The sequence below is a fragment of the Glycine soja genome, chromosome 12 (assembly GCF_004193775.1).
Source record: "Glycine soja cultivar W05 chromosome 12, ASM419377v2, whole genome shotgun sequence".
Taxonomy (NCBI): domain Eukaryota; kingdom Viridiplantae; phylum Streptophyta; class Magnoliopsida; order Fabales; family Fabaceae; genus Glycine; species Glycine soja.
The window spans coordinates 42,622,297-42,683,244 of NC_041013.1; the positions used below are offsets into that span (position 1 = coordinate 42,622,297).

Consider the following 60,948-nt stretch of genomic DNA (forward strand, 5'->3'; position numbering starts at 1 on the left):
TCTTAGACTTGTACGCAGACAATATGACGAGCGAATAATTCGAAATCATATTTTGATAGAATGAATCTGATAATTATCAACTACACTAACATTTATTTAGGAGAAGGAACATTGTACCAAACTAGCATTTAAGGCTATGAGAGACGTATTAGGATCAAACACCTAGGCAGGGCACGGCATCAACATTATTAACAAAGTAATATAAACTAATAAGATATAAGTAGCAACATGTACAAAGACAAATTATATTGTCCCAGTTCATGTTCTGATGTTCATGTTCATCCGTCAAGCCCGCAATGACTTTCGTACTTATTTTGTTGCATGTAAAACGTACGGATAATGAATCACAGCTCATGTGCTAGTTACAGCACCCTTTCTCCTTCCTGACTCAATGCATGTGCGCTTTTTCCCTCTCCCTCCCCAATAAGGACACCAAACATTTGATGTCTCTGAATATCCATCCCTAAAAAATTGTAACGAGTTTTGAGAGGTCCACGCGTTCGGTCTGTGCTTGTGATTGTACAGTACTTATTACTATTGGCAGCACGAATTCAATCGAATAATGAACATCCATGCAGACCATGCCCCAACGACTGGTTGTATGTTTGGTTGAACACGCGTAATTATTGATTAATCAGTAGGTGTGGATTTCACTTTATCTGAAAATTAGAAACATGAAGTGTTTTATTTTTAAGGTTTTCAAAATATTTTCAGAAGTTTTGGTCCATTGGACTAAAAGATTAATCATGAGATTAATTATTGATTCAAAATTTAATTATACTTAAATCTTTTTATTCATTTTAAAAGATGTATTTTTTGTGAAAATCAAACTAAAACCTTCCCTCACAAACTCAATATTTTTATGTGTTATCAATTCAACAACACTCATTAAATACATAAAATTGTTTTTAGAATGTAAAAATATAGTGTCATTCATATTTTACATAATTTGTTTATTTATATTTACTCTCTTTTCTTCTTTTTTCTATTCATCCAAATAACAGCCTTTTCATTTTATTTATCTTCTATTTTTATCATTTATACACAAGTTATCAAATTCAAGAGTTTACGTAAACTTGTGAGAGTTCTGTAAACTCGATTCATGAACTCAACTCATAGACTTCTAAGAGTTTACTTCATATAAAAATCATAACAAAATATTTATAAATAACATACTAATTAAACATTTCAACAATATAATAAAATAAATAGTAAATCATAAATTTTATATTACTTAAATAACCAAGTCTAATAATGTATCACTACTAGATGATAACTTGTAAATGTTATAGTAGTGATAGATCATTCTCATTGAGAGTTTGATGTTATTAGAGAACAAAAGTTTAATGTTATTAAATGTGAAATTTTTTTTATTCGGAACAACACGTTAAAGAAAGATATGTTGAATACTAAACAGACAAAAAACAACTCAAAATTACTTACATTTTGATCTAATTTTTTAACTTACTGACTCGATGATAAACTCGAGAGTCTCCTGAGTTTACTTAGAATTTATAAAGTCTACTAAAAACAATTTATATACAAATTAACTTACAAACAATAAGTAAACTCATAAATTGTAAAAATTAGTAAGTTAACTAGAGAATTTGATATCCATTTATTATCTATTTGTTCATATTTCACTTCAAATCCAATCCAACTAGCTATTACTCATTTGAAACGGAAGGAGTATCAAACTTATCTATTTGTCGTATAGTAGCAGTCGTAAAAGAAGAAGTGGTCCACTCTTGCAGTCTCGGCTGGCACATGTAAGAAGAAATGTTGCATTCCTCCAACGTTAAATGGAGGATCCCGAGTCACGACAAAGCCCGTGGAAAGGTGCGAAGAAAATTCAACGCCTTGTGAATAGCTGTCATTTTGTCAAACTTTTCGCTCAACAAAATACAAATACTAATATATTCAATTTTTTATACCTCATTACAACAGAGAATCATGACATACATGAGTTCAAGCTAGCTGGTTAGTCATCAATGTCATATCGATTGGGTCTATCTATTTTCCAACTTGTAGGTAAGAGTACGTTTATTTAAATTACAATTAATTATATCTACACTTGTCTTTGGTTTTACACTATGAATATATATTAATTACTCCTATAAGCAACTGTTCTTTTTGACTAAAATATAAACGTCGAGATAAATATGATAATTTTTTAGAATGATAAATTAAAGTTGGTTGAACATGTTTTTTTTTCCTATAACAATATGCATGTCATCATGACCAGTAACCACACATAATAATATATAACGGATTATATTATAAGTTGGGATTGAAAATTAACCAGAAACGTGGATCTTAGCTGGGCTGTCGCTTGATTATTAACGCGTCATTGTTTGGAAAAATTTTCCTCCTTGAACAATCTTGTTAATTCTTGAGAACTTTTTTACTACTACAATCTAAACATTGTGCTATATCTGATTAATGACCGACTCAACCAATTGTGCTATATCTAAGGTATGAGTATTACTGGCTGCAAACTCTTATGTATTTTGACTTGATTTGTAGTGCAAGTTAATTAGGGCACGTGAGAATATTCCTCATAAAACCATTATACGTAGAGATGCTTTTTGCATCGATCCTATATATATACGCGATCAGCAGTTAATCAACATATCGTCTTATCAAACAAAAGTCAGATAAGTGCAACAAGAAAAACAAAACAAACAAATTTGGTAAATTAAGCAAACTGTACTTTCGATTCTTTTGTGATTTGGTCGATCTGTTCTATTTATTTATTATTACCTTCGTATATTTTGGCCTAAGCCGCATAAAGAATTCTATTATTTTGGCACAATTACTGTACGGATTTGACTAAATAATTAGTAATATTTCAATTATTAATAATTAGTGTTTTCAAGTTGTAAAATTATTTTATTAATTGAGAATCTTTTATAGACTAACAATATTATACATTTTTTTTTGTTAATTAACAACTGCATTTTAAAAAATTAACGTTGTTAATTAGTTGTTTGTAATGGAACGGAAGAAGCAGTTGTTACTACTAGTTGAGGTTTGCAGCAGGGTATTCGTTATCACCTTGTTTGGTTTGTGCATGTGAAGAGAAGGTAGTGTTGCTTATTATTGAAAAAATTAAGGATAAAACTTATATTATGGTAACCAAAATCACTATTTCTTCTTTTCAATTGTTATTTTCATTTCCGTAATTAAAATCAATATTAAGATAAATATTGAATTTGGAAAAACTATACTGATTATTAATATTTAGGATAAATCAGAACATGTTTTTATAGTATGAAAAAGTACATTTACACTAGGTGTTTGAAATTTTCAAATTTTTTCTCTTAGGTCCTATATTTAATTTTGTTACTTTTCTTTGTTAATGTAAGTTATTTTCTCCTATTGTAGACAATGTGATTGAGACTCAAAAGGTTAGAATCAATGCACTTGTAACTCATTGATGGGAGGATAGGAAGAATAGTGGAATCTTTTTGCCATATGGTTATATTGTATTTACACTTTGGTGGGAGGTCTAAATAAAACATAACCATTGGTAAGTATGTGTAGGATATTCGTATTCTCTCTTTTGTTTATGAGTTTGTGGTATCTCTTGTACCCAATATTAATATAAATATCTATCTTTGTTGATTGAAAAAAAAAATTCACTTGTTTATTTGTTCTCATAACCCAGTTCTACCAACAACATAGATAATATATATGTATTTAATTGTATGTACTTGTTTAGAAATGATAGAGGTTGTAATATGCTTTTTTCTATTCTTGTAGGACACACCAATTGGTAATGGTAAAAATTATGAAAGTATTAATGTTGGAACATCTTATGTAGTAAAATTTTAACGGAAAACATTAACAAAGTTAAATAAAGGACTCAAAAAAGGAGAATTTTAAAATTTTCAGAAACTAAATGCAATAAAATTATTTTTCAAGAATTAAAATTAATACGAGTCAATATTTGAAGGACAAAAGTCATTTTTAATTCATATCTAAACATACACGTTAATCATTGATTGATATAAAATATAAAAGTTTAATGTTCATGTATTAATAATGTAAAATAATTTTACCGTCACTCAAATATAAATTAATGTTGATATAATTTTTAAGATAATTATTATAAAAATTAATAAATTTATCTCACATGTTGATCTGTAATTGAATGAATGATAGTATAAAATTATTTTACATTAATAATTAATACATAACCTTTTATTCACATATTTAAAATATGAAATTTAATTATAATATACTATAAAGATGAAATTTACACTATCATTTATGAGAATTGTCATGTATAAATCATAAGTTCATTAAATTTTATAATAATTATGTTTAAAGTTATATATGAGGTGATTTATAATTGATTGGAATTGTAAAAAAATCTACACTCATAATGTATCATAATTAAAATTAAAAATATATACACACATGCATAATATACTATAAAATTAATACTATCTTGATTAATAATGTTTTAAGATTTAATGTCATTTTTGATTCATTATGTTTTACAATTATTTCACTTTAATACATTAAGTTTTAAAAGTTTTATTCTGGTCTTTTATGTTTTCAAAATGTATCGTTTTGGTCATTTTTTCAATTTTTCGTTAGAAACATTAGAGTTCTCTTAATTTTTAAATTAAAAAAAAATCCAAAATGATACATTTTGAAAACATAAATAACCAAAATGAAACTTTAAAAACTTAATGCACCAAAGTGAAATAACTACAAAACATAAAGTATCAAAAATGATATTAAATATTTTAAAATAATTAACTTTACATAGTGGCGTCTAAACACCACCACTATCTTTATTTAATTTTTTTAAAAAAATAAACAACTAAAAAAATCATCATCTTCTCCGATCTCTTCCAGACCTGAAAAAGTAAAAAATGTAGCACCACACAGATCAAACGACATCAAGAGATAATCTCGCTAGAACTACTGAAAATTCTTATATTTCTCATTGAAAAATCAAAATATTTCATGCAACTATGTTATTGGAAATAAAAGTAGGGGAGATCGGTGGAAGATTTGTCTTTGATGAAAGATAAAAGCATGATACTAACTCATCAATTAACCCAGATTTAAATAAGGAAGTCACAATGTGGTTCTTTGTGATGTCTGCGAGCAAGACCTCCATTGTTGCGCATGGTTGGACCAGACAGGTAAGGAATTTTCCATCCGACTTCTACAACTAGATTGAGTAATGACGAGCAGCGCAAAGAGAGGTTGAATGGTGTGTTTCATGGAAGATGATTATGATCGATCAAACCTCATTCACAATTGGGAGTTGTCGGTCTTCTTCCTCGCCTTCGTCAACACGCTATTGTCGACAACAACGACGAGATGGCTATTGTCGTTAGGTGAGATGACAATTCTGCCCACATAGAGAGGTTGCAACAGAGACGAAAGCAGGGGCGAGGCAACGATATTTTTGGGTTGATGATGAGAGGTAGAGTGACAGAAGGAGAAAGAGACCTTATTCATTGTGATTGAAAATAATTGGTAAATGAAATTATTATCGTTATTAAATGATTAAATTGAATAATGATATGATAGTGAATATTTTAGTTGTTCGTGGTTTAAATTCATTTTTTCTTCATTTACTTAATGATTTTTAATTTTTCAAATAAAAAAGATAATAACGATTTTTAGTCACTACTATGTTAACTTAACTATTTTAAAATTTAAAACATTAATGGAGACTAATGTTTCTAATGAGAAATAAAATAAAAAAAATACCAAAACGATACATTTCAAAAATATAAAAGATCATAATAAAACTTTTAAAACATAATGTATCAAAACAAAACAATTTTAAAATATAATGAAATAAAAGTGACATTAAATCATCTTAAAATTTAAAAGTTATTAGAACACTAATATTTCTAACAAAAAATTGAAAAAAAACTAAAATGTATTTTGAAAATATATAAAATTAAAATAACACATTTAAAACTTAAGTAACAAAATGAAACAATTATGAAATATAATGTCACATTAACCCATGTTTTAATTAAAGTATATCACTTCTTCCTTTATCCATAATATTTGTATATGTGCTTTGTTTTGCAAATTGAAAGAAAGTGTAGTAAGTGGAAATTAACTAGTTTTTATGGAGTATTGCAAATATACTTTGAAACAACTTGCAATTGCTGAGGTTCGATCAACCTGTTCTTTGTTATGCAAATCCGTAATATTTAATTATATTTACTTTATTGCGCAAATTGCAAGAAAGAGTACTAAGTGACAATCAATCAATTATGTTGATATAGCTAACCATTAAAAAATTGTTGCAGATCTTGGGTTTTTATTTTTTATTTTGTACTGCAACATAATTGGCTTTGCAGATCTTGGCTTTTTTAGGTATTAGTATCCTTGTAGCAAAATAAGATTTGTTTGCACTATAATTGCTTAAACTCTTAAACTTTAAGATTAAGTATGTGATACTAGCTGATTAAAGCATAGCATGTGTCATCTTCTAATTCGTTATAGTGTACTCATTCCGTAATAATATAAGTATATAACATAATAAATTTAATTGCATTACATCTATATGCAATACATAATACATATAATATAATTACCTTTATATATGTTTGATATGATAAAATAAATTAAGCGTATCCGGCTTAACCTTTTTGTTAAAATTAAGAGTATACAAATAGGTGGAGCCATCAATATAGAGCTTGACACAGCTTTTTCTTTCCCCTAGCCCTGAAGCATATATATGCAGACAACGTTACAAAAAATGTTCTGTGAACATCGCTTTTGGTTCATTATTTTTGCATCAGTAAATTTGATCAATAGTTGATTTATTATGTATGTTTGGATTGAATCGAAGTCTATTTCTATATTTTCACCTCATTTTTTTTAAAAGATGCATAAAAAATTAACAAAAGTGGTAGTATATATTATAGTAATCTAAATTTTGGTTTTGCCCTAAGATGAATTCATGCATTATGAAAGGGCAGCACATTATCACCCTCGCGGGTCGCGAAGGGTCAGGTTTCAACAAGCGGCCTCCTTCAATTAAACAAGAATGACGACTACAGTGATGGGAACTGAGAAGCTGGAATATTCACCTAACACTACTGTGATATTAATTAGCTGACAAAATTAACAAATTAAAATTAGTTGGAGTAATTTGTTTGCATCTTTAATTTTTCGTAGACATTTTTATAGAATTTATTTTTCATAACTTTTTATGCTGGAAATATTTTAAATATGATTTTTAAAATAATTATACAATAATTAATATTTAATATTATACATGATATTTATAACTGATAATAATATAAAAATTTACACTATTAGTATTAGTATGTTTAAATTAAATTCTTTTTATGTTTTCTTTATTTTTATCACATCATTTATTATTATTTTTAAAAAATAATCTTTTAGCTCCTATAAAATATATTATTTAAATTTTTTTTTGGCTTTTATAAATTTAATTTATTTTATAACAACATTAACCCATAATGTAACATAAATATTGACGGTCCATTAAATTATCATGTAATTAATGAGTGATAATCACATGCAATCATTTTTTATAACTTCATCAATTAGTCTAACCTCTAACATTATCAATTATTTTGAATAAATAGGATTTTTTTATAAAAAAGTTATCAACTTTTTTTTTAACTTTCCTAATCACTTTAGTTTAAATATTTTATTTATTTTACACTTCTTTATTTCAACCAAACAGCATTATTCTTAACTCTTTTTCAACTATCTTTTATTGTTTTTCATTCTTTTTTATTTCTCATATTTTTATTCCTTTTCCACTTTTTTACCAAACACTGTACTACAAATGCAATCTCTCGTCTAGTGTGTAATAAGTAGAATAATCTTCCAACAAGATTGTGTTATCTTTCATGGTCAGCTAGTTTGTCATCATCTTCATACTTCATACTTTCTATCGCTTCAATACTCGGTTTTCATCCAAGCAACACATTTGTCTCCTTCAACAAATAAAAAATAAACCGCTTCATTTAGAAAATATAAATTTACATTTAACTGTTACTGTTCAGTGTATGTTTCAATGTCAGTTAAAAAAAGTAAAATTTGTTGAACTCAATTTCGTAAACTTAGAGATTAGTTAAAAGTAAATTTAATGTAATTTGATTTATGTTTAACGGAAAAATAAGAGAGAAGTAACTTTGGATTCAATGTCAACTTGAACGAAAGTCACGTTCAAATTAACTATAAAAATGATTTGTTCAACTTGCAAGCATGCTTAATTTTTTATGTGGGATGAATCTCAATTTCGATAATCGAAGCCAAAACAAACACATTCTAACTCGTTAGTGTTTGTTTCGTCAGACACAAATAAATATAGTTACTCATGCTTTAGCTAGGATGTCTACTTATATGCTGGTCATTACAATTCTTACTCTGCCTCCTCAATGTATTGTTAATGAATTGATGACTGATATAAGCTGTTACTTCCTACGCTAGTTCCTACAATTCTCACTCTGCTACTCAATATATTGTTAATGAACTGAGGAATAATATGGTATATAGGCTTTGTTCTGTTATAAACAAATAAATCTTATTTATGTAGAAAAAGAAGAATCTCGATCATGTAAGATTCGATCATATTAGATACCTAATGAAATACTTTTTTAAAAAAAATTAATGTATGAAAATAAAATAACATTGTTATTTTTTAGTTTGTTATATTTGGGACTACTAATGAATGATGATGGTGTAGACATAGCTCAAGACAAAGATAAACGCGTCGCTCGAAGAAAACGAGATAGCTCCAGACAATCGAATTCGATGAGCGCGTCCCTTCAGACCACGTGGCGATCCTACAACCGCATATATAAATTCAATAATTTGAGTGGAGAAATTGTATTCGTAAAATAAACATATACTTTTTTTTCTGACATATGAAATAAAATGAATAAAGTCATAAAAAGAAATAAATATATCATTTAAATATTGTATACCTAATATTATTTATTTAAATATTTAACATTGATATATATTTAATTGTAATCTTGATTTTTGACATTCTTTGATAGCTTTTTTTTTACTACAGACAAAATTATTTTTTATTTTAATAAAATCAATTTTAAATTATTAAATATATAATAACCTTAAACACTTCTTTTAAATTAAAAGGTTTATTACGACGAGAGAAGTTGTTTTGAATTAAAATATATAAACATTGTCATATTGATAAATAATTTATTAATAATCATATTAAAAAATACTATAAAAGACTTATGAGTATATTATCTTGTAAAGAATGATAGGACGGAAACCCCATTTACTTTCAAATCATCAGAGTTTTTTTTTATTCATTTTCAAACCATCGGAGTAATAATTCATAAGGTTGATTTAGTGGTGGTGAAAATTTTTAATAATTTGCCTGTGATTTTAATTCAAACTTCACTATTCTCATTGTATAGTAAAAGAAAAATGAGTGATAGACAATGGAATCGGAAAAAAATGAGAGACATTGATCTTGACATCAATGCTCCGTGCCTAATCCTAACGTAGATGTCGTGTCACACCAATTGAATTCGTGTATTTTGCAATTATTAGTTCATTTTAGGATTCATTGTGAATAAGACTTTTGACAGAACTTTATGTTTTCAGTGATTATTCGCATCTGTAATGTACATATCACTGAATTAAATTCATAAAAGCAAAGTGCACTGCAATTAAAGATGCAATTGTATGTTTAGCACTAAGAAGAACCTTCAATGTTTTTTTTACATTTTAAACATCAATATTGAAATATTCATTGCGGCCCGAATATATCTTTTATTTTTTAAGAATATAAATAAATTTTAATTATTTTTTATCTTAATTAATGAAACTTTCTTTGAAATATTCTTTATTTAATAAAATAAAAGATTTTTATGTTTGATATTGAATTATAAAAAATAATTTTAATAAACTATTTATTTTTAATTAAAAATAACATAACTTAATAAAATTAATTAATTTTTTAAAATAAATATGACGTTTTTTTTATAATCCGACAATAACTGATCTCTTGGTATCTTCCAAGTTACAATGACGTTTGAATTTGAGAGCAATGACTAAAGTAAAAAGAGAAACCGAAAACAATAAATAAGTGAAAAGTTAAATTAACAAGCACTTGGACAAGATCGAAATGGATTGGATCTATCTACTAGGATGTCTGAAGATAAGGTTAATTCTATGTGCTTTTCTTTATATTAGTTTTATTTTCCTTGCCAAAGTATGTCCACTAGAAAATGATGAGATTTGAATGATGAAGGAAGGATCTAGAGAACCAAAAGTTGCCATAATAAATGTAAATAAGAGCCCAACAAACAACACATCCCCGAAATTGATTTTGAATTAGCTACTACTGTGCTAATTAATTAGTATAAGTACTATAAAGACTGGAAAACTATGTGTCAAAAAAGAAAGGTAAAATATAATGGTTGTTTTAATATGTTAAGTATTCTCATGAGCCATGATCGCTTCTGCAAAGGAAGTCTAAAATACCAGTGTTTTAAATAACCGTCACGGAATTGTTATATAGCTTAATTAGAGATCCAAAAAATTATCACTACCCGACTCAGAATAAAATTATATTCAATAAAAAATACATGTGATATATAAAATTAAAAAGAAGACCAAAATGTTTCTTTCTATGACTATTGGATAAGACATATTTAGATAAATAATTCAATTGAATATTTATTTAATAAAAACCTATAACATAAAACTCGTTGAAATATACTAAAACTAATTTATAAAATAAAAATGTTGTAAATCAGTTTTATAAATTCAAGTAATTTTTACAAAAAATTCTTCCAAATACTCCTGTATAGTTGTCTTCAAGACTTCAACAAATTATTATATTTTATTAAGAAAAAAGGGATTATACATTGTTTATTGTGTATAAAAAATTTCACACAACCATTTAATCGTAACCTATTATCATATGATTTAACATATTTTGTAATTAAATATGTGTATCACAACCCACCATCAAAGTTTTGTAAATATCAACAATATTTACACATGCCTGATTATTTTTGTAATGTTAAACCATGAAGTCAGTTTATTATATGTATATTAAACGGTTAAAAAATAGGCCTAAGGCATTGGCCTTAATTACCTAATTATATAGACGGTCTTGAATATTCTCGGTCTAAACTAATTTTATAATGTTATTTAAGTTATATTCGATCAAATTAGTTAAAAAGTTAGTTAGTAGTTAAAAATTAAAAATTAAAATTAATTTATTAAATTACAATTATTTAGTAAAATTAACTGTTAAGATAGTTGATAAATATAAAATGATAGAAAAATAATAAAATCATAATTTATTTAAAAATAATAACTAAAAAATTAAATAAATATATTGAGAATATAAATAGAAGAAAATATAAAAAGTTAAAAGTTATTGTTTTAAAAGACTCCACTGTACTGTTTCAAAAAACAGTAAAAATTATTAAAAAAATTTGTTTACTAAATAGTTAAACAAGTTTTTCAATTAGTAAAAAAACTAGCTGAAATATGTTGAATTTCTTCAAAAATGATTTTACTCTCAAATATACTTTTAGCAAATTAAGTTAACAAAAGTATCTTGAGTTTTATTCAAAATTGAGTTTGAGGGGCTAATCAAACGTAATCTAAAAAATGATTTTACTCTCAAACATATTTTTAGATTTTTCTACTTCAAATTCAAACATACTCCTCGTGAGATATGAACGTGATCTTAATTAATTGGATTAATCTTTGTTGGCATATGTTTTTTTTTTCAATAAATCTATTGAATTGAATTATTATAGGTAAATAGTGAATTAATCAACATATCTTTTAGGTTTAATTACTTTGTAGGTTCATGAACTCTTATTAAATTTTTTCTTCTTTCAGTTGGATTCCTTTATTCGTTTTTTAATTAGATTCCATCAGATCTAATTAAAAACAAACACACAATTAGGACCGAATTGAAACAAAAGAGATAAATAATTGAAAAATCTAATTAAAAATTATAAAATTCTGCATGCCATTATTTTTATGCCTGCCTAAACTAGTTAAAGAACCTAAGAATACTGGTTTAGAACTTAGAGGTGAGAGAATACTATGTGTAGAGATTAATAATTTATTTTCAATTGAGGTTAATATGACATATATATTTTTTCAATTGAGTCTCGTATATTTACTTTTCAATTAAGCCCCTGTTGGATCTAATTAAAATAAATAAATACAAGTTTAGGGAAGCAATTGAAAGAAGAAAAAAAACTTTAAACATCTAATTAAAAATTTAGTGAATCTTCGGGACTCGCTGAATAATTAAAAAATAATTAAAATACATTTTATTTCACATCAAAACTCTTATTCTAAATCCGATTTCATTTTTTTTCCTTTATTGAGTCTTTTTTTTAACATATCAAAGAATAAAAGTATTAAACTCTCATTTCTTAAATGATATTTACACAATCAAATCCACTCTCAACAATTTTTTGTATTGTTCCTGTTAAATGCTATCCCATCACTCATAACACCCATATTGAAAAGATTATTTTCTTTTTTCAAAGAGAAACCATTTACTACTTTCTAAATACTTCTTTAGTTAATCAAGTATACTTTTTAATAAAATGATATTCATTTCCTTAAAAAATAAGTTTCACATCTAAAAAATTAAAATAGATGTTGTATTTAATTTTTTAATATAATATTAATTATTTTTTTAATTAATAATCCCTAATAAATATCACTTTAATTTTTGAATCTAGTATTGATATTACTTCCTTTGATTTGTTTAATAAGATTAATTTTATAAAATTATTTTTTTAATTTATTTATTAATATTTTGTATAAAATAACCTAACGACATTTTTTATTAAACAAAGAAACTAATAAATAATAATAAAAAGCAAGTATTACTTGAAAATATATTAAACACGCTTTCAGTCCAATGTGTAAAAAGTACTACATTAATTATTTTCTTTTATTTTATTATTTTATTTTCTAAAAGGAAAAACCCAAAGAGCCCCCACTTGTACCTTAGTTCCGTACCCATCTGTCTGTTACACACAGTTCACACTTCTTAATCAAACAACCTTATTTTCCTTTATAAATACCCACTCTCTTCTCCATCATTTTTTCTCCAACACAAACACCACGGCCGCCGCCGCCACCGAGATTATCACAACGCGCCGCCGCAGCATTCACCTCCCCGGAGATCCACCCTTTGCATGGCAGTGAGCTTTCTGGCGCGCGATGTATCGGACCTCTGCCTTGGGAAGCCACCGCTGAGGTCGCTCTCCGCTGCCGCCACCGTCGCCGACGCCTTAGACGCGCTCAAGAGCTCCGACGGCGAGACCCACGTCAGCGTGTGGAGCTTCGAGAATGAAGTGGGTCGATGCGTAGGGAAACTGTGCATGGTCGATGTTATTTGCTACCTTTGCAGAGAGGACAATCTCTTGTCTCCTTCTAAATCTCTCAAAGAACCACTTTCCTCAATTCTCCCTAAGGATCATAATCTCGTTGTGCATCTTCAACCTTCTTCTAGGTGCTCCCACCTTCTTCCTTTTCTTACTCAACATTTACCATAATCTCTCTGGAAACGGAGATTTTTTTTTTTATGCCCAAATGTTAGTTTTGTTAGTCGAAAGAACCCGTGACTTTTTCTTCTCTCTTAATCATCCAACATATCTCCTGAAATCGAGATTTTATTACTCCTTCCGTAAATTTTATATTTTTAAGCTTTTACATGTCGACATTAATGTGTCATTCGTCCAATTGAAACTAAATTTGAATGCATTGAATGGAGAGATTTCATTAAGAGTGGTCTGTTAGATTTTTCATAACAGTGATTAATTATCGGTCAAGTCATAATCGACCAAATTAGTGACTATTTTATCCAAATAACATGATGATCCAATAAAAAAAAAATTGTGGTCGCAGCTTTGTTGTGTTCAATTACTTGATATTGCGGGAAATTGTTGGAAAAAATGTGCCTGATGCCTCCATAATTATGATTCTGGATAGCCCAAAAATCTTGATGTAATGGTCAAAATTGTGGTTGGACACTAGTTTTTAAAATTCATTTTTTTATTTAATGAAATTGAGGTTGAAACTTTAAAATAATAAATGATTGTGATATTTGATCATGTGGGTATTTTTACTGTTTTTCTTTTTCTTCATCAAAATTAGAGTTTCATCTTCGTGATCAGCGCTGATTTAAAATATTTTTTTTTTATTTGTGAGCCATCACGATGAAGTTTTTTTTATTTTAATTGAGACGCACGGAGATTACTTAATAACATGGATGTAAGTTTTGTAATGAAAGGAAAAAGGCATATTATATTTGAGGAAGTAAAATGTAAGGTTGATTCCTAAGGCGTGTTGGTTTAAGTCAGAGTCAGAGTGAATGAATGGGTTTTGGATCATGTGGTCTTAATTTGATTCCGACACTTATGTGTGTTTAAAAATATCTAGATTTAGATTCTGAACATATCTCGAGAGATTAGTTGAAGTGAGAAGAAAAGAAACCTTGGAAAAACCAAAACAGAGAAAAAATAAGGCAAGGTTGAGTGATTCTCTTTTGCTTTAAATTTTAATACTGTTTTAATTTTTTTATTTGTTGATTCTGTTTTTGTTTTTGGGTGGTGCTAAATTTTGTTTCTTTTTGGTGTTTTAGACTTCTAGTGTGTAGTGCAGATGAAGAATTAGGTGATTAACCCTTCTTGCTCTTTGTTATTTTGATGTTTCAGCTTGTTGGAAGCTATTGATCTTATCCTACAAGGTGCACAGAATTTTGTGGTGCCAATATTGCCAACAAAGAGGAGTGGAGTTTCAAGAAGGAAACAGCAGCATCAGAAGGCATCATCAACAATCAACAGCCATAGTAGTTGTGAATTCTGTTGGTTGACTCAAGAGGATGTGATTAGGTTCCTTCTTGGTTCCATTGGGGTCTTCACTCCACTTCCTGCTTTGTCTATTGACTCTCTTGGCATCATTAGCTCTGATGTGCTTGCCATTGACTACTACTCCCCTGCATCTTCTACAGTTGGAGCCATCTCAAAGTCCCTTGCCCAGCAAACTTCTGTTGCCATTGTGGACAGTGATGGCACTTTCATTGGAGAGATATCACCCTTCACTCTCGCTTGTTGCGACGAGACGGTCGCGGCCGCCATGGCCACCTTGTCTGCGGGGGACCTAATGGCCTACATTGATTGTGGAGGCCCTCCTGAGGATCTTGTGAGAGTGGTCAAGGCAAGGTTGAAGGAGAAGAATTTGGAGAAGATGTTGCAGGAGTTCACAATTTTGTCATCTTGCGAGAGTTCACAATTGGCATCCTCCTCGTCTTCCTCCGATGAGGAGTCAACAACAAGGACACCAGCTAGGTCTGGAAGGTTGGCAAGGTCATCTAGCTACTCGGCTAGGATGGTGAGGAAGGCCGAGGCTATAGTGTGTCATCCAAAGAGCTCCCTTGTTGCTGTGATGATCCAGGCCATTGCACATAGAGTGAACTACTTGTGGGTTATTGAGGATGATTGTAGCTTAGTTGGCATTGTCACTTTTTCTAATATGTTGAAGGTGTTCAGAGAACATTTAGAAACTATGTAGATTATTAGGTGATGAGGTTTTGGCTTTGGATGCTTCTGGTGAGAAGCATGAACACCAAGGTGTATGAGCATGGTCCTTCTTTTGTAAGTATTGCAATGTGGCCCGGGAGGTTTTGGTTTTTGTTGTGCTTTATTTCTGTGTGCTTCCCTTCTAATAAAAAAACTCCCTTCAACGCAATTCTTTGTAGAGGACCAATTTTTTCCTGCCTCAGTTTGTTTGAAAGAACTTAAAATGTTCCCATGTCCAATGAGACTATTTTTACTGCAACGAGATTTGTGCAACCATTTTTGGCTTCAGATTTTTGTGTTTAAGGTTGAAAGTTGAAAGCATCTGGTTTGTTTTTAGCAGTTTATTTGGTAATTATTTACTTCTATTAACAATGTTGTTTTATGAAGATGTGTGACACCCTCTACCCCATATATATATGTATTAATAATAAAAGAAATAAAAATTAAAATATTAATTAAAAGTATTTAAAACAGTTTTTTTATACCAGTCTTTCAGAAGGGTAAAAGACTTACATTCATTTTTCTAACATCATAATAAAACATGTCTAAATAAATAATAAATTCACTTTGGCTCAAAACAAGGCTGTCCAAAATTTCATACAATTATAATAGAACATATACTCTAATGTCACATCCTATCAGAGCATTGTGTTCCCGTGTCCTCGAACATGAGGTTCTTCATAGTCATCCACCTATTCATCTGCTCCCACAAACACAAGATTCGAGATCATCACAAGATCTAAACACAAATAGCACATTGGGAGTGAGTTATCACATTCCTAACTAATGAAGAGTAACAATACAACATGTAGATATAAATATCACAAAAACAAAATAAAACTTAAACATAGCTCACATCATTTCACCACTTTGTCATCCAACATCACATCATCACGCAACACATTTCATTCATTTTTACAACATTCACGTACTCAAGGATCAAAACACAATGTCATCAAGTCAATCAATATCGATCAATACACAAACGTTATGCAACATATACACTAAGACTCAATCCTATATGCAATGTGATACCATGTCAGTGAAAAATCACGTCGAGCGCCTAGGAGTACATGACAAGACAAACCACACACTATCAAGTTAGGTCACTCTCACTAGGTAAGAACATAGGGAGACCAATCAAGGTCACAGTGTTTTGCGAGAATGCTCCAACCATATGAGATCAACATAGGCTTAAAGAAGCACTCAAATCGGGTGACCCCCAAGGCCTACACTCCGAAGAGTCCGTTAGGGTCTCTCCCTCCTGATTCAGGTCCAACCCATAAAATATTTTAGCACACAGACTCTATCTATGAACTGTACAAAACACACGACTCCTCAATTGTTCTCAAATAATTTATCTCGTCGCCCTTAAAGGGTCTTAGCATTAACTCGTCGCCCTTAAAGGGACTTAACATTAACTCGTCGTCTTTAAAGGGTCTTAACATTAACTCGTCGCCCTTAAAGGGACTTATAGTCGTGTGATTGTACAATTTATAGTTCACAACTCAATGCACACAACCTTTCAATCACATACATACACAATTTATCACATACACTCGATCTCAATCACAATGGTATAATCTCAATCAACACGTTATCACACCTCATGAATCATATACACTTTACCTATGAACTATGCAATACACACAACTACTCAATTGTTTTCAAAATCATTTTAACTCGTCGGGTTCCCACAGTGGATCCCATCACAATACTTGTCGCCCTTAAAGGGGTCTTACAATTGTGTGATTGCACAGTTCATAGCTCACAGCTCAATACACACATCTCAATACACATCTATTTCTCCATTAATCACAGGTTCAAATTATCACATACTCAAATTTGAATCACCATTTTATAATCTCAATATAACAATTTATACAAAAAGTTTATCACAACATGGGGAGTAAAACCCCTCAAATAATTTCACACAATTATACCAAGATCAATTAATCAAAATCATAGATATAAAAAAAATAAAAACACCAAGGTCACTCTATTTTATCAACCAATTTGCATCAGGACATCAATAATGTATTTATAATAATAAAGGAAAATTTATAATTTAATAAACATCCCAAAATAAATCCAATTTAATTTTCTAAGGATTCCTACACATGTTCATTCTAACCCCAATTTCGATAAACTCATCCCTTACCTCTAAGCGGGCTCACATGTCTTTCGACAGCGATAGCGGCATCTCTAGCAAGTTCCTGAGATTCCTCAATTTTTTTCTCTAATTGCTCTGATAGGGTTCTCAAACGTCAGAGAGAAGAAGGGATTGAAGCCTCCATTTTATACTGTCTTCCTGCGATTCTGTTTTCTCTCTCCATGAATATTATTTCGCAAATCCCAACGGTGAAGGTGTGTGAAATTGAATCACGAACCAAAGGCTACGATGCAAAGTGTATTTCTCTCAGCTCTGACATGATTTCTAAATTCCTAATGGTGAAAAGGCTCGGAATTGAGTTACAAACTTTGTGCTTAAATTTCACGACGATCCAACGGTGAATGAGTCTGAGATCGTCGTTTTTCTAAGACAAGTTTAGTTGTCTGCGGGAAAAAGAGAGGGTTTTGAGAGAGAAGAGAGAAAAATAAAAATGAGGAAAAGAGAAGACATCATCTTCTGAAAACTACAATATCACTATTTACTCTATTTATTTATTTTTATTATTTTATATAAAAGAACTTTATTTTATTTCCTATCAAATGAATAAATCAAATATATATACATATTTTTCAAAAGACATTATTCTATTACAACTATTTTTTCTTTATTTATTTAATTATAAAAATCTCACTATTCTCTAAAACTTTATTTATTTATTTATTTTTACTATTTTTTTAATTTATTTACGAAAAATAAAATGTTACCAGATGCATATATATCATGTACATTTTTAAGGTCCTTCAACAAGGTGAATCTTTTCACGATTTGTTCATAAGATAAGATGCTATTTATTTGCACTTTTCCCAACTGTCACAACTCACAAAACATGAATGGATCACCTTTTTCTTCCACACTTTCTTTAAGGAAGTACATCAGGAAAAGTAAGCATAAAACACCTTCCAACTCAAATAAGTGTAATTTTAATTTAATACTTCTTAGAATTGACTGAAACTATTGAAGAACCAAGTTTATACTAGAGGTGGCCCTAAAACATGTTATCAAAGTCTTTGTTCTCATAGTAACATGTTGACATATTGGTGAGAGACCATAATAGTTAATTTAAACTATAATAATTTTCAATAATAAAAGAGAAATAAAGTCGGGTATTTTTGTCATCCAAATTGATTTTTGGATAAATTATTAGCTTGATTTCTCTATTTAATTAGTTTATTTTGGTCTCTTTTATTAAAAAATTTAATTTATTTTCTTATTTTTTAAAAAATTAATTTGATTTTTTAAAATTGAGAAATGATATTGACAACTTGTATAGTAGCACAATAAAAATTTACTTGTATAATGACACAATAAAAAATAACTAGTCGTTATATAAGACAAATTCATTAAAAGTTTACACGATGTTAATAAAAATGATAATATTACACAAATTTTAATATGGGTGAAAATGATTTATTTAACAGGTGAACCAATATTTGATTCTCACCTTATATAAAATTTCCTTGGACTAGTGATAGTCATGTACCACGAGAAGAATTAATCTCTGACCCAATAAATTGGGAGACACCTATGGTCTCTGACCTAGGAAAAAAAATTGAACTAATTATTAATCTTTTTTGGGACTTTACAATACTTTTGTATAGCAATTCTGCAAAGAAAAATTTGTTTAGGATATTCTGTAAAGACAATAGGGTGTCCATTTGAAGGACTAATAACAGTTCATTATTCATTAATAAAATTAAAAGCCAGCAAACCAAAAAAGGAGTTCCAGAATCTTCTGAACAAAACAAAATCACACCCTATAACGTATTGAAAAATGGTGACAATGTTGCATGTTATTTATTATTCTTAATAACTACAATATAATTATAATGTACTATAATATAGAACAGTAAACTTTAACAGTATTGGTCAATGTGGTATACCAGAACCACAAATAAAAAGAGGTGATTGCTTTTGGAGCCTCACGTGCTTTCTACATCTTCAGATGTATCTTTAATGAAAATTTGAGTGGGCTCAAGGCAGCTTCTTAATGTGTCATGACCAAGTTGTGCTCTTTCATTGTCTCCAAAGCCAAATATCTGTCCCCTGCTAGTGATCACCACAGTGTGGTACAAGCCAGTGCTAATTTGAGAAACATGGTGAGCTCTCAAGGTATCTAAGATTCTAGGTTTCAATACTTTATCAGATACCCTTCTATCCAGGAATCCGAGGCTGCCAAATCCCATGGAGCCAAAGCCATAGACTGAACCAGAATTAACTAGAACAAATGTTTTCCTCTTCCTTGCACAGACCTACAGGTAAGAAACAAAAGCACTTGCTTACACTATGAATATGATAGGACTATGTATGCAGTCTCATCACAATAAAGACTTGATCTAGAAAACCAAATACATTTTCTTCTTGTAAACCATTTGATCTCAACACAGATTGACCAAGCTTATGGATGTAGATATATAATAATATAATAATACCTGAACAGCCAATTGATTCTTGAGACTAGTCAACAACTCTGGAGTTGTCTTCTCAATCTCATCCCCATGGCCTAAAGCACCACAGTATCCCTTGCCCCATGTATATACCTGGATCATCAATAACAAAATCGTAAGAGTAATTCCCACAAGCCCTTAAATAGGCCAAACCAATGATAGCAAATAAAATTGGAATTTGAAATATATTTTGTTCAATGAAACTCACAAATCCATTTGAGTCAAGTGCCACTGCATGCTCATCCCCTGCAGATACACGAACAATATGAATACCTTTCCTTCTGAATTTCTGTATAGGACGTGGCTGCAACTCATCATGCTGCTCACCATGGCCAAGACAGAAATTAGCACCTGATCCAAAGGAGTATACTGTCCCATTTTCTGTTACGGATAAGATATAGCTTGGTCCCGCAGCAATCTGAACAACAGAGCTAAGGACTTCAATCATTTTGGGGGTTGGCCTGTCCTGAGTATCACCATGACCAAGCTGGCCATGTGTGTTGGTTCCACATGTATAAACATGACCTTGTCTGGTGAGGAAGACTGTGAAATTAAGCCCCGCTGCAACCTGAGACATTCATGTACTTCAATATCTTATAAAGGGGATCTTACCAAAACAAAATTCATGGAAAGAGTTAGCACTCCATGTACATCCAATGAAATTGGAATAGTGTGACTAGAAAACAGCACATCTCAGCAAACTGGTGGAACACCTTACGCATAATTGTGTATTGTGTAACTTGAAACAACTGATAAGGTCTCAAATGTATACAAATCACTTTTGTCAAAGAAATAAGAACCCTGATAAACTAACTTGGTAAGAAATTAAAAAAAAACTTCGTACCCCATTGCCCAGAGGCTCTTCGCTATGCGAAGGTATGGGGGAGGGATATTGTACGCAGCCTTACCCTTGCATATGCAAAGAGGCTGTTTCCGGATTCGAACCCATGACCAACAAGTCACCAAGGCACAACTTTACCGCTGCACCAGGGCTCGCCCTCAACTTGGTATGAAATTAAAATAATAAAAAAATGCTTTACAGCAGACTTCAGGGAAAACTAGATGATGTATCTTGAAATACATCAGACTAAGGTCAAATCATATTGCAAGGCATAAAAGGTTATAGATAATAGAAGCAGGGTGAGTTTAGGGATGAGGTATTAATCCTTTAGACAAGAGTGACACTATTCATCCAATGAGATTAACATATAAAAAGTTATTAACCATTAACTTTCAACTCAGCCAACAATTATCATCCGTAGATAATATTATTGATGATTTCCATACTTGTTTGCAAGGAATTCCCTTCAGGGATTCAACAAGGCGTGGCCTGAAAATTGGTCGGGTTGTATCTCTATGCCCACAGCAAGAAGATGAATTATCTCCACATGTGAATACCTGCATCAGTCAAAGGTGAATTATTAATTATTTTACAATCTCAAACCATAATTTTTTATTCCAGTAAAACAAAGCAACATGGATCCGAATTATCAGTCTGGAACGTGCAGAAAAATCTATGGACCAAGCATTGTATTTAGAGTTTTTATGAATCATAAAAAAATTGGGGATAAGTTTTACTATTTAAGCAACACAACTATACATGGACATTAATGAGTGAAAGTATAGAATACATAATTTCCAAATATTTGAATTATCTCTCCGGAAACCGAAAACCAGATGAACATCATAATTTGCTCTTACTAAGAGATATTAGAAATAGTTAAACTACCTGTTGATACCCTTCTTTTAACAATTTTAATAACATTACAAAGTACAATCTGTTCCAGTTATAGGAACAAGATCCAAGTGCAGGTGATTAAGATTTTAGAGTAAAGTGGACAAACAGTTGTATGAAAAAAAATCTACACCCTGAACTTTAGAGAGTAAAGTGGTCAACATTTAAATGAAGAAATCAACAGTGTAGAATTTTGAATAGTACAAGTAAGTGAAGTAACCTGACTTTCATGAATGGTACCCTCTTATACTTTACTCTGTAAAGTTTTAGACAAGCCAAATCCCAGAAACATAGCTTATTCTTTGCATTATTAAAATAAATAAATGTGCCATATTGTTGGAACATATGATCTTAACAAAGATTCAACCTGCAGCCCAATAACTGTTTATTTGTAATAGAAGAAGCATTGCAGTTTATTTCAATTACTAACATTTTTTTCTCAAAAGTTATATTCAAGCATTTAACCATTACGGCAAAAAGGAAGTTCGGAAGCAAGCTTGATAGTCGTAATTAAATTATAGATTTATTATAGATTACAATCTGTAAATCTATTAAACCCAATTAACATAATGGCCAAAATATCTTGCGCATTCCCTAAGCAGCTATAAGCAGTAATCTATGATGGTTCATCTCGTTTTATTAGTAAAGTAGAAGGGAGTACACAGACTAGGAAATTCAATGAGTCTCTCCACACTTCTATCCAGGCTTAGTCTCACTTCATCCACTAATAATGTTTATCAATCAGGATTAGAGCTTTTAATCATGTCTCTCAGCTACAAATGAGAGGCATGAGTGGTGACGCAAATGTTGCAGTGTTCAACTGGGACTAGTACAAACTACACAGCCAGCTCGCATAGGGCTAGGGCTACGGTGTTTGGTGGGATATTAGGATCCAATTACAAAGTACAGGACTTGAGTCCCACATTGGAAGTATGGGATTTTAGAGTGTGGTTTATAAGGCCTTGAGCTCTCCAACTACAACAGTTAGCTTTGTGGTCTGATTCTCCCAAGGTTCTCATCAAATCTTTGGAGAACAAAGAATATATTGAAGGACTTAAGCAAAAGGGGGAGAAGACACAGATAAAATGAAAAAAAATAGAGATTTGAATACACATCCTAATGGTTCCCCTTCTTGACCTGACTTCTACTAACTCATTCTATCCTAGTCCCAAGAATAAAATCTTTGATGTCTCTCTCCAGCCTGCTAATACAAAATGATCAAACAAGCTCATGAATACAAGCATCAGAAATCGGAGTGGCACAGGAGTCAAAAGAAAGAAAGTTTCTGATATCCCATTCCCATCTTCCAGTAAAATTCTTCAATTCAAGATGAAAAACACACATCTTAGACAAAAAAAATTGTTTATTTGACCAGAAATAACCTAAAACTTTAGCTTTTAAGTACTGGTCCCAGAATGGTTTTAATTGTATCTCCAATATGTTCCCACCACAGTGCAAAAAGCCTTTTGAGCTTGATGCATCATGAATAAAGTAGAAGTCTATCTAAACCTTATGCCAAGGGAGGGCTGATGGTATTTATCAAACTCTTGAACACTCACTTGGTTCAGAGGTTATGTAACCAATTATCCCATAAGCTTAAAATGTAAGTGCAAGCCTAATAATGGTTTATATTTATATCTCTAGTCTAGCATTCTTAAGGCTGCTGCATTAGTCCAGTCGACATGACTGCCATAGCAAGGTAAATTTTTTTGTCAGACTTATGAATTGCTCATAGTCATAACTAACTGAATAAAAGTTTAGCTGCTACTAACCTCTCCAGATTGCATAACGAAAGCTGCATGGTTAAAGGAGGCTGAAACGTGAACCACTCGTGGCAAAGGTGGGGAATCTATCCGGGTAAATGCTACACACTGTGTTGTTTCAGACCCTTGACCAAGTACACCACACAAACCAGAACCACAAGAATAGACAGAAGAATTGCTGATCAATAAGGTGTGATACTTTCCGGTTGTTATTTGCATCTGCCAATAAAATTAATGTTTTTCATCATTATTTACAACTCCACAATTTTTCCTTCAAAAGACAGTAAGAAGACTAAAAGAAATGCAAGTGTAAAAAATAATAATAACATATCCAAATAATGAGATATGTTTTAAAAAAACCATTTTAGTGCTTTTAATAAAATGTTTCCAGTTGTCAAAAAGCATTATAATGTTTTTCGGTGCTATGAAATGCATTTTCGTAACATTTAAAACTTCAATTTCATTCCCTTTTCTGTTTTTCTGTTCTATTATTTACAAATGCATTATTATATTTTATAACAATAATGAACATTGAGAGACAAAAAAAGGGGGGGCAAAGCATGCAATATATTATTCTGTTTAAACAGCTTGGGCTTCAAAAGCAAAAAGAAAATATCCCCACCCTTGAGAGTCATACTTCTTTTAAGATCAAAATAAAAAAGAATAAATAATCCATGCACCGATAGTATAAAAGTTTTTAACACTGTCATCCAATCGGTAAGTTTGTTGAATTCTATAATAACTACCTTAAAAATCATTAAAAAGATTATTTCTAATGGGTTGACAGTGTAAACTTTTACTCTAAATTACAAGCTTATTAAACTCAATAAAAAAGGCAACGGATAATTCATGCGGAAAATACTTTTTTTCTTTTGTACCAAAAGCAAACAAAAGTAATAATTTGATATAATGAAATAGTACATTGCCTGATGATGTCTCGACCATCTGAGAGGATTGTTCCACAGACTGCAAGAACCTCAAAACTCGCTTCCAATTTCCTCCACATCTATCATACAGCTCCCTCTGAGAATTCAAACCCATCCTTGCAAAGGTAACATGGGAGGCACACAATTGAAATGCAGCAAAGTCAACCAAGGACTTGAACTTGAAAGGGTGCAAACCATGACTACCACCAAAAGTTTTGGAAGTCAATTCTAAACAAACAAGGTCCATTGCACTGAGCCTGCCCGAGCACAGAATTTCTAATACCAAATGTGATGGCAATTCCTCAATGGAAAAATGTCTGCAACGGTCTCCCATCCTCAAAATTCTCTCTCTTTCTCTTATTCTTACTTCTCACCAAAGAAAACTAAGTGTGACTCAAAGAACCTGCAGAAAGATTCACAGTGACAGCAACCAGCAACTCCCCCTTTGGATCACAGCATCAAATTTTGAGACGAAATCTCAGGCAATTGAAGCAGCATATGAAGAACACCTCAGAGGGGAGAAAAACATGGGAAATTGGGTAGGAGAAAGGGGGTCTAGATGATAGATAATTAGCAGGTGATATTTGAAATAGTGATTGGAAATAAAACATCAGAAGAGAACTAATCACACCCCCCACAAAAACACCGTTCAAAACCGAAGATCAAAAGAGGATCTTCTAATCCTTCAAATTTATACGACACAGAAAAAAAAAAAACACCCCCTGGTGAAAAAAGAGTGAATTTGTGCAACCAAACAAACACCAATCAGATAAAAAAATTAAAAATCAACAAACAGTGAACACTGATCTAACAGATTGAGCACGTAACTGGTGAAAACAATTGGAGAAACATAAAGGTAGGTGTTTGAGATCAGAACGGAAGAACGAGAATTGAGCCAAAAGAGGGAAAAGAAAGGGAGTGGTGGAGGCGTACCCAGTAGAGAAAAAAAGCGAAAGGAAGCAGCTTTAGGAGAAAAATCGAAAGAGATTAATGTTTGGGAGGGAATAAGTAAAAGAGGAGAATTGAGGGTAGTGATTGGTTTGGTGGGTCAAAAAAACGAAATCAGAAAAGGTTAGTTAGGGTTTTTGGCGTATGGGGCATTTTCCTAGTTCCTAGTTTCTGGGCATAGGGGGATAGGTAGCTTAGGCTTTGTGCTCTGTGTCTTGAATGAAAGTTTGGGTATGACTGCGTGTGTGAAAAGAAAACATTAGAGATTACAGAGAGATTGAGGAATCAGAAATTGTGGAATTTGATGTGTACGGAAGCATGAAAATGAAAAGTGGGGGAAAAAAACGCTAAAACAGGACGGCGTTTTGGTGGTACCTGCTGCCTAGATTCCATCTATGTTTTGTCGTCGAGGTTTATTAAAGCAGGATTCAACCATTAATTGCATGAGTTAAAATCGAAGGTTTCTAAAACAGGATTCAACCATTAATTGCATGAGTTAAAATCGAAGCAGGATTAAGACATTAATCTAAGGTTTGTTGAATTGTACTTAAACCGGTTTTGGATATTTTTAATATTATATAATAATTTTAATGGCAAATACATTAAAAAGAGAATTTTTTATTAGGAGACGTAAAATTGTATTGTTTATGATTTTTTTATGTTGTTTTATGAATTCTATAATAAATATTTTTTTAATTTTTTAATTAATATAGTAAAGATAGTTAATAAAACTCTATTTTAATTAATATAAAATTATAAAAATTAGGATTAAAAAATTATAAATTAATAGAAATGATCAAATTATATGTTTCATGAGAACTAGTAATTCTTATAAAAATTAGGATTAACAAATTATAAATTAATAGAAATGATCAAATTATATGTTTCATAATAAGAAGAGAACTAGAAATTCTCTAAAAAAAGATTAGAACTAATCGATAAAATAATTAATACTTATGTAAAATATTTAAGTATGTATGTTTATTTATCTTTAAAATATTTTAAAGTATATCTACAATCTATATTTTAAATTAAATAAAAAACAAAAAAAAGAAAAATGAAAATAACTGATTTAACATTGATTTTCACCGATTCTAGAGTGATATGATTGATTCTCACTAGTTATGAAATACTCTAGTTTTTTAGAGATTTTAGATCAATCACCCGACTATTTTCATTCAATCGTGATTGATTCAGTCTGATTTTCAAAACATTGGTTAAAATAAACTTTATTTTGAAGTAATTTTTGTACACATTTGGATTAAAGTTCATAAACTTAAATTGTTGTTTTTAATATATAAGAATCGAGGACAAATATAAAAAAAATTATAATGACTTATGTATTAGCTCAACTAATTGAGTTAGATTCCTTCCGTTTATAAACTTAAATTTGTATTAAAAAAATTGGCAACTATCATAAGAAGGACCTTTAGCACCCTGGTAGGACATGAGGTGTTTCAACAAGCTTTTATCTTTTAGATTGATCATGAGATTAATCTTTAGTTCAGAGTTTAGTTATATTTAAAGATCCTTACCCATTTTAAATAGTGTATTATGCAGGAATCAAACTTACTACCTCTTCCATAAATCTAATGTGTGTTACTAACTAAGCTAGACTCATTGTGTAGTTTGTATTAATTTAAGTTTGTAAATTAAATTTATAGAAGTATTCTAAGTTTTATTTTTTCAACAAATCAATTTTAGAGAAAATTTTACTCTGAAATATATTTTAATTTTGAGGTAACTAAACATGATTTTCAAACTAATTTTACTTTCAAACATATTTTTGGAACATTCTTATAGAAAATCTAAACATATCCTTCATTTTATAAACTGAGTTTGCAAAAAGAATTTGTAAGCATGTTTGGATTGTCCTTGAACATGTACACATTCCAATATCCATCTAACATATCAACCAAAGCAAGGTTCTGGATCCTTTCGCAAATGTAATTTTGAAACAACTTAACTTGCATACGTTTACTCAAACATAGGCTTATATATATATATATATATATATAATCTTGGTTTCAAACAAAATATAAGTGTACAAATGTACATGTTGTTAGACAAGTGGCATCGGTATTTTAAGAATGGGGTTGAATTAAAATACCAAACTATCCCCAATTAAAATTTAACTCTCTTTTTAATTAATAATGAAACCCTAATTATGAATTATTTCAATAACAATTCAAAATAAACTTCTTTAAAGTGAAATATAAACCGCAATAAATACAAGAAGTTTAAGGGTAGAAAGAATGCAAACTCAGTTTTTATATTGGTTCGATCATGTCCTGTGCCTACGTCCAGTCCTCAAGCAACCCGCTTGAGATTTTTACAATCTTGTAAAAAGTTTTTTTCAAAGTCCGAATCAAAGTTTTTTTACTATCTTGTGTTCAGATAACCTTACAACTTAAGAGACTCTCGGTCTCTTAGACCGATCTCTTAGACTAAGAAGAAGAAGAATTCTCTCTTTAAGAGAAGAATATTATAATTGAAGATCAATCAATATTCCTTGTTGAATTTGCAAATGTTTTGGCCAAGGAATATTTTGAGAGTTATAAGACAATTTTGTTTTGAGAGGATAAAATAATGTTATTCAGAAAAACTCTAAGGAATTTCGTGTCCCAAATCACCTATTATAGGTTACTGATGGTCATTCAAAAACTTCTTGAACAGTTGTGACTCTTAGAAGTTATTTTCGAAAATTCCTTATTGGTAATTGATTACATAATTGTTGTAATCGATTACACAGTTAGTTTCTCAAGAGTTGTGACTCTTCAGACTTGAAATTTGAATTTTCATGTCTGGTAATTTATTACACATAAGTTGTAATCGATTATAGACTTTAAAATTTAAATTCAAATTTCTAAAGGCTTTTACGAAATGTTTTAAATTTTTAGTAATCGATTACAAGTCTTGTGTAATCGATTACATGCTTTAAATTTTAAATTCAAAATTTACAAATTTGTTTCAGAAATGAATTTGGTCATTGGTAATCAATTACGTCTTCTAGTAATCGATTATCAGAGAGAAAATACCATATATTTGAAATCACAAAATGCTCTTGTAAGATATCCTTTGGCCAAACCTATGCATCATCAATTAAGGAATATTTTTTAAGATTCTAAGGACTAAGTTCATCATTTTTCTTGAATTTTGAGTTCTTGATTAAACTTGAGAAGCGCTTATCTTTAGCGTTATCAAAACTTCATATCATATTTGTTTCTACACATGTTATGAAACTGAATTTATATTTTCGGATTGAGTTTGGAACAATCTCAATCATAAATCTAAACATAACCTAAATAATTTTTAGGATAAAACTTTGTTGATGATATTGTATATAAAAAATAGTAATAATAAAGAAAAATATTACAAGATTGAAAAACATGTCATTGATTAATCTTTACATTAATTATAGTTATATTTTTAAATTTTTTTAAAAAGTTGATATCCCGTCACAAAACATTTGCTAGAATCACCACTAAACATGTTTGATTAAAAATATGTTTGGGGTCCGAAAAGTTTGACAAAGTATTCATTTTGTTTATATAATTTTTTTTATTAATTTTTTCTTTATAAAAAAAATATTTTTTTTGTTATTTTTAGTGTTAATTTTATTAGATGATTTTTTGAGGTAGCTTACAAATTTAATTACTTCCTCAATCTTTTAAAGCACAACCAGAAAATACTAGAATCCTTTGTTGTTTCATCATCCCCTAATCTCATAAAAAAATGTGAAAAAATTACTCAAGAAGTGAAAAAAAAAATTACAATTTTTGGGAATTTTTTTAAAACTAACCTTAAGATCGGTGAAACTCATCATCTCATTCTTTCTACTAAATTATTTTTTACCTAGTTATAGTCATCCTCTCTAATTCTCACAAGAGAGAGAATGCTTTTATCATATTAAGTTATCGTATTATTTTTTATTAAGTACAAAACTTGTAAAATAATAAAAGATATTTGATTAAAAACAATTAATGTAAAAAGTAATCTAAAGAGAGTCTTATAAGAAGGAAGTGAATTTTTTTTTTTTACATATAGACAGGATGTATTACAATAACAAAGAATATATTTAAAATTAAAAAAAAATTAAAATTTTGTTTTCGTGTCATTTATCCAGTGTAATTCTGGTTTTGCTGTAATCTAACAAGTAATCCACTGATGAACCTGGCTTTTGGGTGACGACAGTATGATAGGATATGTTCATGAACACTTTCTTTTGTGCAAATAAATAAAGCAAAAGGAACCTTTTGGGTGACGACAGTATGATAGGATATGTTCATAAACACTTTCTTTTGTGCAAATAAATAAAGCAAAAGGAACCTTGTATAGTGCATTCCATGTAAGAGACCAAACTATGAATTGACAAAAAAGGTTTTATTAAAAAAGTATAAATTAAAATGTTTGTATTTATAATTTTAAAATCAACTTAGCTGATATAATTTGCTTCTAAGATATTGGTGTATGAATTGAAATTGGGATATGAACAGAACCTCAAATCCGAAAGTCATAAGCAACGTTTTGATGGATCCAATAATTTAATAACAGTTCAATAGCAAATTCGAATCTGTAATGCATTTAATGTTCGGTTTGATTTTTAAAGCAAATTACAAGTTCAAACTTCAACTAGTTTTCAATACTGACAAAGCCTGATCTGACAGTCAATAATAGTTGGGTCCTTAAGGAGTGAACTCTACGTATAGAAATATTTTTAGTGCAAAAAATTAAAATACTTTCAGAAATTGAAGTTAAATCCATAATCCTTATACATTAGTGTTACAAAAATTGTTTATAGGAATTTCATATGAGTTTAATAAGAAAATTTAAAAAATAATGCAATTTAAAAGTCATATAATAACGTCATAAAGTAAATAGAAAATACTCTTGCTTGCATTATTATTATTATATGTTTGTGCAAACCTACCAAAAAGATTATATGTTTATGTGACATTTTAAAAATTAAGCTCTACAATGTAAACACTCTTTATTTCAAAAAAAAAAATATCTTCTCATATATTTTAAAAAGAATTATATAATTAAAACAAAAAATATAAAATATTTATCATAAATTAAAATACTATTTTTTTTAATCACCAAGCAAAGTTTTGAATACAGTCATCCCTCCGCAATGTAATTTTCAAAATTATATTGGAAATATTATTCTTTTTTTGTAGGCTATTGAAAATATTATTCAAATTTGAAAATGGAGTTGTTGACATTAAAGGGGACAAAATAATTGAAGAAAGTCATCCAAAAATAATGAAACAAAGTCGTTAAAGGAGGAAAGAAAAGAAACAGAGTCACATGCCGATTCTGCATGATATACAATGCTAAGTGTGACAATTATAAAGGTGGCATCACTCTTTTTCTAATACCACAAATTGTCCATATGCTACCAGCTAGATACTCAATGCTATCTAACATCTTGATTCAAATTTGAAAATAGCATAGATGCATTAGCAAGAAAGGATATTTAGTACAGGATACAGAAGGCATGGAGCGGCCATATGCCAATCACAATATAGATTCGAATTTCAAACCTTCCACTATTCCAATTGAATTATATTAAAATACAAATTTAATTTTTATTTTCAAAATGTGAACGTATAGAAGTATACTAGGTTTGTTTCATCCTTTAGCAAACCTTGCTTACCCATATCAATATACAGTGTGATATAGCTAACATATAACTACATTCTTTTAAGTATGTGATTCAAATTCGATTTATAATTTTTTTTAACATATTTGAAAACTCGTTGAAAAAAGAGGAATCATGTTTTGAATATGAAAGTTATATATAACTATTAGCTTCTAAAAATCACATTCAAAATGTAAATCAAACTAATGTATGAAAAAATATGTCAGAATATGTCATTTATTTAAATTTTAGTATCTCAAGAGATTAATCTTTGACTTTCAAGTAAAAATACCCTGAGTTAAAAAAAAATGGCTGCCTCTTTTTTTCTTTTCATTTTTTCATTTTAGGTTATTTTTTAATTTTAATTGTATTAAAAAGGACAATCGCCTATATCTATTTTTTATTAAAAAATTCTTAATTTAGTCACATTTCCATTATCATTACTCTTAAATGCTATCACAATTCATTTAAAAGCAAGCAAAATGCCAACAATTCACTTACCCTAGTCAATATTATATGAATAATTTAATGATAATACAGTTTACGCGTTTTTGTGATTAAATTTTCTCTACGAAAAAAAGTCATTCATTACCAAAAAGAAGGTAAGGGAATAAATTCCTCACATGGCTACTACAAGACTACTTGACTTGGGTCGCTTTTCTAGACTTTGTAACTGTACAAACCCGTGACTAAAATCCGACCCTCCTCCAAAATCTTAAGGAATGATTTTGAGATCACGTTGCAAACAGACGATATTGGGAATGATTTTGAAATTTCATTACAAATAGATTAATGGAATATAGATATTTTAATCATATCCAGATCTTTTGTTCTTTTTCAAATTTTGGTTTCCTGGATTATAATTGGAGGTTCATGGGGCAAAGTTATCCACTAAAAACAAGTACAATTTAACCTTTGTCGGCTTGTTTCATAGGCTAGTTTAGTTTGCTTAGCATGTAAGGCATGATATTAGTTAAAAATGAAGGGGGGATATAAAGAATTGGACCCATATTTAATTTACTTTTTGATAAACTGCAAGTACCTTAAACGTATACCTACCAAAGAACAGTGTAACCTATATTGAAAAAGGGTCTCTATACATATCTAAAAGAAAATCTAAGGGAACAAGTCATTGTTCAGCAAGGTACACACAAATTGCCATCAATTCGCATGATCTCATGTTTTATTAAATTCATTTGGCCTTCTCAGCTGTGACTATCTGAATTCAGAATCAGGTGATAGTTTAAACTTGAGAACCTTGTGAAGTTGAAACACAGGTTTCACTTGCTTTGTTGGAGCTTGACTTTAATCAATTACCCGGAAGGGTTCGTGGGCGAGATCGAACACACGTTTAGGCCCAACGATGTGTGTGTGCTGCACATGGCACGACAAGCTGCGAGGGGCTATGGAGGATGTTGTAATCCTATGTGGAAGGATGTATATTATGATCATGAGACCAGATTAATCCAATGAGATAAAAGAAATCCCTCGAAAATCTCGTTAGTCCACCGTAGACATCGTCTATTTAAAGATTTAAAATTTTAATTTGATAATTTAAAAATAATAAAAATACAAATAAAATAAATAAACAAAAATAAAAAAATGAAATATGTAACTTGATACTAAAAGTATGATTGTACATTTTTAATTCCTAAACTTCATGATTCTATAAATTTTAAGTATTAATGTCATATCAACATATAAATGTCACATTAATATTATCAAACTGTCACATCATTTTTTTAAAAATCAATTTTATCCTATTCTCCTTTAATTCTAAATCAAATGGTCACTAAATTCAATAATATCGCATAGAAACTAATTAAATCACATCATTCTTTTAAAATAAATTAAATTCAATCAATTAAATACTCAAAGAATGACAATTAGTTTATAACTTTATATTTTATCCTTCTTTAGATATAAAATGTAATTAAGTGGAGTACAAATTATAAATAAAATTAATGCTACTAAGTTAACTAATGTTTTTAAAGTGTGTGAATTAATTAAAAAAAAGTCTTGTATTAAGGTACAAAGCTAGTATTATATAACTCAAGAATAGATATGTATACTACATAAATCCTGGGGAAATCAAATCAAGCCATGCAAATTAGTTTGTAATGTTAAACATTCAAACCGTAAAAAATGAGTTACATGAAATAGCACACAAAAGCAGAGGTAACCACAGGGAAGAAGAATTGAACAAAATAAAGCGCAAAAACAGACAGCTGAGGAAAAAAAAAACTGTATCAACATGTCAGTATGTCACGGAAAGAATGTGACACCTAGAAAAAAAAATTGGACACTTTAAATATTGCTGTTCATGTCAAGCACAACCCTTTCAAAGGAGGGAAAAAACTAAAAATACTATTGCTCTTGCTCTGGCAATTTGTCCTTCAAATATTGCAGAACAGCTTTAGTTCCTCTATCCAAGACAGTTCTTCGAATGCTGAAACAAGTAAAGAAACATTATCCACTTATCAGTTCAATTTCGACACCCTGCGTTCCGCATCACATGTCTAGAGATCTAGCATATCTTTATATTTTGTTTCTGCTTTATTGGGAACTTAAGCTGCATAGCGTTTTACTTTTGCAGGAGTCAAGTTGGTCAAGTAAAATCTTAGCGAATACCAAGGGTAATTACACCTTACCCTTCGTAGTTTAACACTACTTCAATTTACTAACTCTAAAACTCTAGTTAAATTATGCGAAGCTGACAAATTTTAACATTTTGCACTCTAATTCAAAACTCAGGAGGATTTAATGAGACAAAATTTAGAGAGTAAGTTGAGAAAAAGCTAAGCTATATGGGTATAATTGTGTAATTTAACCCTAATACTAAACATGTGAACAAGGAAAGGTCGGGGCAGAGGGAGGCTACCTTCTGAGAGGATTCCCATCAAGTCTCAGTGCCTGTAGGCTTGGCTCCAGCAAACCCTGATCAAATAAATTTCTTGAAATAAATGCAATGAAGGAAAGTTATAGCACAAATGCAGATGATAAAAGTTACCGCGTGGACACTGAGACAATAAATTCTATCAAATTTTCCTTGTTAACTTTTTTACATGCCCAACATGGAGACCTATAGCACCCCATATTTCTCAAAATACATTTGTATGAGAACTATTCACAATAAAGAAATGACATCACTCATATTTTAAATTAGAATCCACTCTCAAGTGTACCTTCTACTTTAAAGAATGACACATGTCATTTCCGTTTTTTAACTTTGCCCCCCCACCCTTAATTTTAAACTTAAATCTTTTGAACTAATTATGCACATTTTTTTATCATGTTAATTATTATTTTTTCCTTAATCTATACTGTTTGGATTCTACTTAAATGATTGCTTATACGTATCTGTTGGGACTTGCTAGTTAGGTCAACAAAATAACCAGCTCTCCTCTCGTCTTTTGAGAGAGGGATTGTTTCTCACCAGCTCGGGCAGAAGGACTGAGATGTTGTTATTAGATAGGTCGAGTTCCTTGAGAGAAGTGAGATCTTTTAACCCCTGAAAACAAGTTCATAGGTAAGCAAATGAAAAAAATAAAAGAAAAATTTAGCATTTATTAAATAGTTCGTAGTGTGAGTGTCTATTAGACAAGTTTTAGGAGCTGAGTTTGCATGTGTGTCTGCATCTATATGACTCAACCTTTAGAGGTCAAACTATTCATGTAAGTTAGTCTGCTCTCTGATCACTAATAATTTACGGGAGTATGATAAGGAATTCACCAGAGGTAAATATTGAACTGTAACATTTCTCTTCAATCATCAGTCTATAGTAGACAAAAATCCAATTTTATGAACTTGCTACTGTAAAAATACATTATCTATAATAGAAAATAAGAACAGCATTTTGACATGAAAAATACCAAGAAAATGGCAAGCGGCTTTTCAAGGTTGAGAGGAAAATAAGTGGACACTAAAAAGTTACTTTCAAGCCAATATGAACTTTTATATGATCAGAATTCAAGAGGCACATACAAGTTGCTGGACCCTAAGCTATAACAAGATTCTAAGAGAAGATATTTTCAGAAAGTGAAAGTGAGTTTTCTTCAACCACTTGACTTGAGTATACATCTTTGTATTTATAGACAGAACTGATATTAGATCAGCTGTCACAACTAACAGCTGTCATAACTGAAAAGCTGTTAACTAATTAACAATCTAACTATCTTAGTTAAAACTAACTGAGACTGCAGTTGAATAACTACAGGTCTCTTTACAATACTCTAATACCCCCCCTCAAACTCAAGGTGGTTGAGACTTTGACAAAGTCTCAATTACATTGAGTTTGCCTCGAAGAAAAACAAATCTGGCTGGAGAGAGAGGTTTGCTGAGTGCATCTGCCCATTGATCAAGAGCAGGAATACGATGAACAATCAATTGCTTGGTGAGCACATTTTCATGAACAAAAAAGATATCAATCTTCATATGCTTTGTTCTTGCATGAAGTACTGGATTATGAGTGAGTGCCAAGGTGCTTTGATTATCACAATATCACAGGAGTTATGAATGGTACTCCTAATTCAGTTAACAAGGTCTTGATCCAAGAAATTTCTGCGGTGGTTTCAGCTAGACTTCTGTACTCGGCCTCTGTGCTGGATCTTGCAACAACTTTCTGCTTGTGAGACCACCAGGATATGAGATTAGGACCAAAGTATATAGCTGCACCAGAAGTAGAACATCTATCATCAGTGTCTGATGCCAATCAGCATCACAAAGAGCTCTAATAGAGTAAGGTTGACCCAAAGCTGCAGGTCGTAAATGAAGACCATAAAGAACCGTGCCTTTTAAATACCGTAGAATTATTTTCACTGCAGCCCAATGAGTATCCAAAGGATTTGCCATGAATTGGCAGACTTTGTTTACAGCAAAGCTTATCACTGGTCTAGTTATAGTCAAGTACTGCAAGGCACCTACCACTGAACGATACATGGTAGGATCAGTAAACAAATCTGAGCCTGTTGTAGTGAGCTTGCAGCTTGAAGTCGTAGGGGAAGAAATAACTTGTGCCTGTGTCAAATTAGTTTTCTGTAAGAGATCTCTAATATATTTGCTCTGTGTAAGTAATAGAGAACTATCAGATAAAGTCTTGACTTCAATCCCAACAAAATAATCAAGTTGACCAAGTTGTTTGAGAGAAAAATTTGAATTAAGTTGAGAGGTGAGCTGTTGAATCAATTGAATGGAGCTGCCGGAGATAATAATGTCATCCACATAGACCAAAAGATAAACTGAGGCTGCGTAGATGAACAAAGAAGGATCACGTTTACTAGCTACAAAACCAAACTGAATAAGAGTAAACTGCAGCCTCTCAAACCATTCCCTAGGAGCTTGCTTGAGACCATACAAAGCCCTATTCAGTCTCCAGACCAATGAAGAATTAGAGTCTTTAAAACCTGGAGGTTGAGACATGTAGACACTCTCATTGAGAAGCCCATTCAGAAAGGCATTGTTAACATCTAACTGAAATAGTTTCCACTGATTAATAACAGCCAAGGTAAGGATAAGTCTGATGGTGACAGGCTTCACCACAGGAGAAAAATCAAATCCTTGAACTTGGTTGAACCCCTTTGCAACAAATCGAGCCTTAAACTTGTTTATTGAACCATCAGCATTTTCTTTCAGTTGAAAAACCCATTTCCAGCCAATTGCCTTCCTATCAGGTGGGAGAGGCACTAAGTCTCAAGTAGTATTCTTCATAAGAGCATCATATTCTTGTTGCATAGCTAATTTCCAATTAGGATCAGTCAATGCTTGCTTCACACTGGTTGGTTCACAGTGAGCTAGAAGAAGTGTAGGATGAATTCTGGGTTGATGTATACCAGATTTTGATCTGGTTTGCATTGGATGGATATTTGCTGGTTTGGGAGGGAGAAGATGCAGTGTCCACAGAGGAGGATACAGGTTCTTATAATGTGGGTTTGGACCTAACTCAACACCAAAAACTAGCTCAAAGGGTGAGGGTTGCCCCCCACTTATATACTATATCTTGGCACTATCTGTAGCCAATGTGGGATTTGGATTCTTCTCAATACAGGGCTAGGAGAAGCAGAAACAGGGGTGTCAAAAGAGACTGCAAAGTCAGCAGAAAGATGAGCTGACTGAACATGCTGAGAATGAGTAGTAAGAGACTGATCAGAGGAAGAGGAAGATTGATCAGGAGGAGACTGATCAGAGGGTGAGTTGGGTAAATGATGAGATGCAGAAGAAGCATTTGTGTGAGGATGAGAAGTAGAGGAGTTCTGAATATTATTCTGAACATTAGGTATAATAGGTATTGAGGGAAAATTGAAAGAAGTAGGGGATGACAAAGACTGACTAAGAGAACAAGTGGATTCAAACAGTTCAGCATAAGGAAACTTGGACTCATTAAAAAGGACATCTTTGGATATGAATAGTCTGCCGGAAGGAGAAAGACACTTATAGCCTTTATGAGAAGTTGAATAACCCAAGAAAAAGGCATTCTTGAGATCTGAAGTCCAATTTGTGACTGTTATAGGGTCTGAGCAAGGGAAAACAAGCACATCCAAAAGTTTTGAGGAAGTTATAGTCAGAGAATTTGTTAAACAGAACATGATATGGAATAGAGAAATTTAAAGAGGCTGTGGGTAGTTTATTGATGAGATAAACAGCAGTTGTAAATGCAAAATCCCAAAATTTCAGAGGTAAAGAAGCATGATGCAACAAAGTGAGACCAAGTTCAACAATGCAAAATCCCCTCCCCAGTCAGTTTGTAGGCTTTTAATTTTGGTGTTAAATTGCAATGGATTTACAGTTGAATTTTCAGAACTAGAAAGATCTCAGAATTGGGGTTTGGGCCTAACTCAACTCCAAAAGCTAGCTCATAGGATGAAGGTTGCCCCTCACTTATATACTCTATCTTAACCTTATCTCTAGCCAATGTGGAACTTGAGTTTTTCCCAATACACCCCATCATACCCAACACTTTTGGACTTGATGCATGGATAAATGACGAGTGACCCTTTGCATGGATCTAGGATAGGTTCTGATACCATCTTAGAATGTGGGTCGTGTTAGGCCCAAACCCACATTCTAAGAAAAGACAACAAGAGGCAGAACAAGAAGAAGAGTTCTGAAACTGAATGTTGGAGAAACTGTAGAGACCATCAGGACCAACACTGCCTTGAAGCAAGACCTCATTGGTAACCTGGGATTTCACAGCACAATAATTAGAATGAAACTCAAAGTAAACACCATTGTCCCTAGCAAATTTACTGGCACGAATAAGATTTTTAGTGATGCAAGGCACATGTAAAAGATGATTGAGAGACAAAGACACTTTGGAATTATTAGGAAAAATAAAAGTAGAAAATCTAGAGGAAGTAATTGGCAGACCTTGAGCATTGCCAATGAAAATCTGGTCAGGGCCTTCAAAAGGTTCTATTTGCTGGATATTCTGAGATTCTCCAGTAACATGGAAAGAAGCACCCGAATCAGGATAGCACTGGGAGGATTTTGATAGTTGTTGACGGTTGTACACCTATTCCAAATTAGAAGGGCGAGAAGCAGCATAGTTCTGCCCTGAACTAGTGTTATTCTGTCCATAGCCAGAATTGAAGTTGTTCTGCGACTGACTTGAATAATTCTAAGAAGAGTTCTGACTAGTAAGGTAATGAAGAACCAAAGTTGAACTTGGTTGATAGTGCTGGTCATAGCGATCATGACAAACTGATGCAGTGTGGCCATATTTCAGCACACTTGACATTGGAAATTAGCGAACCGCCCACCACCACGGCCTTGGCCGCCACTGCAACGGCCACTGCTGCGGTTAAAACCATCACTACGGCTAGAACCACCCTGATAATGGGAGAAACTTTCAGGTTCCAATTGTTGAAAGTTCTTGTTTGGCACCATGTAGCTATCGAAGCCATGCGACGAGAAAGACTTAGGGTTTACTTGTGTGTAGTTAATTGAAGGAGAATCAGCAAGCGTTTATTTGTGAAACTTGTTCAGACGCGCTTCGTGAGCTAAAAGAAGTGCTTCTACCTCCGCAATTGGTAGAGGTTTGAACTTGCTTTCAATGACAGAAATAACTGAGTCATAATCAGGTGGGAGTCCTTCAAGTATTGAATCGACATGCTCCTGAAGCATGATAGGACTTCCAACTGAGGCAAGAGAGTCAGAGATCTGTTTGATTTGAAGCAAAAATTCTCGCATCAATTTTCCTCTGAGTATCGTAACTCTTAATTCTGTGCGCAATTGACGCACCGTGACTCTTGTTTGCTTGAGAAAATAATTGTGAATCCTTTCCCATACTTCATAGGAATGAACGCATCTGAGAACACAAGATAAAATCAATGATGAAAGCATCGATTGAAGCCATGTGAGGAGAACTTGATCCTGCTGTTCCCAAGCTTCATATGCAGGATTTTTTATTCCAACTGTGTGATCTGCTTCAGTGAGAAATTGCAGGGGAATTTGTGGATTTGCCACAAAACGCTGAAGTCGATGAGATTTGATAATAGGTTCAACCTGTTGGCGCCATAGCAGGAAGGTCAAATCATCGAGCTTGTGAGAAATGAAATTAGGAAAAGAAGAAGTAATGCACGAGTTGTTTTGAGCAACCATTGTTGATCTTACCAAGCACCAGATACCATAACAGAATTCTAAGAGAAGATATTTTGAGAACCTAAAGAGAAAAGAAATCTGAGAAAGTGAAAGTGAGTTTTCATCAACCACTTGACTTGAATATAGATCTTTGTATTTATAGACAGAACTGATATTAGATCAGCTGTCACAACTAATTAACAGCTGTCATAACTGAGCAGCTGTTAACTAACTAACAATCTAACTATCCTAGTTAAAACTAACTGAGACTGAAGTTGAATAACTGCAGGTCTCTTTACAATACTATAATAAGTTACAGTCATTGTCTAAACAATATCAATTCAAGGATATTATCATAACTTGGGATATAAATAAACAAGCAGTTACACATGCTTAATCCCTGTTTTCTACCAAAAACAAATGTTACCACTGGAATTGATTGAAGGGAATTCTGACTCAAGTCAAGGATCCGTAGCTGTTGCAGCCCCACTATATCTGATGGGACTTCACTGAGCCTCATTCTCCTGTTAGTGTTGTGATGAAAAAGTTTAGCACAAGCTCCCAAGAAGATAAAGGAGAATATGAAAGTTAAATCTCTGTGTATGTGTGTGAAGTTCTCTTCTTACACTTGCCATAGATTTCAGGTAACCAACCTTAGGTAAAGCTCTTGCAGGTATGGCAAACTAGAAAATGCAGGTACATCTAGTAATGAAGCCGCATTACCACTTAGATCCAGGATCTGAAGCTTAGGCACCACTTCAAAGCCATCCAAAGGTATCTATTGTTCAAATGACAGATATGGTCAGTCATATCATACATCTCATTTGAATTTATAGCAGAGAATATAAGCATGTGAACTAAGAAATTTCATATTACTGTTAGGATTTCTGCCACTATCATCTCTGATAAATAATGAGGAAAAATAATATCTAAAAATGTTTCATTGCACGCAGCAGAGTACATCCCTATTATAAAAAATCTAACCATAAGAAATTTTGAGAAGTTCTAACAACTAACCATTTTGGCCGTTGATTACCTTTTGATACCTGCCTTATAGAAGAGTTATTTATGTTATTGGAAATTAATAGTACTGTTGTTTAGTAAAGAGAAAAAGAAAGAATTCAACTTGTCAATGATACAACTATGAAGGAATTAAAACATACATTGCCCTTTTTATTTATGTTAAGATAACTTTATAAATCATTCCAAAAGCAATGACCACCAATGGAAGAGAAAAACAACTATTTATATGGATTTTACAACTGGAAAAACCATATTAACTATTTATAAAGTATTATGTCCTGCAACAGTTCTATATACATTTTGACACCATTATTCATTTTATAAGAAAATTAATAGAGAGAAGTTCTCAAATCATTAGTCGTTACCTGTTTGAGGGGATTGTTATCCAGCTTCAAACATGAAAGGCTCAAAAGTGATTTAAGAATTGAACCTGGCCACTCTTTAATTTGATTCTTAGATAAAATCAATGTCTGGAAAGAGCACAATACACAGAGAATTAATAGAGCATTTTCAAATCAGCAGCAGGTCAATTTATGACCATAATATCTAAGTAATTTTCCCAAGCCTCAAACATTAATCAATTAACAAATTATCACTAAATCTGGAAACATATCACCATTAATAGATCCATAAATAGCTTTGAGCATGAATCTTCATGAAATAATCACTCAACAGAAAGAAAAGGGTTTACCATATAAGAAATATTTTACTTTATACAAAGAAAATGAAAATAATGGCAAAAAACCATTTTCCTTCCGATTTAGAGGAAAGTTAAGGATCATTACGATTATTTTCTGTTGTAAAATATCAGCACAGGCACAAAAATAGCATAATTACAAAGAAAAAAAATGTAAATAATAATATTATAGTGCTTATTTAGTGCACAGAAAAATATACTGATAATAATGTAAATAAATTACAATCCTTCTACTTATGACTACTAATATACTGATAATATGTCATGCGTTCCTTTTCACTCAACAAAGACAATGATAATGTCCATCTGTACCAGGAGATAATGGTTGCTAACTTATTACAGCATCTTACAGGAAATAAAACCAGAAGATAAGGTTTAACCTGGAGGGAAACACAAGAAGAAAGTTCAACCGGCAACTCCTGGATGGAGTTTCTGGAAAGATTAAGTTTTATCACCTCCCCTGATTCCCATACTTCTGATGGCACAGCACTCAACCCCAGCCCTTCCATAGAAAGTTCCTGAACACAGTTATAAATAGATGGGCAATTAGTGAGGAAATGAACATCTATCTAAAAATTTGAATGAAACTTTAACGAAGGTATATGGATTCGTTTGTTAGTTTATAATGTGATTACACATCTCAGAACAATATAATAACATTGATGAACCCATTGTCAAACTACAATGTAATCAACTTAATGATTGGTAGATAACAAACATACTCATCTTTCTTTGTTATTTTTATCCCAAAAAGACTCCTAAATTGCCAAGAAATTAACCAAATTCTCTAACCAAAAGATATAAAAAAACAAAAAAAGAACTTGATTTTGTCCCATTTTTCCTGGTATAAGCACAATGCCATGTGCCTGAATTTGATAGTTGAATTTGCACTAGAATATTTAAGTATCATCTGCTTGTTAAAAAAAGAAGTAAATATCACCTAGTAGCCTCTATTAGCAGAATACAGAATGAGTTACTTGGAAAAACTGAGTAATTTCAAGCAACTAATTGGCACTAGTATATTTTGTATATGCAATTAATGCACACAGCAATATCAACGCACTGACACAGACTACAAACAGTTTATCATAAAAAAGAAATTTATTGAATCTATGGAATGAATATTTTCCTTTTCAAGAGATGCAACACCTTTGAAGTGATAGACAATCGGGTAGCCATTGCGATCACCTCTTTTGTTGTGGTTACTGCTTCAGAATCTGCAGAAGAATTTTAAAATATCATATCTAACATCAAGAACAGAGTCAAATTTAAGTTATACGCATAATGCAGCTAACATTGTAAGATACCTTCATCTTCAGAAAGTCTGCTTCGGAGAAATTTCAGTAATGCTGGTGTAGGTCCAGATACTAATGAGCTGGTGAGAAAAAACATAAGTGAAAAAAAAGAAACATATAAATATAAATGTTGAGCTCAGAAAGGACTAAATAATTTCCTGTACCTTCGAAGAGTTCTCATAGGATTTCCACTAAGCAGAAGTTTCCTCAATGTAGTCATCTTGCCTAAACAAGAAACAAAAGGTAGAGATTCAATGTCAGTGAAGAGAATTGTCTACATTGAGAAGAATAATAAATCATGCCCAGATCCAGCATCTGAAATTATTTTTTATTTATAACTCTTTATCACAGGGAACGTAGCACTGTTTTTACAATTTTATCACTTGAAATCAGTATAAAGAGTTGAGGTAAAAAAATTATATTCCTTTATATTTTCTGTACAAACTTGTATACTGTTCTCATTAATTACATAGAATTGTTTTTTTTTTCAAAAATAAAGAAAATTATACTTATCTTGCTGACCTTACCCATTTCAGGGGGTAACCCACTCAAAGAATTATTAGAAAGATCCAAGACTAAAAGACTCAATTTGCATGCCTCTACTGGATAGTCCTTCAGCTGTTAATACACAAAATCAATAAGCAATTGAATTAATAATCAACTATTGAGGGAGAAGAGAACAAAGCATCAGAAGAAGAAAATTGCAATATACTTATTATTGCCAACAAAATTATACAAACAAGAGCTCTTTCCATACATAATAGAAGTAATTATGAACAAATAATTTCATCATTTTTTGTGTGTGTATTTCAATTAGCATGATTTGGAAAAATAATCGTTTTTTTGTTAGCTTCTGAAGAGTAGAGAGAGCTTTAAAAATAGATTATAGATTATTTCCCCTAAAATAGTGTTTCTAAGCACTCTATTACCTACCTGGTTAGAGTGAAGATCTAAAGTCCCAAGGCGAGAAAGGGCCCCTATCTCCACTGGTAATGTAGAAATATTGTTATTCCTAAATTGAGAGGAAAAAAAAAACATAATATGTATCAGAAGTGCAGATGTTTTAAGTAGAAAGAAAAAAAAATGCATTATGCTTTTAATAATATGAAGACTTGTATCAGGATAGGTTAGAATTTGACCCCAAATAAAGCTCTGTAAGTGAATGACAACCAATGATTGATGAAGGGATTGCTGATATTCCTACAGGAATAGACACATACCATTTCTAAGTCAGAATGAAAAATGGAGAAACCAAAAAGACAAGAAAAAGTAGACCCTTGTTTATAGAACTCACTGTTTTGATGAACGTAAACACGAATTAGACGTGAAAGGCCTCCAATGCTGGTTGGTATCCCATTCAGCAAATTTTTTGCTGCAGCAAGGATAACAATGGAAACAGGTTTACCAAATCAAAGGATTTACAAATAGGAATGATATAGTTAATTGACACAATACATGTGATTTTAGAGAACAAAGGACCTTACATGCATTGAATTCAGTAAGCATGGTCCATGATGAAATGAGATTTTCAGATATCACCGTTAGCTTGTTCCCCTTGCAAAGACAAAAAAGATAATGTAGTAAGAGCACTGGTTAATAGAATAAAATCTTAAATTTTTTAAGGTTTAAGATGTTTGCTGTCAATTAATATACTAAATTTTGCTACTAATTACTACCTCCATATCTAGTTTAGACAATTTGGAACAATTTGCTAAATCTTCTGGCAAACTTGTAATAAGATTGTTTGATCCCTGCAAAAAGAGAGTCATAAGCCTCATTTCATCAAATAGCATGTACATGATTATTATATGAATAAAGAGTTGGTACAAATATCAGTGCCAGTAACAGGAATTGAAAAAATCCTTTTGAAACAAGAAAAAATTTAGCCAACAAATTGTGGTACATCACTGTTTTTATCACAAGGGAAACTCCTTCCTTAATCATGCATCCTAAAGAAAATTCACTCTCCATTATTTATAATGTAGTTTTAACTTTGGATACTGATCTAAGAAGTATCTCACTGTTATAAATCAGTATGTGCTTTCTAACATTAAAATAGAACAAAGTGGGGCCCTAAAGAAGCATGATCACTTCAAAGAAGTAGCTGCATCCCATTCTTTTCTCTTCTATATTTTACACTTTTATTCCAATACAGATGAGAATATCACAATACTTACATATACTTATAACATTTTATTATGCCTACAATGAATCATGCTCACTTTTAAAACACTGATTCTCCCTTTCGATTTAAGGCTTGTGTTTTATGCAGATGTTATACTAATTTTATATTTTTGAGTTATAGATGTTTCATGTGCCATAATTTTAAAAATTTGTCAGAACATATCAATGCTCCATGTTGTATCTATACTTTCTAATGGGTTACCACAATCAAATTCCATTTATGGTCATTTAAATAAATAAATAAATTTGATAGCATTTCAAGGTTTAATTCATAATAATCACAAGCACAATTTGAACAAACCCCTTTTGTCAGATAAGCAGCATAAGGCAACCACTCAACCAACATCTACACCAATAAGTTCCAGACTTTCAGCAAGACATGGCTATTACCTTTAAGTCTGACAATTCTAAGCATCTTCCAAGCGAGCTAGGAAGTTCCGTGAGCTGATTATTTGAACAATCAAGCCTAAACAAATAAATGCAAAAGCCAAGCGGTTTGCAAGGCACAAATGCAAACAGAGTAAGTACAAAAAGGAAAGTAAACTTTCTAAAATCAATCAACCTATGAAAAAATAACACATAATTCAGCATACTTCACAAGTGACGTAGCCGATCCAATCTCCTCTGGTATGTTAACTATTGAATTGAATGAAACATCCAACATCTTCAACTGAGGCAGCCTGTGAACCAGAATCAAATTTTCAAACTGAAAACCATACAGGTTAAACAACCAAAACTCAAACATTACAAAAACTCACTCTCCAATAGCAGCTGGAAGCTGAGAAAGAGAGTTGTGGCTAAGATTCAACACAGCAAGAAAAGGCAAATTTCTCAGATCTTCCTTCAACGATGCAATGCTATTGTGAGCCAGAATAAGCTTCTGAAGCTCCACTGCCTGTAAATTTCATTCCATTTCATTTCAATTTTCACTCCATTTTCCTAATCAAAATGATTCTATGCTATTGCAAACCAGAACAAGCTTCACAGCCTGTAAATTCCATTTCCTTTCATTTAATTGCATTTCATTTCAAATTCAATTCCATTTTCCTGATAAATTTTTTTTCAATGCGTAAATTCCATTCCATTTTCCTAATAATTTTTTTTTCAATGCGTAAATTCCATTCCGTTTCATTTCATTTCAAATTTCATTCCATTTTCCTAAACGACGTTTCAGTTCAATTTTGAAAGGAACAGTACCTCCCACCACTTGTCGTCTCCGCCGCCGAGGCCCTCCAGATTCCGGTAAACCTCGTCGGGAATTTCACTGCAAATCGAAAGAACAACGAAAACAATGCACGAATGAATGGAAACAAAAGGAAGAATAAAACGACGGCGTAGAAGTGAATGGAGCAGTGGAGAGAGTTGGCTATGGCTTACGTGAGGGATCGATTGGAGAGGTTGAGAGAACCAGAGGCTCTCGCCGCTTTCAGCAACCGATCCATGGCACCGTGCTCAGATCAGATCCAGAGGTGAGGAAGATAGTGTTCAACTTCAAATTTCAAAAGGATGATAATATATAATTCTTTTCTAGGCTTCACAACTTCACTAGTGTGTGTGCATCAATGAACATGACAGTGTGCAAGTGTGCTGCTTTTGTCGATGTGGTGCAATTTCAATTCAGTTTAATGCTCATTGTTGTTCAACCATAACTATATTGGGGAGTTTGGTAGCGTTACATTTTTTTTTCATGCTTAATAAAATGTGTTTGTCACTATTAAAAATATTTAAATATTTTTTAAAAAATTAAAGAATTATGTGATATTTTTATTATTGTGAATAATATGATATTTTTATTACAGTTAAAAAGATAATTTTTGTGGAAAAATGTTTAATTTTTTTGAGAAAACATCATTTCCTATAAATGAATGTTAATTTTTTAAATTGGATATTAAGGATGAGAAACTAAAGTTTTCTGCCTAAGATTTCCAAGAAACTAAGAGTTTCTCCTACTAAAATGTTTATTTTAGTTCCTGAAATTACAAAATGGCGATAAATTAATTAATGAAAAATAAAAAAGAAAATCAAATTTAATCTTAAAATATGTAAAAAGTGTGATAGATTAGTTGTGTAACTAAATTTATAAATTTATGAGATCATTTTATTATTAAATTGTAATGTTTAAAGTACTATTTTGACAATAAATTATATTTTCAACAACCAATTTTAAGATTAATTTGTCACACTTTTTTATTAAGAGATCAAATTTAAATTTTGTATCTGTCAGAGACCAATTTGTCATTATGTTACACTTCCAAATGACCAAAATGGATATTTATCCTAATTGTAATGTTAAAAATAAGGCATAAATACATTTTTTAATCCTTTATATTTTTAAAGTGAGTTGAAATGATAATTTTAAAATAATAATTGATTTTGATTGTGAACCTAAAAAATGGAAATTATCGAACCTAGAAAATTACATAAAAGGTGAATCCAACAACAATGGAAAAATTAAAAAAAAATCTAATATGAGATTCTATTTTATTGCTCATAAGTCTCACCTTTCATGCACCATGTTATAGCCCCTCTTTAAAATAATAAGAGACCAAGTTGAATATAAATGACTAAAAATGCTTGCATAAAAGTAATGATTAAACTAAAACTATCAAAATAAGTATTCATTAGGGCAGAATGAGCTATTTATTGGAATTTGGAAGAGTTTTATACAAACTTTTACCATGTGGGAAGCAACATGTTGCTAGCTATAAGGCTACTTGTCAGGCCACGTGGCTCAAAATTTTGATTTCTGACTTTCATATTGTTGAAAGTATTCTAAGCCACTTGTGATATTCTGCAACAATATTGCTGTTATGCATTTTTCTCAAAACAACAAGAGTTCTTCTCTTACAAAGATTTTGATATTGAATACTTGTTTGATAGACAATTTTTTTTGGATTTTTAGACTCAAAAAGAGCATCTTGTCATAGAGCATATGTTGGCAGATCCACAAGCTAAAAGCCTTAACTGTTGGAGCTTTTCTGAAACATGTAGCTCATATGGGTGGTTTAGTTAAGTCTTTTAATGTATTGTGTTAGTACGAGTATGATATTATTTTTTTTTTTTTAAGAAATATGTCCTTATTGAAAAAAAAAAAAAACCCACCGAAAAGATGTCCTTGGAGACCTGATGCAAGATGTTACAAGATCAATTAGGACACATGGAGATCTTGTCAACAAGTAGAGGCTAAGCTGGCTGAGGATCAAGCAGAAGAGGAACAATTATTTGCAATGTAATGTTTTAGAACCGACAACACTACAAAAAAGCTTGGTTTATTGATAATGGTTGTACATACCATATGACTCATGACTAAAAGAGCTCAACAAAACTACTATTTTCAAAGTTAGAATTGAGAATGAAGCACACATTGCAATATAAAAAAAGAAGTCATTGCAATTGAGAGCTATTAAGGTTTGAAATTATTTGTTAACGTGTTATATATTCCTTGAATTGATCAAATTTTTTTCAATGCTACTTGGCTATTAGAGAAAGGCTTCAAGTGTTGTTTGAAGATAAATATTGTTTGATTAAATATACAAACAACATTGAAGGGTTTTTTTGTAGGCAAAAGAAATATATCAGTAAAGATTAAATAATACAAGAAGTGTTAAAATATGGCCAAACAGATAAAAGACAACATATAAAGAAACATTAAAGTGCCTCTTCCTTGACACATGGATAATATTTTATAAGCGCAAGACATCCTTGTCACAATCCATGAAAACAAAATTCCATTAATACATGGATCCCCTCGTTTAAAATGCAAGCAAATACCCTTCACTAGTTATCTATCATAACTCCATGCACATAATATTATTGCTCTAGTAAAATTTCACTTTGTGTAAAAGCTCAAATCCCTGAAGCAACACCAAGCTCCAATGACATACGAAAATGACACGCCCAAAAGCTTGAACCTTAGCCTTGCTCCCTGTAGGCTGCAGTCTTCATTAGGCATGGCTGCACCCATGACTCGCGAAGTCCTTCCCTCCCTACAATTTTTGTCGAGGTCCAAAAATTAGACTTATTCTTATCCCATCTTCAGTTCTATCTTGTTTTTATTTATTTATAAAAAATGGAGAAAAGATAATTTTTTTTTTAATTGGAAGGAATCTATTATAATATACTAAATTAAAATTTCAAGTAAAAATTATTTGATCTTATTTATTTTTTGATAGTTTAAGAAAGTAGTGATTATGACATCTTATTTATTAAGGTTTAAATTTTAAGTGCTTACCAACAAATTATATAAAAATTGTTTATTCTTATTTATTTTTTGAACTCAACATGAAATTAAGTAAAAATTCTGCATAAATATAAGAAAATAATAATTTTAAGCATAAAACAAGCATTAATCCATTAAAATTGTAACATTATAATAGTAGTTTAAAATATTTAAATATCATAATAGTAGTGGGGTGAGGACCAACTTACCTGACTTTATTCCCAAATCTGACTTTTTCAATTGGAAAAAACTTGAATCTGATCCAGTTAATTCGATTTTTTTCCCTCAAAATCAAGATAAGGATAGATCAATCCCCGCGAAAATGGATACACTTGTCATGCCTAATCTTCATATTACCTAGTTTAATATCTCTTCTTTTTTCATAATTTGTTGGGACTTCCAAATTTTTTCTTATGTTGAATGACTTTAGATATCGAGGACTAAAAGAGTTAAAAAAAATTATAACTACATATATCAAGATATAATATTTTAAACTATAAGAACTAAAAAAATCATTAAACTTTGAATAAACAATAGTATAAGATAATCCTTGTTAATTACTACTATAAAATAATTATCCTAATACAAACACTCTCATTTTAATCAATTTATGTCACATGATGCAAAATCCTGTTACTAAAATAATTTCAAGTAAATATTTACTTGTTTGATTCGATTATAGATAGAAAATTGATTTTGAGTAAAAGTAGCGTTAGATTAAATATTTTATATATTAAGTTTTATTGTTAACCTATTTTTAAAATAAAAATAACATTTTAATATAAATTATGTCACTTCGAACATCAATGTACCATGCCATTACTACCTTTCCTTGTGCTCAGCATGGCCATAATAACACATATACTATATTTGTTTATTGGAAAAAAAATGAATAATATTAGGAAAAGATTCTTTGTGAAAGTTGTGGATGTTAAAAGATTTTAATAAATATCGTCATACTGTGCGAACAACTGTTTGCTAACTATGTACTTTCTATTCTTTTGAATGTCGGCTAACTATCTTCGACCCAAATAATGCTACTGAACGAATTTTATAAATATCTTCATAATTATTACTCATCAGGAAAACTTTAATTTATTCATTACTATGATTAACTAAATATCTTCGACCAAATAATGCTACGATACTTTCACCAGTCTTTTCATTAGAACCAATCAAGCAATTCATTAAGATTAAAGAATTGGTAAATTTAGTTAATAATTTTAAATTTATTTCTTTTTTCAAAACTATCTTAACATTAATAAGACATATTCTTATTTTTAAAAAAATATGTTATTAATTTTAATTCTTTTAATCTCTAATCATTAATACTCCCTTTATCTGTATGTAAGATACTTTCTTAAAAAAAAAATATTTGCCCATTTTCTCAAATTCTATACTTTGTTATTAAAATATCCTTAATTACTCTACAGTAAATGCTATAAGATTATATATGTAAAAAAAATTAATATAATTTTTTTAATTAACTTTTATAAAAAATAAATCAAACCAAACTTCTAATTTAGTTCTTATAAAAAGCACCCTAACAAATATAATGAAACTGCTTAGGATTTACGGAATTAAGAACCAACATAATAAATATTAATTTGAGCATGTGGGAATTCTGGCACTATCATCACCAGAGACTACTTTGAAACGTTTTTCTTGCATCGATCATGGGTGCCATCACTAGTCATACCAACAAAATGAAAATGCTGCAGAGGCAGCTAAGTGTTGTGATGACACTCCTTTGTTGTGTTCATTTTCATGTCCAATGTTGTGATGAAGTTGAAGATGCAATCAGCAGATCTGACTTCCCAGAAGGGTTCCTCTTCGGAACGAGCACTTCCTCTTACCAGGTACTTGTTTACTTTTTCTTTCACCATTTTCATAAATTTTGTTGGACTTACGTAGTACTTCCCCTTCTTGAAATATTTAAAATGGTGTTTCTGTCTATGGAAAATTTGAGAAACAACAACAGATTGAAGGAGCACCTTTTGAAGATGGTAGGGGTTTAAGCAACTGGGATGTTTTTAGTCATACACCAGGTATATGGTCACTACTCATCTCATTGCACTCTATCTAGATTGTTTGTCGTCCATACAGTTAATTGTAGACTAACTCATTGGTCGGAATCGTACTCGACTTGATCCTCTTAAACAAGAAGTGATCAGTCAAAGATTTCCAATGGAGAGTAATCATTGATAAAATCCGTGAATACTCCATACCAATAACATAATAACAAAAAAATATATAGCTAATTGTAGAATTGTAATGAAGGGCATGAATAATCACTATGAAACTTATCAATTTTCAGGAAAGATAAAAAATGACGAGAATGGTGACATTGCAGATGATCATTATCATCGCTACTTGGTAAATATCAGCTTTTTACTTTACCTGCATTTATTATATAGTCTGGCTCATTTATCAACCTTTGTCAACAGGAAGACATTGAGTTGATGTCGTCTCTTGGGGTAAACGTATATCGATTTTCTATTTCATGGACAAGGATTCTACCAAGTAAGTATTTAAATTTACAAACTAGTTCACATAATCTTTCAAAATTTCCGCATAATTTGATCTTCATGAACCGTAACAGGAGGGATATATGGGGACATAAATCCAAATGGGATAATGTTCTACAACAAGATTATAGACAATCTGCTCCTTAGAGGTGAAGTAACAATGTCAATGTCCACTTGGTTCTCTATAATGCTACTTTGTCTTGACCATAGTCACATATATAATTCGCTCAACTTAGTGGAGAACCGTGAATTAATTTGCGTGTACCAATTCACGGTTCATTTACGAACCGGTGCTGAAATTAGTGGTTGAATTCGTGAATATGGAGAAGGGAAAGATTGTGAGTGCTGAGTAGGGATGGAAATGAGTCGAGCAGCTTGTCAAGGGTCTATGGCTCGGTCTATTTAAGGTTGGGCTTGACTTGTTTAGTATAAAAGTTAAGTTCAAGCTTTTTAAGAAGCTTTTTTAAATAAAAAGGCAAAAGTCAAACCATAAAAAAAGCTTGTTAAATTTGACAAGCCAGCTTGTTTAAGTAATAATAATAATAATAATAATAATAACTATTATCTATATCATTTTTATGGTATTACGAATGATAAGATGAAGTGACATAAAGTGTTTAAAGAGTTCACTTGCATGTGAAAATTTTTCAAAAAGAAAAAGATTCAAGTTAAGAGGATAATGCAACCAGATTAATACTTCCAAAGAAAAGAATGTTTTGTAAACATATGTTCAGACAATTTAAATATTTTTATTTGGCTATATTAATATAAATCATCTCTAATCCATATATTTTTTAATATTATGCTCTTTTTTTTATTTTCTTTTGATATACTTTGTGTTTTAATGACTTAAATTCAATATGATTTTATTTATCAATTATTTTTGGATTTGTACATTACTTATACGAAATTTTATAAATTTCTTTTTTTAGTTAGTATTTTACTAGGTTTTAAAATAATTAATTGGTTATGAGCCAAACTCAAACCTTTTATATTTAATTCAAGTCGAGCTCAAGCCTAATAAACTTAACTTAATTCATTTTCACCCCTACCGCTGAGACATTCAATTTGGCAGTGAAAAGTGGGGTCATGAAAAATGAAATAATATATGAATCTGAAAAGTAATATGCGACTAGGTTAGGTAGCCAGGAGTTGAAAAATAACAGGCGGTTCGGTTAGGCAATGAAAAGAAAAAGTGCAAATTGAGGTTGAAAAATAATGAAGCTGGATTTTGTGTATACTAGGAGTTGTAGACTTGTAATTGGATAATGGTGTTTCTGTACACTTTTCATTTTTTTTTGGGGGGGGGGGGGGGGGGTTGGATGCTGCACACTTTTTTTGTTAATTAATTATTAAAAACTAGCTGAATAAAATAATATTATTTTAATAATATTTTTACTAGACATGTAAGATATAATTTTTAACAAGATAAAAGAGTTATTAGTACTAACTTGTAAACTTAAATAACTCACCAAAATGCATATCTTTACATACCAATACTTTATAAGGTCACATATGGTGTATCCGTACCCATACCATGAGCGTATGGTGAATTATGTGACTATGGTCTTGACTTGACCTAAGATTGATATATTCAGTCTTGGTATGTGTCAAGATTCAAGACATAATTAGAACCAACTCTCGTGAAAGTAAAAGCTAAAGCTGCTAAGGTAAACCTAATAAATGGTTTAATATTTATATTTATTACAGTATGCATTACCCTAAGCTGTATCTAAATCCAGGGATTGAGCCATTTGTGACAATTCATCATCACGATTTGCCACAAGAACTGGAAGAAAGATATGGTGGTTGGATTAGTCTCCTAATGCAGTAAATCCGCAGCTCTCATTTTTTGTTTACTTCTAATTTATAATGCTAAAGAATTTAAAGTTTAATTTGTTACTTCATCAATGAATTGTCCTGTAAGCTGATGAGTTCTCCTGCATAATCATAGTCCAAAAGTTTGAGCCAAGTGAAGATAGAAACTTATACATTCTCTATTGTAGGAGAGATTTTGTTCATTTTGCTGAAATTTGTTTCAAGAGCTTTGGAGACAGGGTTAAGTACTGGACTACCATCAATGAGCCAGCCCTGGTTGCAAACTATGCCTATATGAAAGGAATATATGCCCCTGGTCACTGTTCTCCACCTTTTGGAAATTGTAATACTGGTAACTCTGATGTTGAGCCTCTCATTGTCGTGCACAATATGTTACTGGCACATGCCAAGGCTGTTGAATTATACCGCAAGCATTTTCAGGTAACAAAAATTGTCACATACTAGCATTTGTTGTCACATTTTCTTGGTTAGGAGAAAGAGGATTAAAGGCCAAGATTGGGAGTTTAATTAGTAAGTGATGTACCAAAAAAAATCACTCATGCTGATCCAGGCAAAGCAAGGAGGAACCATTGGCATTGTTGCACACTCCGTCATGTTTGAACCACTTAGAGATGAAGAATGTGATAGACAAGCTGTGAATAGGGCCTTGGCATTTCTCATACCCTGGTAAGTTGTTGAGAACTAAGAAGTACTCTCTTGGCCCTTTTTATAAGAAACAAATATCATTCAATACAACAAAATAAAAGGAAAAATGAGAAGAGTTTTGCTTTTGAGTTATGACAATCATGCCTGCATAAACTAATATGAACATTATTAATGGAAAGAATTAGAAGCACACAATCATTTTATTTATGAGCAAATTACAGCAACACTCATTGAACTTTTATCAAATTACATATAACACCAACCTTTTTTATTTCCCTACACTAACTAACCGTCTTTTTAAGTTTGAAAACATTATACTAAACACCCTCTTATATGTTTGAAAACATTACATTGACAACCCTCAAATCTACATTAACATCCCTTATAAGGGAGGTGAATGTAATGGTTTAAAAAAGCAAGGAGTGCTTATGTAATTACACGAAATCTTAGAGAATGTTGAGGTAATTTACTCTTTATTTATTTATTTTTTTGAAACTTTTTCTGCTCTTTTGGTGACAAAAGGGTCTTAGATCCCCTGGTTTTTGGTGAGTACCCAGCCGAGATGCATTCTATCCTTGGGAGTCAGTTGCCAGTGTTCTCTCTTAAAGAGAAAAGTCTCCTAAAAGGCAGCATAGACTTTATTGGCATCAATCACTATGGATCTCTCTATGTTAAGGACTGCTCCCTCTCTGCTTGTTCTCTTGAAGCAGATCATCCAATAACAGGTTTTGTAGAAGTAACTGGAATAAGAGATGGCGTTCCAATTGGTGATCAGGTTCCCTTATGTCCTTTAGCTGCTCTTTTCATTCTGTTGTTTACTCAAATGTTTGATACAGGAATAAGTATTGAACATAATTAATCTGTGACATAATTTCTTTTGTTTTATGCAGACAGGTTTTTCATGGTTCTATGTTGTTCCAAGGGGCATGCAGAAGCTTGTAGACTACGTTAAGATAAGATATCATAATATACCCATGTATATTACAGAAAATGGTGAGTACACACTGAGTACGTACATAACCACGAAACATTTTCTGTTTTCATCTCTTGTACTCACCTCTTGTACTCACCGATAACCGTAAAAGTGTCATTTTGATTTTACTCTATGAATAAATATAATTTTCATCCTATGTCATTTTATTTTATTTGAATCCTTATAATTATTTTTAAAAGGTCTTTTTTTTTTCTTTATCCTTAGTTCTTGTTGTTAAAAACTTTAACAACTAATGTGGTTATGGGTTGCTAATGTCAGCAAATGTCACATCAACAAGAGATAACCTCATAAAATATCACATCATCAAAAAGTATCATGTCAACAGAAATTAATAACAAAAAAAAATTATAAGATTAAAACGAAAATAATCTATAAGAATTAAAAGTGAAATAGTAATGGCATATATATTTGTAAGATTTTTTTTTATCTTGAATTAAATGTTATTATAAAATAAATAATATGAAAACTTAAATATAAAGGGGACCTAGTTGGATTTTGATAGGCTTAAGCCTATATTGGTTCAAAAGTAAAAAAATTTAGCGTGGCTTGTTTTCTAGTTATAGGCTATCCTTTAAAGTCTTTGTTTGAAGATCTGACCTACTCTAAAAGTTTTTACGTGAACATGCACCAGGAAACGTTTTACATAATCATAGTGTTGAGTCATAGTTACACAGACAAAGAAAAACTATTTTGAAGGTTTGAGTAGGCTGGTAAAAATATTTGGGTCTCAATCTTATGTGGGCCCTGGATCTTAATCAGTTGCTAGATCTGCAATATAATCATCCTCAGCTTCAACATCTGCGACATCATCATCAGCTACACCAAATGTGTCACCCCCCAACAAAAGAAAGTTGGTCTCTTGGCCAAGCAACATGGGCTAGAAATGCCTTGGGTGTCATCACGGGCTGTTGGAGAGAGAGATGGTGGAGACTCTACACCAATAGGTATTGACCGTGGTGGAGGCTATGCAACATAGTTAGGAGTCGTTCTGGCCGAGAAAAAGTTATAGTCTGACCGACGGGTGGAGGAAAGACATCTGGCGAAGGGACTACTAGTGGAGGAGCTGGTGGAATGTCTAGAGTGGCTCGGATCTTGACATGTTTTGGCCCTAGAAGGACCCTAGAAGAGTTTGTAGGATTCTCAACTGTTTTGGCTTCATCTTCTTCTAGGAACACATAATTCAGGTGCCCCCCCAACAAAGTTAGCTTTTTGCTCAATTTCCTCCACCTTAAAAGAAGTCTTGCTATCACTGGGATGCTTAACTCCCTCAAATAAGTTGAATGTGGCTTTTTGGTCTTCCACACTCATCTCCAAATTATCCTTCCCCATGTCCACAACACACTTTGCAGTCACCATGAAAGGCCGGCCTAGAATCAAGGGGATCTCAGCATCTTCTTCAATGTCCATGATTACAAAGTCCATCAGAAAAGTGAGTTGATGGACTTTAACCAGAACGTCTTTAACTACCACGAACGGTCTTGTGAGAAAGAGGTCAGCCAACTGGAGTGTCATCCTTGTAGGTTCAATCTTCAAATTTCCAATTCTCCTACACATTGACAGGGACATCAAGTTGATGCTTGCTCCTAAATCAATGAGAGTCTTCCCTATTGACTCTTTCCCTATGGTGCAAGGGATTGTCACGCTCCGGGGCTCTTTGAATTTTTCGGGCAACTTCCTCTGTATCACTGTGCTACAGTTGCCTCCCACCATAATACTTTCATTGTCAATGTACTTCCCCTTCTTAGTGAGGATTTCTTTCATGAATTTGGTGTAGAGCGACATCTGCTGTAAAGCTTCCCCGAATGACATTGTTATCTCTAGCCCCTTGAATATCTCTAGGAAACGCTTGAAGTAGCGCTTCTTATCCTTCTTTGATGGCACTAAGGGATATGGGGGCTCCTTTAGAGGGACTCATGCCTTTTTTTTCCTAGCCTCTCAAGCTAACTGGCTCTTGGTCTTGGGGAGTAAGAACATATTCTCTCTTTCTTCATTCTTCTCTTCTTTTCTCTCTCCGCCTTTGTCTGCTCTTCCTTCCTCAGACTGGTCTTCTTCAATTTTCTGTAGGCTTCTAGTCCACACCGCCTTATATTCCTCCCTTGGGTTATTTTTTGTGTTGGCTCCGAAGCTATTGGTGGGTTTTTCAACCATTTGTTTAGCTAATTGCCCCACCTGTATCTCCAGGTTCTTGATGGTGGCTTCTGTGCTCATATGGTTGGACATAGATACCTGTATGAATCGATTAAGCGTCTCCTCAAGCCTGCTAGTCTTCTCATAAAGATCTATCCCTTGGTTGGAATTTTGGGCTGGTTGACTTCCTTGCTCCTTGGTGAACTGGTTCCCCGAATGATTCCTCCAGCTCGAGCCTTGTGTGAAATTTCTCCCTTGGTTGAATCCTGGCGGTCCTCCTTGGTTGTAGCCTTGGAAACCGTGGCGATTCTGAGCTCCCATGTAGTTCACTTCCTTGGAAGGGTCTTCTTGGACCATACATTGTCCAGGCTCATGTGTTCCTCCACATGTGTGACATCCCCCTACCTGCATAACAGAAGAGTGAGAAGGACTTACCGCTTGTAATTGTTGTGGAAGCTTTAGGGCGTCTATTTGTCGGGACAACTGCTTGTTCTGAGCCAAGGTTGCATCATGAATGGTGAGTTCTAGAAGGCTTCTCTTTGTTGGTGCATATGTGCGATCCCGAAGAATGGCATGATCACTAGCCGCCATGTTTTCTATGAGTTCCATTGCCTCCTCTGGTGTCTTTAGCTTGATCTTCCCTCCTGCGGATGCATCCAGTAATTGCTTTGATTGTGGTCACAGGCCATCTATGAAGATGTTTAGTTGCACCGGTTCACTATACCCATGTGTAGGCGTCTTCCTGAGTATTCCGTGGAAATGGTCGAGTGCCTCGCTGAGGGATTCGTCAGGAAATTGATGGAATGAAGAAATTTCCATCTTCCCTTTAACGGTCTTTGACTCTAGGAAGTATTTCTTCAAGAACTTCTCTATGACTTCTTCCCATGTTCTTAAGTTGTTACCCTTGAAGGAGTGTAGCCACCTTTTTGCCTCCCCTGCTAGTGAAAAAGAAAAGAGATTGAGGCGTATAGCGCTTTCAGGGACTCCGGCTATCTTAATTGTGTTGCAAATTTCTAGGTAGGTGGCGAGGTGAGCATAAGGATCCTCGTTTGGAAGACCATGGAAGAGGTTTCCTTGGATTAGTTGGATGAGGGAGTGAGGATAAGAGATGTTGACCGCTTGAACCTCCGGTCTTGCGATGCTTGTGAAGAATTACGAAGTAGTTGTACTAGAGTAGTCCTCTAGTGTGACTCGTTGTGCGTGTTCCTCCTCCATTTGAATGTAGATTTGTGGAGAAGGGGGGAAGTGAGGTGTGACTGCTTTTTTGTGTTTCTTGCTTCCTTCTTCTTCTTGCAGCGTTGTTATGCCTACAAGTGGCTTCAATTTCCAAGTTGATAGGGACTATATCTCTAGTTGAAGTTCTACCTCAAATACACAAGAACAAGCACTACCAGTGCAAATTATGGAAGAAAGAGTAGAAGAGAGAATGAGAAAGAAAAAGTGCAAAATAAAGAATTGCTTACAAATTGAAAAGGTATGGCAACCAAGTACGAAGACAAAATCTCCGGCAACGGCGCCAAAAACTTGTTAAGTGTTTGACAAGTGTACCAAATGTCCAAGTAATAAAGTCTCGGAAGTCCGAGTGTCGATTCCACAGGAATTTTGTGTTGTACTTATCTTGGATACTTTTTAATTTATAAGGAGAAAATAATAAAAGAAATTAGTAGAAGAAAGAATAGGAGGTAATAATAGTGAATTATAAATAAAAAGCAAAAAAATTAAAAATAGAATAATTAAAGAGAAAATTCAATGGAATGCGAATGTTAGGACCTAGCATGCCTTGTTTGCCTAGGATGTATGAGTTTATGATTTTTCTTTATCAATTTAGGTGATTCTATTCTACCCACATCTGTTCATTTACTTGCCCATGATTCCTCATGGTGACAAGCCTATTTTATTTATCTATCTCCCAAATTTCTTTGGAAAGACTCAACAAATAAAATGCATGAATTATGAATTCTAGATGTTTGCAAGAATGTGTGGGCATAAAATAATCATTCTATGTCTAGCAATGACTTTTTTATGAAATTCTTTCTTTTTGTTCTATTAGAAGTTACCTTCTTCCAAGTGTCTAACCCCTAAAACTAATGCATGCATATTTTTTTTAAATCTTATTTAGAAGTTATCCTCTCCCGAGCGTCTAACCCCTAAAAGAATATAAAGATGAATAATGTAAGATACAAGCAGAAAAAATAGTAGAATAGAAAAACCAAGAAAAGAATCTTGTTGCATTGATAAATATAAAGTACATCATACATCACTTTGACTTTTTAGGCCTCTCAGGCCTTAACTAGGGATTTAGCCACTCATGATCATTGAGGACTTTACAATGAGAGGGGGTGAAAGAAAGAAATGGATAAAGATAATAACAAAAAAGAGAAGAAGAGTTTTGCGGCTTTAGGTAGTAGTGAGAGTGTTCTAAGACTATCAAAATAAGCATATCTTCCAATGCTTATATATGAATGAAAACAACTATCAAAATAGAAACAAAGAAAAGGGAGTGGTATTTTATGATTATTTGTAAAAATTTGAAATGAAACAAGAAAGTTGTTTCTAAACTCTCTTTTTCTCCCATTTGTGTTAACCTGGTGTTGTTGCTTGATGAATTAATATTGAACACTATCTTGAATTAAAAGACCAAAGAAGGGACTAAAGAAGGTCCACCTTTTGTTATATGTATATGTTTAGGTTATACTTTTTTTTGAGGAATGAGTTAGTTAACAAATTTTGGATTACTACATAAAACTTGGTTCAGGATATTGTTCACCGCTCAAACCGGATGAGACAATGCATGATTTACTACAAGATGTAAAACGAATAGATTATCACAAAGCCTACCTTGCAGCTCTGCTTAGAGCCATAAGGTGAGAGATAATATGTGAGCACAACCCTTGTTTTAGGGTTATTTTCACTTTGCTGACAAGGTGCAATTTTATTGATGTGCAGGAAAGGTGCAGATGTCAGAGGATATATGATATGGTCATTGCTGGACAACTTTGAATGGGCAAATGGCTATGAGATAAGATATGGGCTTTATCATGTGAATAGAGACACTCATGAACGAATTCCCAAACTTTCTGTTCAATGGTTTTCTAGCTTTCTCAACAACACTATCCGCACCAACATAACAGAACACTTGAGTGAGCAACAACATACTATGTTTAAAAGCAAGGATGTGAGAAATGTTGATTTCAATTTTATTTAAACTATCCTGTTAGTTTTGGTTTATATGTTCTTAATCAATAACTATAACTATATATAAATGTAACTGACTGTTCTGATATACATATTTTTATATCTATTTTATTTCTATAATTACATTTATAAGTTCTTATTTTATCCTTATAACTACCTTCATAAATCACACACAAAGTTATATCATCTCTTTTTATTTAAAAAAAAACATGAAAAAGCAGTTAGTGTTTTCCCTTAATCATAATAAAATCGATCCATTTATCTTGTCAAACATTAAATCTCCGGAAAAAATTATGATTTTTGTTTTAAATCACTTATATAGGTATTTTATGGTAACCTTTCTTTAATAGATGCAATGTGTTAAGGATATATATAAGATAAATATGACTTGAATGAAGATTCATACCT

At 31.8% G+C, this 60,948-nt stretch overlaps 4 protein-coding genes across 4 annotated transcripts; 2 read left to right on the forward strand and 2 right to left on the reverse strand.

Moving 5' to 3' along the window:
• Positions 1-13,089: 13,089 nt before the first annotated feature.
• Positions 13,090-15,875, forward strand: LOC114379963 (CBS domain-containing protein CBSX5-like). Its single transcript, XM_028338821.1, has 2 exons — positions 13,090-13,519; positions 14,724-15,875. The coding sequence occupies exons 1-2, from the start codon at positions 13,203-13,205 to the stop codon at positions 15,577-15,579; spliced, it is 1,173 nt and encodes a 390-aa protein (XP_028194622.1). The 5' UTR covers positions 13,090-13,202; the 3' UTR covers positions 15,580-15,875.
• A 3,615-nt stretch (positions 15,876-19,490) lies between these two features.
• Positions 19,491-26,051, reverse strand: LOC114379893 (PH, RCC1 and FYVE domains-containing protein 1-like). Its single transcript, XM_028338694.1, has 6 exons — positions 24,624-26,051; positions 23,712-23,921; positions 21,492-21,602; positions 20,413-20,772; positions 20,190-20,297; positions 19,491-20,009 (listed from the first exon to the last, which is right to left on the reverse strand). The coding sequence occupies exons 1-6, from the start codon at positions 24,960-24,962 to the stop codon at positions 19,680-19,682; spliced, it is 1,458 nt and encodes a 485-aa protein (XP_028194495.1). The 5' UTR covers positions 24,963-26,051; the 3' UTR covers positions 19,491-19,679.
• Positions 26,052-33,298: 7,247 nt separating this feature from the next.
• On the reverse strand, positions 33,299-46,613 carry LOC114380486 (plant intracellular Ras-group-related LRR protein 6-like). The gene is made up of 21 exons (XM_028339568.1): positions 46,371-46,613; positions 46,191-46,257; positions 45,752-45,888; positions 45,587-45,673; positions 45,384-45,459; positions 44,486-44,560; positions 44,294-44,363; positions 44,104-44,181; positions 43,949-44,009; positions 43,743-43,821; positions 43,337-43,427; positions 42,974-43,034; positions 42,822-42,889; positions 42,664-42,731; positions 41,895-42,032; positions 41,183-41,287; positions 40,448-40,572; positions 40,222-40,318; positions 34,657-34,731; positions 34,102-34,157; positions 33,299-33,669 (listed from the first exon to the last, which is right to left on the reverse strand). Exons 1-21 carry the CDS (start codon positions 46,433-46,435, stop codon positions 33,588-33,590), a joined length of 1,761 nt encoding a protein of 586 aa, XP_028195369.1. The 5' UTR covers positions 46,436-46,613; the 3' UTR covers positions 33,299-33,587.
• A 4,184-nt stretch (positions 46,614-50,797) lies between these two features.
• On the forward strand, positions 50,798-60,612 carry LOC114380374 (beta-glucosidase 18-like). The gene is made up of 12 exons (XM_028339388.1): positions 50,798-51,071; positions 51,194-51,260; positions 51,530-51,588; positions 51,660-51,735; positions 51,815-51,889; positions 53,483-53,570; positions 53,747-53,999; positions 54,130-54,245; positions 54,747-54,999; positions 55,115-55,217; positions 60,101-60,209; positions 60,292-60,612. Exons 1-12 carry the CDS (start codon positions 50,889-50,891, stop codon positions 60,548-60,550), a joined length of 1,641 nt encoding a protein of 546 aa, XP_028195189.1. The 5' UTR covers positions 50,798-50,888; the 3' UTR covers positions 60,551-60,612.
• Positions 60,613-60,948: the final 336 nt, after the last annotated feature.

Excerpts from the sequence above, each read along its gene's own strand:
- LOC114379963 (XM_028338821.1), top strand. The coding sequence starts at position 13,203 with ATGGCAGTGAGCTTTCTGGCGCGCGATGTATCGGACCTCTGCCTTGGG. Across the intron at positions 13,520-14,723 it reads CATCTTCAACCTTCTTCTAG|CTTGTTGGAAGCTATTGATC; the intron begins GTGCTCCCACCT and ends TTGATGTTTCAG.
- LOC114379893 (XM_028338694.1), bottom strand. The coding sequence starts at position 24,962 with ATGGGAGACCGTTGCAGACATTTTTCCATTGAGGAATTGCCATCACAT. Across the intron at positions 23,922-24,623 it reads TCGAGACATCATCAGGCAAT|ATGCAAATAACAACCGGAAA; the intron begins GTACTATTTCAT and ends TTTTATTGGCAG. Across the intron at positions 20,773-21,491 it reads AGGGAATTCCTTGCAAACAA|GTTGCAGCGGGGCTTAATTT; the intron begins GTATGGAAATCA and ends TGAATGTCTCAG.
- LOC114380374 (XM_028339388.1), top strand. The coding sequence starts at position 50,889 with ATGGGTGCCATCACTAGTCATACCAACAAAATGAAAATGCTGCAGAGG. Across the intron at positions 53,571-53,746 it reads TGGATTAGTCTCCTAATGCA|GAGAGATTTTGTTCATTTTG; the intron begins GTAAATCCGCAG and ends TCTCTATTGTAG. Across the intron at positions 55,218-60,100 it reads CATGTATATTACAGAAAATG|GATATTGTTCACCGCTCAAA; the intron begins GTGAGTACACAC and ends AACTTGGTTCAG.
- LOC114380486 (XM_028339568.1), bottom strand. The coding sequence starts at position 46,435 with ATGGATCGGTTGCTGAAAGCGGCGAGAGCCTCTGGTTCTCTCAACCTC. Across the intron at positions 42,732-42,821 it reads CAGACTTTCTGAAGATGAAG|ATTCTGAAGCAGTAACCACA; the intron begins GTATCTTACAAT and ends ATTCTTCTGCAG. Across the intron at positions 33,670-34,101 it reads GATGGGAATCCTCTCAGAAG|CATTCGAAGAACTGTCTTGG; the intron begins GTAGCCTCCCTC and ends TACTTGTTTCAG.